The 72,089-nt window shown below is 41.9% G+C and overlaps 2 protein-coding genes across 2 annotated transcripts in view; both read left to right on the top strand.

Moving 5' to 3' along the window:
* cpox (coproporphyrinogen oxidase) overlaps positions 1-341 on the top strand; it is a 21,936-nt gene extending 21,595 nt beyond the window's left edge. The window contains exon 7 of the mRNA XM_067993175.1: positions 1-341. This exon is cut by the window's left edge and continues 741 nt beyond it. The gene's annotated coding sequence lies outside the window, so the exon portion shown is untranslated.
* Positions 342-28,396: 28,055 nt separating this feature from the next.
* On the top strand, positions 28,397-69,343 carry hunk (hormonally up-regulated Neu-associated kinase). Its single transcript, XM_067993174.1, has 10 exons — positions 28,397-29,398; positions 40,255-40,547; positions 43,433-43,488; positions 44,594-44,729; positions 45,235-45,362; positions 53,276-53,411; positions 58,438-58,606; positions 60,536-60,616; positions 66,320-66,488; positions 68,354-69,343. Exons 1-10 carry the CDS (start codon positions 29,174-29,176, stop codon positions 69,022-69,024), a joined length of 2,064 nt encoding a protein of 687 aa, XP_067849275.1. The 5' UTR covers positions 28,397-29,173; the 3' UTR covers positions 69,025-69,343.
* Positions 69,344-72,089: the final 2,746 nt, after the last annotated feature.

The following is a 72,089-nucleotide window of genomic DNA, read 5'->3' as shown; positions in this document are numbered from 1 at the left end:
AAAAAGAAAGTGGAAAATATTATTTATTTTCAGGATGATATAGAGATTCAAAATTTTTATACTCTAGAATCAGTGAAAGCACAAAATTTCTTAGAAAAAAAAAATCACGATATACAATTGTGACATTGTTTGAGAATCATGATTTTTTTTTCCCATGTACCTTTTTTTATTTCTATGACTTTTTTTGGATCTGTTGATATTCACTTCAGACAGTGGGGTTTTTGAATGGTACATGCATTGAAATGTTGATTATTTCAGTAATGTTAAAGGCCAAATAATTTGATACTTTCATATCAAGCTGTACATTACACACAGTGAATGTAATAAACCTAGTCATTCTGTTTGCTCTCATCGTGTGTGTCTCTTTTGATCTCATGAATTTTACCAGGTTTTTTTTTACACTTTTATACTTGATCAGATCCAAGGCTTAAATCACCTGTCCAAAATAATTGTATACTATCTATGGCACCTTTGTTCTGGTTTTTGTATGGTTTGGTTATATATTTTTTTTAAATGAGTGATCCTGATTATTATGGAAAAATAGCATTTTATTGAGATATGATAATAGAGTTCTACTTGGAGTGGCCAATGAAATGACTTCAACATTCATGTAAATGAGAGAAGTCTTGTGTGTTAGTTTTCATTAACTTGGGAGATGGTCTATTTTGAAAAGAAAGCATCAAAACCAGCATTAACTTCTACCACAAATTGCATTAAAAGGCAACAGTATTCTATAGAATTATCCTAAAATGCTAAACATAAAGGAACTCTATTGTGCACTTATTTTACCTATCACCCCTTGTAGCCATGTTTTATATGCTCTCGTTTCCTACATTACAACCGTGACTACTCTTCAAAAGTACTTCATTGGCCATAAAGTGCTTTGGGACATCCTGAGGTCGTGAAAGGTGCTGTATAAATATTAGAACTTTCTTTCTCGTTCCATTGACACCATGAATGTGAATTTCAGGAGCTGGTATTGTATAAAGGGTATCTTATATCACTGTTCCACACAAACAGGGCGATTTTAACCCTCCCCGGTCAGCAGGAACAGTGGGAGGAGAAGTTAAAAGGGACCAGCTGCGTTTCTTGCTCCGTTCCCGATTTTAAAGCTGCCAGTTTTGGTGGCAGCTGCAGCACCCCACCAGACTGCAACTAATAAATGTAAATCGGGGTTCCATGACTTACATGGGACCCGGATGGTATTTTAACTCACAGCCTGAGCATAGTCCCTGCCATAGGCTGCCCCTCCAGGTGAACCTGTCAGGAGGTCAGCTAAGGTAAGTTTTTAAAAAAAACTTTCCTTAGTGGGGCCCGGAGGAGGAGGAGTGCTCCCCCGACTTACCTTGCTACCAGCACTGCTCTTCTGATGTTAGCGGACAGCCTATCCGATTTTTATCCTTCCCTGCCGGCTTGCTGCCGCTTTCCGCTGGCAACAGCTGAGTAGCTAACTGGCAGTATTCAAGTGAGGCCCGACAGTTAAAATCGTCTGGGCTTATGATCCACTCCCACCAGCTCCCTCCCGGGAGTTAAAATCGACCCTAGAATGTCTGTTCACAGACTGCTTCTAGCTACTGTTTTTAAAACGCAAAATATGTTAATGAGAAGAGGTAACTAAGAGACACCCATTCTTTCTAACATTTAGCCTAAATTTTTCTTAAATGATGTATCCATGAATAAGATTTGAGTCAAGGGGCTCAATTATGTGTCTGAATATTCTCTAGATACTAAAAGTGTAATACATGAGTATCACTTTCATTCATTGCTTTGTAAACTGTTTTTACAGCCCCATTTAGTGGCAAAAAATGCATATTACATTAACTTTTTTATTCCCTTCATATAATCCATTCTAAAAGGCTGAAATTCTCCTTAGTCGTTTTTCCTTTTGGCAAACAATTTGACTTTAAGGGAACTCTGTTATATATAGGTTACTTTCTAAAGTTGACAAGGCGAATCTTGTATACAGAAGCCCAAATAAGGAAACTGGATGTTGCTTGCTTACTGCCTACTATTTTTTTTACAAGGCTCTGCTCAAATCTGCAATGTGCAACTAAGGAGTGATGATGATCCTGGTTATGAGTGATCACTTTAAGCTGCATTTAAGCAGGGAGTAAAATAAGTAACATTCTGTTAGAATGGGTGTACTCCATGGACTGGACCAGTCACTAGTTGGGAAGGGAGCCAACTAAGGTCTCAAAGAACCCAGTGCATTGTGTCTTTTATCATAATTGCATTATTGAAACACATCCATATCCTTGGGGACATCGGTGTTTAGGTTGCGTTGCAGCCCATCACGAATAAATGAATACCAATTTCGCCCCTGTAAAAGATTCAGAAGGAGACCGAACCAATATGGTGTGTAGCGAATATATTTTATTAACAGCAGATTTTTTTTATTCGTTCATGGGATGTGGGCGTCGCTGGCAAGGCCAGCATTTATTGCCTATCCCTAATTGCGCTTGAGAAGGTGGTGGTGAGCCGCCTTCTTGAACCACTGCAGTCCGTCTGGTGAAGGTTCTCCCACAGTGCTGTTAGGAAGGGAGTTCCAGGATTTTGACCCAGCGACGATGAAGGAACGGTGATATATTTCCAAGTCGGGATGGTGTGTGACTTGGAGGGGAACGTGCAGGTGGTGTTGTTCCCATGTACCTACTGCTCTTGTCCTTCTAGGTGGTAGAGGTCGCAGGTTTGGGAGGTGCTGTCGAAGAAGCCTTGGCGAGTTGCTGCAGTGCATCCTGTGGTACACACTGCAGCTACTGAGTGCCGGTGGTGAAGGGAGTGAATGTTTAGGATGGTGGATGGGGTGCCAATCAAACGGGCTGCTTTGTCCTGGATGGTGTCAAGTTTCTTGAGTGTTGTTGGAGCTGCACTCATCCAGGCAAGTGGAGAGTATTCCATCACACTCCTGACTTGTGCCTTGTAGATGGTGGAATGACTTTGGGGAGTCAGGAGGTGAGTCACTCGCCGCAGAATACCCAGCTTCTGACCTGCTCTTGTAGCCACAGTATTTATATGGCTGGTCCAGTTAAGTTTCTGGTCAATGGATGTTGATGGTGGGGGATTCGGTGATGGTAATACCGTTGAATGTCAAGGGGATGTGGTTAGACTCTCTCTTGTTGGAGATGGTCATTGCCTGGCACTTGTCAGGCACGAATGTTACTTGCCACTTATCAGCCCAAGCCTGGATGTTGTCCAGGTCTTGCTGCATGTGGGCTGGAACTGCTTCATTATTTGAGGGGTTGCGAATGGAACTGAACACTGTGCAATCATCAGCGAACATCCCCATTTCTGACCTTATGATGGAGGGAAGGTCATTGATGAAGTAGCTGAAGGTGGTTGGGCCTAGGACACTATTACTAGTGATCGTGGGGTCAAATGCAAGGTGACATAGACATAAGATTAAATGTAAGAGATTTAGGACAGAGAGCAGGAGAAATTTTTTATACAGGATTGTGAGACTGTGGAATGACTACCAGAGTTAGTGATTGAAGCGGAGATAAGTCAACATTTAAGAATAGATAGGTGGTTGAAGGAAAGGGGAGTAAAGGGATATTGGAACAGAGTGAACAGATAGGATTAGGATTACTACTCAGGTGGTGGTTAAATACCAATACAGACTGGTTAAGCCAAACAGCCTGTTTCCACCTTGTAATTTCGACATAAGCCTATGTAACCATCTTTGTACCAGAACAGTAATTCTGAATGATGAATGACCCTTTTAAAGCAGCGGCCCTTTGAGAGCGGCTGCACTCTTCATTCCCAACCCAACTGTTCCCATAACACTCCCTGTGCATCTGTGAAATGAGTAGGAAGCATGATTAAATTATTTAAATGAGATGACCTTGTCAAATCTGCCAAATTTAACAGGCCAATTTAAAAGCACAGTAGCACATGTGAGCATCACGACCACGCAGACGTGATTCCAGGATGGTATATTGCCTCCCTGGTGCCAGAGTCAAGAATGTCACTGAGTGGCTGCAGAACATTCTGAAGGGGGAGGGTGAACAGCCAGAGTTTGTGGTCCATATTGGTACCAATGACATAGGCAGAAAGAGGGATGAGGTCCTGCAGGCAGATTTTAAGGAGCTAGGAAAGAAATTAATAAGCAGGACCTCAAAGGTAGTAATCGCCGGATTACTCCCAGGGCCACGCGCTAATGAGTATAGAAATAGGAGGATAGAGCAGATGAATGTGTGGCTGAAGAGATGGTGGAGGAGGGAGGGCTCTCGATTCCTGGGACATATAGGACCGGTTTTGGGGGAGGTGGGACCTGTACAAGCCGGACGGGTTGCACCTCAACAGGGCTGGGACCAATATCCTCGCTGGAAGGTTTGCTAGTGCTATTGGGGAGGGTTTAAACTAGCTTGGCAGGGGGATGGGAACCTGAGCATAGATTCAGAAGGGAGAGAAGAAGAGCTGAAAATGGAAAATAAAAAATTAGCAAGCGAATTTGTAAGGCAGAGGAAACAAAGGTTAGAAAATAGGCAACAAAAGAGTTCAATAGTGCTTAATGGTATATACTTTTTTTTTATTCGTTCATGGGATGTGGGTGTTGCTGGCGAGGCTGGCATTTATTGCCCGTCCCTAATTGCCCTTGAGAAGGTGGTGGTGAGCTGCCTTCTTGAACCACTGCAGTACGTGTGGTGAAGGTTCTCCGACAGTGCTGTTAGGAAGGGAGTTCCAGGATTTTGACCCAGTGACGATGAAGGAACGGCGATGTATTTCCAAGTCGGGATGGTGTGTGACTTGGAGGAGAACGTGCAGGTGGTGGTGTTCCCATGTGCCTGCTGCCCTTGTCCTTCTAGGTGGTAGAGATCGTGGGTTTGGGAGGTGTTGTCGAAGAAGCCTTGGCGAGTTGCTGCAGTGCATCCTGTGGATTGTACACACTGCATCCACAGTGTGCCGGTGGTGAAGGGAGTGAATGTTTAGGGTGGTGGATGGGGTGCCAATCAAGTGGGCTGCTTTGTCCTGGATGGTGTCGAGCTTCTTGAGTGTTGTTGGAGCTGCACTCATCCAGTGCAGTGGAGAGTATTCCATCACACTCCTGACTTGTGCCTTGTAGATGGTGGAAAAGCTTTGGGGAGTCAGGAGTTGAGTCAATCGCCGCAGAATACCCAGCCCCTGACCTGCTCTTGTGGCCACAGTATTTATGTGGCTGGTCCAGTCAAGTTTCTGATCAATGGTGAACCCCAGGATGTTGATTGTGGGGGATTCGGCGATGGTAATGCCGTTGAATGTCAAGGGGAGGTGATTAGACTCTCTCTTGTTGGAGATGGTCATTGCGAATGTTACTTGCCACTTATCAGCCCAAGCCTGGATGTTGTCCAGGTGTTGCTGCATGTGGGCACGGACTGCTTCATTATCTGAGGGGTTGCGAATGGAACTGAACACTGTGCAATCATCAGCGAACATCCCCATTTCTGACCTTATGATGGAGGGAAGGTCATTGATGAAGCAGCTGAAGATGGTTGGGCCTAGGACACTCCCTGAGGAACTCCTGCAGCAATGTCCTGGGGCTGAGATGATTGGCCTCCAACAACCACTACCATCTTCCTTTGTGCTAGGTATGACTCCAGCCACTGGAGAGATTTCCCCCTGATTCCCATTGACTTCAATTTTACTTGGGCTCCTTGGTGCCACACTTGGTCAAATGCTGCCTTGATGTCAAGGGCAGTCACTCTCACCTCACCTCTGGAATTCAGCTCTTTTGTCCATGTTTGGACCAAGGCTGTAATGAGGTCTGGAGCCGAGTGGTCCTGGCGGAACCCAAACTGAGCATCAGTGAGCAGGTAATTGGTGAGTAAGTGCCACTTGAATGCACTGTTGATGACACTTTCCATCACTTTGCTGATGATTGAGAGTAATATGATGGGGTGGTAATTGGCCGGATTGGATTTGTCCTGCTTTTTGTGGACAGGGCATACCTGGGCAATTTTCCACATTGTCGGGTAGATGCCATAGTTGTAGCTGTACTGGGACAGTTTGGCTAGAGGCACAGCTAGCTCTGGAGCACAAGTCTTCAGCACTACAGCCAGGATATTTTCAATGCAAGGAGTCTATTGAATAAGGCAGACGAGCTGAGGGCACAGATAGGATAGTGGAAGTATAATATCATAGCTATTACTAAAACATGGCTTAAAGAGGGGCAGGAATGGCAGCTCACCGTTCCTGGTTACAGGGTTTTCAGACGAGATAGAGAGGTGGATAAAAAAGGAGGGGGAGGGTGGCAATATTAGTTAAAGAAACAATTACAGCTGTGAGGAGGGATGATACATTAGAAGGATCATCAAATGAAGCCATATGGGTTGAGCTAAATAACAAAAAAGGGGCAATAACACTGCTGGGAGTGTACTATAGACCCCCCAAACAGTCTGAGGGAGATAGAGGAGCAAATATGTTGGCAAATTTCTGAGAAGTGCAATAACAATAGGGCAGTAATAGTATGGGATTTCAACTACCCTAATATTAACTGGAATACAAGCAGTATAAAAGGGATAGAGGGTGCAGAATTCTTAAATTGCATTCAGGAGAACTTTTTTAGCCAGTATGTAGCAAGCCCAACAAGAGGGGGAGCAGTTCTGGACTTAAATTTTAGGGAATGAAGCTGGGCAGGTGGAAGGAGTATCAGTGGGAGAGCATTTTGCTGGTAGTGATCATGATTCAGTTAGATTTAACATAGTTATGGAAAAGGACAAAGATAGAACAGGAGTAAAAGTTTTCAACTGGGGAAAGGCCAATTTTACTAAGCTGAGAAGTGATTTAGCAAAAATGGACTGGAAGCAGCTACTTGAAGGTAAATTAGTGTCAGAGCAGTGGGAGGCATTCAAGAGAGAGATAGTGAGGGTTCAGAACAAACATGTTCCCACAAGAAAAAGGGTGGGACTGCCAAATCAAGATCCCCCTGGATGACATGGAGCATACAGGGTAAGATACGGCAAAAAGGGGAGGTTTATGTCAGATACCGAGAGCTCAATACTGCAGAAAGCCTAGAGGAGTATAGAAAGTGCAGGGGTGAAATTAAGAAGGAAATTAGGAAAGCAAAGAGAGGGCATGAAAAAATATTGGCAAGTAAAATCAAGGAAAACCCAAAAACAAATATATAAAGAGCAAGAGAATAACTAAGGAAAGAATACGGCTTATTAGAAACCAAAAAGGTAACCTATGTGTGGAGGTGGAAGAGGTGGGTATGGTTCTTAATGAATACTTTGCGTTTGTCTTCACAAAAGAGGGAGACGATGCAGAGATTATAGTTAAGGAGGAGGAGTGTGAAATATTGGATGGGAAAACAGTGAGAGAGGAAGTATTAAATGGTTTAGCATCTTTGAAAGTAGATAAATCGCCAGGCCCGGATGAAATGTATCCCAGGCTGTTAAGAGAAGCAAGAGAGGAAATAATGGAGGCTCTGACCATCATTTTGCAATCCTCTCTGGCTACAGGCATGGTGCCAGAGGATTGGAGGACTGCTAACGTTGTACCGTTGTTTAAAAAGGGAGAAAAGGATAGACCGAGTAATTATAAGCCAATCAGTCTAACCTCGGTGCAAATTATTGGAATCAATTTTGAGAGACAGCATAAATCATCATTTAGAAAGGCACGGATTAATCAAGGACAGTCAGCATGGATTTGTTAAGGGAAGGTTGTGTCTGATTGAATTTTTTGAGGAGGTAACAAGAAGGGTAGATGAGGGTAAGGCATTTGATGTAATCTACATGGATTTTAGCAAGGCTTTTGACAAGGTCTCTCATGACAGACTGGTCAAAAAAGTAAACGGCCATGGGATCCAAGGGAAAGTGGCATATTGGATCCAAAATTGGCTCAGTGGCAGGAAGCAAAGGGTAATGGTAGACGAGTGTTTTTGTGACTGGAAGGCTGTTTCCAGTGGGGTTCCACAGGGCTCAAGATTAGGTCCCTTACTTTATGTGGTATTATTAATGATTTGGACTTGAATTTAGGGGGCATGATCAAGAAGTTTGCAGATGATACAAAAATTGGCCCAGTGGTTGATAGTGAGGAGGAAAGCTGTAGACTGCAGGAAGATATCAATGGACTGGTCAGGTGGGCAGAAAACTGGCAAATGGAATTCAATCCGGAGAAGTGTGAGGTGATGCATTTAGGGAGGTCAAACAAGGCAAGGGAATACACAATAATGGGAGGATTCTGAGAGGTGTAGAGGAACAGAGGAACCTTGGAGTGCATGTCCACAGATCCATGAAAGTAGCAGGGCAAGTAGATAAGATGGTTAAGAAGGCATACAGGATACTTTCCTTTATTAGCTGAGGCATAGAATATAAGAGCAGGGAGGATATGCTAGAACTGTATAAAACACTAGTTAGGCCACAGCTTGAGTGCTGTGTACAGTTCTGGTCACCACATTACAGGAAAGATGTGATTGCACTAGAGAGGGTACAAAGAAGATTTACGAGGATGTTGCCAGGGATGGAGAATTTTAGCTATGAGGAAAGATTGGATAGGCTGGGGTTGTTTTCTTTGGAACAAAGGAGGCTGAGGGGAGATTTAATTGAGGTGTATAAAATTATGAGGGGCCTAGATGGAGTGGATAGGGAGGACCTATTTCCCTTAGCAGAGGGGTCAGTGACCAGGGGCATAGATTTAAAGTAATTGGTCGAAGGATTAGAGGGGAGCTGAGGAGAATTTTTTTTCACCCAGAGGGTGGTGGGGTTCTGGAACTCACTGCCTGAGAGGGTGGTAGAGGCAGAAACCCTTAACTCATTTAAAAATACATGGATGTGCACTATGGACTAAGTGCTGGAAAGTGGGATTAAGCTGGATAGCTCTTTTCGACCGCCATGGACACGATGGGCCGAATGGCATCCTTTTGTGCCGTAACTTTCTACGATTCTACGATTGTCGGATTTTCCCCACAATCAGCCATTTTCTTGTACAGATCTACACAGTGGCAATTTTCCACTTGCTTCCTTAAAACCAGTTCCTTTGCAGGTTCCGTATGAGAACACATTTAAGGCAATTCTTAGGACATTTCTCCTACACTTTGTCGGAACATTATAGGGGGAAATTCTTACAATAACTGCAGGAACAGAGTAATGCAGACTCTGTACTTGCCAGAACGAAGTAGGCCTGACCTTAACAAATGTTCCTTTAACAATTGCGCTCAAAAAGCATCCTTCTTTTAAGTTCAGATCCAGGGAGATTTGAGTTCAAGTACTCAGCAGTTAAGGTAATTAACTGTGGTGATTGGAAAGTCTATCCTTATGTATATTGTGTTTATTCTTCTATATAATTGGTCTTGAATCCAATGACCACTGGGATGGATTTTGGAACCAGTTTTCTAATTCTTCTATTTGGTTGGCTTGTTAGGTTTACATGGTAGATTTTGGCATCTTTACTGGGTTTCCCCTCAGTAGAGTTCCAAGTATAAATGGATAAATGGAGCTAGTGTGCTATAGTCAGGCACTAAAGTGTCTGTACATTTGAAAAATAGCAATAATTATATTCTAGCCAAATGACATTACAGCACCTATTGACATATCTCTATAAATTTGCATTTACTTCTTTCTCCAGCACAATTTTATATATGAATCCTTGCCCAATATTGCCCTGTAGTTCTGTTTAGATTATTTAATTTTTATGTAAATAGCATTGATCATGGGCCAAAAGAAAAGCAAAATTTGTGTCTTTCTCTTCATGTGGTTGTCCCTTTGCTTGTCTCCCACTCACTTATTCTTTCTGTTTATATCACTGTTTCTGTTCAACTTCAACTCTTTCTCTCTAACTCTTTGTTGTTTTCTGTCTCTGTTTATATGATTCTGAGAAAATTTCTCTTGTTACGAACATACGAATTAAGAGCAGGAGTAGGCCATTCGGCCCCTCGAGCCTGCTCTGCCATTTGATAAGATCATGGCTGATCTGATTGTGACCTCAACCCTTCTTTCCCGTCTACTTACTATAACTTTTGACTCCCTTGTTAATCAGGAATCTATCCAACTCAGCCTTAAAAATATTTAATGAGCCTGCCTCCACCGCTTTCTGGGGAAGGGAGTTCCACAGGCTCACGACTCTCTGAGAGAAGAAAATTCTTCTCATCTCCGTCCTAAATGGCAGACCCCTGATTTTTAAACTGTGGCCCCTACTTCTAGTCCCTCCCACAAGGGGAAACATCCCCTCAGCAACTACTCCTTCTAGTCCCCTCAGGATCGTATTTGTTTCAATAAGATCACCTCTCATTCTCATTGGTGTCTGTGTTGTTGTAGTTGTACCTGTCTGTTTCCGAATCTTATTTTTTGCCTCTTCCTACAAATCCGCCCTTCCCGTTTGTTTCCTTCCTCTCTGTTCTGCCTGTGTCCTATTCTCTGACCTTCTCTCTTATTTTGGGTGTTTCTACCTTTTGAATTTGGTGTGCTTTTTTAAGGGACAGGTTGCATTTTTATGAGTAGTTGGCATGCATGGAGGCCCAAAAGAAATCACAACAACGTATGCGTTCATTACTGAGGAGCAATACAGAGCTCAGATCATGCATGTGCAGAGATGTAGAAAACATCAAAACTCAAAAGTCCAGCTCAAACATTAAAGCACTGGAAACAGAGCAGAAGGTAAGCCTGAGGCTGCTGAGAAAGGAGAGGCCTGTATGGGGTGATATTATTGGGAGTATTATTAAAAGGATGTCAAGGCCATAAAGTACAGATGATACCAGGGATGAGAGGTTTTAGTTATGAGGAGAGACTCTTTTAAATAGAACAAAGAAAGTTAAAAGAAGATCTGATAGAGCCATTCAAGACTGTGGAATTTTGATAGGTAAATAGGGAAAAATTATTTCCACTGGTCAATGAGACAGTAACTAGGAGGCATGAATTTAAGATCATCACCAACAGAATGAAAGATGAGGTTAGGAGAAATTTTGTTTACACAGAATTATTAGAAAAATGGAATGCCCTACCAAAAGCAGTGATGGAAGCAGAATCCACAAGAGGTTTTAAAAGGGAGGTAGAAAAATATTTGATGAAAAATTTAAAAGGCTCTGAGGACAAGGGTGGTGGGCGGGAGGGGGAAATGGGACTGGCACGGGTGCAAGGGGTCAAGTGGCCTCCTCTGTACTGTAAAACACTTTCCATGTCCGTTTCTGGCCTTTACATCAGGTTTATGCTCATATGAATGGCTGTTTAGGTTGTTAGGTGCTTAACTGTAAAGGTAATAAAGTTTAAAGGGCCTGGTAAGATGATTTAGGCCCTTTCTGGTTTGTTTTTCTTTTTTTACATGATCAGGAACCAGCATACATATGTAAAGAAGGACCCCAACAGCTTTGGCTGGATGTCCTTGCCATTTGCTCAGTGAGTAGGTTAAAATTTGGAATGCTGAGTTCCGAGCGGCTGTCCGGTGAGTAAGTAACCCGGGCAACTTTAACTGCCCACCCACCCAGTTTCCGCTGGACAGTTAGGGTTAAAATCGCTTCCGATGGCACAAAATGTGTGCAAAAACTGTAGCATACAAAATACAACTAGACAGAAAATCACGGCCAGAATGAATTGATGCAAAACACGCCTAGAGCCTGCTTGCCCAATTTTCTGATCCCCGTGCACGCTCTCTGTCCTTGCACAACTGGCACAGCTGATTGTAAAATCCACGTCATGGGCAGTGGGAGCATATTCAGTGCTGGTTCAGTTTACTTTGAGAAGTTAGTGTGAAGAGAGTATGAACACCTCCCCCATCTCTTTTATTTTCCTGGTGATAGATTAAAGCTTTTTGTTGTAACTGATATCGTAAAATAATTTGATTTACTCCTGGCACTGCCCATAGGGTAAAGGTGATTCCTCAGATACCATCAATTTTGGCTTTTACAACAGTTTAGGTTCCACATACTGCAAAGCAAGGCATTTGTGGAATTCTGCTTCTGTGTAATCTTGTTCAGTCCTGCATGTAATGTTTGGAAAAAACTAATAGAAAGTCATCTAGAATTACATTGTATGAAATGTACCTTTGCAGCAACTGTTAAATGAGGCTTTGAAAGGTTTCTCCTTATTTGAAGTTGTATGTGGCTGTTTCTTTGTTCTTCTTGATATTGGATGTAAACATACTGTAAAAGGTTTACACTGAGCAACTGTTTTGGGTGTAGGAATGCCATGCTGAAAATATGCCTGTCAAACCACATTGCCCAGATTACAGTTAGCGATAAAAAAACAAACCCCAAAGTATTTGGGTAAAATATATTTACAATCCACATGGGCTTACTTATGAAAAATTAAAAATGATCTTTATGACGAACGTCCCTGAAGGCTCGGCAGCGACTACATTACAGAGTGATATAGAGTCATACACATCAGGACCTGGCTTTGATTCCTGGGCTGTACTGAGTTAGCAGATCTCAACCATGGAAGCATTAAGGGCTTTACAGTTGGCCTCAGTGCCCCTGGGTATGGTTCATAATGCCAAGTGTGCATAAAAGTAACTAAAACCTAAAAACTAATGTCGCCAATATTAACAGATGGCCATTTGATGCATTTTTATAACATTCCTCTGTCTGCTGTTTTAACACAGATGTTACTCTGTTTATTTTAAATGGGCTGACACCTCCAGTACAAACACAGTAAGCATTCATCCACTAATATCACCAATAATAACTTCTAGCTTCACAAAACCTAATAAGGTTAATTCCGTAGATATATAATACATTTGTTAAGTATTACAGTTTAGTTTCAGGAATTAATTCATAAATTAATTTTTAATTGCTATTTTACTGCAAACTAGATCAATTGAACTATACCATTGGGTCATTCACGTTCATTAAATGTGACACCAGAATTACATTTTAGTGAATGTTGTGAACAGATATACTAATAGATCGCACTGCACAGTAGTAGCGCAGAGATCGATGTCTGCCATTCTCTTCACAAAGATTCCACTAGGCCATCTGGGAAAATCAGTGAGTGCAAAAGAGTCAAGGCATTTCCCCACAGGGAAGAAGCAAATCAATCGACACAGACACACACACCTCTAGCAACCAGTTACATTGCGGAGAACCAGGGAACAGGTTGCGCGGTCAGCCTCTGAGCAAGACAAATGGTGCACAGTACGAGTGGGAGGGGAAAAGTAAAAATAACCACAAAGAAATGAGGAAGAGAACTGAAAAGGAAGATTTGAAAAATAAAAAAATACATCCCCTGTCTGACCTTGTTGCAGTTTTGTGTCATATTAGCAGTCATGGATTGGCTGTGCTGTGATTAGTGACGCAGCTCAGTAGCTGCCTCTACAATTCCTTGCCTGTAAGTAATCAAAGCAGATTTGTGAAAAATGTTGCTATTGCCTGAAGCTGGCTGACAGCTGAGGTGTAGCCAAGGCTACAGTACTGTTACTTGTTTCATGATCTTCAAAACAAAGACAAATCCACTAACATTTAGTTGTCCTACAACCCAGAACTTAATCTGTGGCTGGCTTTAGCCTGATATTTTACTAGTTTGAGCAACATCTTCAGTTTATGTATCCTTATTGCACTCAGAACTGGCAAGGAGCCACATTGGCCTCAGCTGCCAAAAAAACCTCCAACAGCTGGCCAATGTTCAGTTGCAGTTTATTAACTTCAGTGTAGGCACAGGTCATTTTGTTTCGGTGGGTCATTCACCAGACAACACACTGTTAGTGGCTCAGGAAATGCTTTGACTTGTAGAATTCGGAGTTCCTCGAGGTCAAGTAACGAATGTAATCAGGGTATCATTTAACAAAAAACAAATTGTGTTTTAACACATATTTACATAACAGGAAACATTTGATGCACGTACATTGTATGGAAAAGAATGACAAAAGTTGGAAAGGAGCACTGGAGACCAATGTTTCAATCAAGAGTTGATCTTAAGCTGTGAAAAGAGGCTAACGAGCCAATTGCACTGCACAGTTTGCTTTGACACTTTAGTTTTGACATAAACTGTGCAGTGTAATTCAGCTGTAATGTCACCTGAATTGCATGTGGGCAAGAGGTGTGAGACCATTGTATTATAACTGCATTATTAGTCCATTTAATGGGACAGAGGGTGAGGGCCTTAAGTGGCCTCTTCATTGACTTTAAAATCTTTAGCTACACTGTGATTGGTGCTGTAGAAGCTCCCACGTGATCACTGGAGGTGAACGCAAAATCCTTAATTTTACAATCCCAACAAAAATGCGGTTGAGCTAGACCAAAGTACAAGTGCATCTGGGCCTGTAGTTCAGGGAGCAACATTGCCAAATTTAGTGATATAAGCCTGGCCCCTCATTTGAATAGGATACAAGCAAAGGTAAAGCTTGCTCAGAGGGCTTGGCCTGCTGCACATATGGCTGAGGATTGCAAAATTCAAAGAGAAATTTGCTTTAAAGGGCTGCAGCTTGTCAAAAAAGGAGAAATTGTGATGGTGACAGAAAAACGCCAAATTGTTTCCTTGTGGGCAGCAGTGCTCCCTTTGATGCTGAACTGTTGGAGGCTCTGCTGCAGAAGGTGCCCGAAAGGAGGATGGACCTATTCGGAGCTGAAGGCCCCCCCCACCAATAAATTCACAGGTGCTAGCTATGTCAAGGAAGATTGCGAACCAAATCAATACAGTGAGTGTAGATGGTTGACTGTCCATGCATCCCTTCATAGACTACCTGGCACACCTCAATCATAGTCTCATGCAGAACCTGGGCTTCATCATACACTATCTTCTGTGGGGTCCAAGTAGTTGCATTGGTTGTGGTAGAATATAAATGCAATATAAATGCAATTTCTTTAGATCCTCTTTAGATCTTCTCTCTGCGGTAGTTTATTCTGCAAGTTATATCTCTCCCATTCCTTTTGTGCTCCCTGGATGCCTTCTTTTTTTGTTCTTGCTGCGCTGTCAAATTACCAACAGTGACCACTGTATTCATGCCCTGGAACTCAAAACTCTGCTCTATTATTCACTTCTGTCAGTACTGTGATACTTTAAAATCTTTCCCTTCCTTCTGCTGACTAACAAATTGAAGTTCTGGACTGCCTTTGCATTTGTATCCTCCCCTGTATAATTCTGCACAAGTTTCTATTGATTGCCAAAGGCCGCAGGCAAGCCAATGACTCTGCCAAAGTTGACGGGGTCAGTGGGGGAGTTGCTTAATTTAAATATGACGTGTGCGCACCCACCAGGAATCCTAATGTGGTGTGTTGGTTTGGGGGGCGGGGGGGGCAGAGGGGGGCTGCTCCCCATGAGGAAAGAAGTGATACTTGCCATCTTAGTCCCCTAAGCGGGCCAAACAATTTGTTGAAAATCTGTCTCCTCCTCAGGGGCCTCAGCCTCAAAGCTGGCCTGGACCTCCAAGTGAGGCCCACTTCCTCCACTGAAACAGTTAGAAATCCTGGTCTCGCTCGGTGATGATCAGCCCGGTGAATGAGAGGCTGGGGATGCGGAAATGCTCAGCATTGGGCGTCCCCATTGAATCCCTCGTGCAACTGGTCATGACTGGGGCTGGTGAAGCCTTTTCCCCTTACAAAGCCCTGCGGAAATTCTGACAGAAGTATGAGACTCACTGTATCCAGGTCTCAACCTAAATTAAGGCCCTTTTGCCTTACCCCAGCGTACAGCGGAAGTGTGCCACTAAGCCCTGGATTTTCAGCCTCTTTATTTTGGTGCAATTTTCAGCAATTTAGACCTACTGTTATTCTGCCTTGCCAATCAAAAAATAATTTCTTCTGGAGGTTACAGATATTTTAAATATGAAAATGAAAGAAGTTGGAAGGACTTCAATACAAGGTTTCAGGGTCCAGTTCCTTTCATTGAGCATCTATCCCCAAATAAATCATGTTAATTTGTAAACTGAAGCCTTTTACCACAGACACCTACATTAACCCCAACTAGCATTCTACATTCACAATAGAAAATTGTTTCACTATCGGATCTCTCGATGTCCCACATCTCATGTTAGCCCAGAGGCAGGTGAGGGATTACCTTGCCTGAGAGTATGCTGACTCAACTACTTTAAATAAACAAGCGTTTCTATTTTTAAATAGCCCCAGGAGAGATAAATGTGAATGAATTATCAAAAGAAAACCTCAGAACTGAGTTCTAGACAAAATTTACAAGGGGGCAGAACTGTGGGCAGATGAAATTCATACAGGTAAATGTAAGATTTTATACACTGGCAGTAAACATGGGAACATAATGAATGATGCTGAGCTAGCTAGGGGAGAGGCTGAAAGATATCTGGAAGTGATAGTACACTGACCATGTCCAATCATTACAGAGTAGAATTAACAAAGCAAGCAGAATGTTGAGTTATATTACCTAATCAATAGAATATAAAACTGAAGTCATCATCCTGAAGTTGTATAGGGCTCTGGTCAGGCCGTACCTTGAGTACTTCATTTGGTTCTGGCTATCAAGGCATAAGGCAAACATCCAAATTCTAGAAACAGGGTAAAGAAAGGCCAGAAGGCCGGTCCTTATTGTCAGAAGAACTGATTATAAAAATTTGGACATTTGAGCCCTGAAAGGAGAGGTATGAGAGGGGACTTTATAGAGTACATAAGACACTTAGTGGAATCCAGAAGGTTAATCCTGAGCTATTTCAACTTAAACCATGACAAGTGTATAAATTGGGAAAAGGCATGTTCAGGACTGATGTCAGGAAGCATAGGAAGAGTGATTACTAACCAGGGTGGTCTTCCAAGTAGGGTATTGAAAGCAAAAACTCTGGAGTCATTTAAGAGGCAGTTGGATGCTGTGATGGGGGATTGTAGGTTTCTATGGAAGAATGAGCTAAATGGGCCAAATGGCTTCCTTCATAAGATCATAAGATCACAAGATAGTTACAGATGAGGAAGACCATTCAACCCATCTAAATGCACCCTTCCAGAAAGAGTTTAGAATCCCCCATTACAGCATCTAATTTTTCCTTTGATACTTCCACCATTTTCACCTTTAAACTCTATCTGGAAGTTTATTCCACATGCTGTTCACTCTCTGTGTGAAGAAGAATTTCCTGATATCGGTTCTAAATTTATTTTTTACAGCTTGAACCTGTGGCCTCTCATCCCAATCGTGCAACTTAATTTAAAATGATATTTTGGATTTACCTTTTTCATTTCCTTAATTAGCTTATATACCTCTGACCAGAGCACTGAATGATTTGACCAAGGCTTTCTCTAACTTATAGTCTACTGTTTTGGCTATACAGTTCAACATTCCATTGTCTTTGTTGATTGCTGCTCTGCAATGGTTGGATCAGTTGAGCATTTAGTTTACTAAGACTCCTAGATCTCTTTCAGCTTTATCCTCTTTGTACTTGTCTTTGTGATCTTTTGGTGCAGGGTCACACCCAACATTAACCTGTCTTTAACTCTTTTAAATGCGGATCAACCTGCCGTGCACTTCAAACGTTTTCTGTCGTTAAAACCTTAGAACACAAGAAGCTACAAATTACTGTTGGTGATAATAGTAGATGAATGGTTAATGTATTTCAATGACACTCCTCCATTCACTATTGAGTGGTGTTAACCGTTTAAAATAAAACAGTTATTACCTGCATTAAAATAACAGACAGGGGAATGTCATACGAACATATTAAGTGTTCATCCATTATTATCACCAAAAATAATTTTTAAGCTATATTGCTCCTTTGAGCTTGTCAAAAAGGTTTATTTTCTTGTACTGGAAATAAAGGACATTACACGTTGCAATCATTAAGAAAAAGTACACAAAAAACTGATTTACAGGAACATTTACAGGGAGCTGAATTTCATGCACTGTGGTGATATTTTTTTATTTCAAAATATACCTTATTTCATAAAATTTAAGATACAAACAGTTCAATGTAAAAATCACAATTACAATTCAAAACAATACAATGCTGATCATACACACTCCAATCCCATCATAACAATTTAAAACACAGTACATATCTTCTAATATGTGCTGTACAATACAATGTGGAATGGCCTTACACGGTGGCCTTTCCCCATAGAGCCTTTGTGTAGGCTTCCTTCATGCAGGAAGGACCGCACTGGGAGGACCCTTCTCACCATCATCCAGGCTACATCCTGGTGCCTGTTGGTCAGTTCCAGCGACAAGTTGTTCTGCCAAATGGCTTTGACTGTCTAGTCGGGGAACTGCCCGATCAGATCCACCCTTTCCTTTCCCTACAGGACCCCAGTATGTTCCGTGCCGACCACTGTCTGACGGCCTTGTGGTTGAAAGGACAAAGAATCGGGTCTCCCACCTGCCAAAGAACATGGCCTCACTCTTACTGCGGCCCTGAGGCCAACTCAAACTGGTCGCAGGTGCCCATCAGTCTGTGGACCAACCGCTGATTGGAACAAAAGATGGTGATGTTGTTCTTGTACAAGGAAACATTAACCTCAGAGCCTCCGCTGCCTGGGATCGTCACCCACCCCCCCCAACATCTGCGTCCTTCCTGATGGATGTGGCAAACAGCTTGGTATAACACATGAACAAGACCACAGAGAGTGGACAGTCCTGCCTGACTCCAGATCTGATTGGAAAGCTCTTCGACTCCCACCCATTGATTAGGACTGTCCACGTAGAGTAGTCAGATCCAATCACGGATTCCCTTCCCAAAACCCATTTTTGAGAGCATGTCCATCATGTATGTGTGGTATATTCTGTCGAAGGTCTTCTCCCGGTCCAAGCTGATGAGGCAGGTGTTCACCCCACTGTCCTGCACATAGGCGATCGTATCCTTGATAGCGCAAGGCTATCAGAGATCTTCCTACCGTGTACAGTACAGGTCTAATCGAGGTGGATCACCAGCTTCAGAGCAGAATTGAGCCGATTGGCGATGATCTTAGACAGAATCTTGTAGTTTACATTTAGCAAGGAAATGGGTCGCCAATTTCTGATTTCTTCCCTCTTCCCTTTCCGCTTGTAGCTGAAGGTAATGATTCCTTTCCTCATAGACTCTGATATGCTGCCTGCCAGAAGCATACCCCCGTACACTGTCCAGTTCCACAGAGCTGAGTACAGCTCAATCGGTAAGCCATGCTTCTGGGAGGTCTGCTCTTCTCAAAGGATTGGATGGCCTTCGTCAACTCGCCCAGAGACAGCCGATCCACACTCTCCCGCTTGCTGTCCTCTAAGACCTCCGTGATAGAGAACAGGGAGGACTGGGAGGCTGTGCTGTCTGTGGGCTTCGCGTCATACAGCCTGGCATAAAAGGACTTGCTGACCCTCAGTATGTCGGCCTGCGAAGACGTCACCAAGCCGTTTTCCTCCTTCAGGATGCTGATCACAGAGGTCTCTCTGTGTAGCTTCTGCCCCACGGAGCAGGCTCTGGACCGGATGATGATCTTTGAGGCTTCGGAGGTGAAGAGCGAGGCTTGCTGGCCCTTCACCACCCCGACATCGATCCCCATTTACTGCAGCTGGAGCAGATCCTGAATGCTTTTCTGGAGCTGGGACAATTTCCTCTGTCTCTCTCTCGCCTTCTGAACAGCTTTGAGGATGAAGAACCTCTTGATCTTGGCCTTGATCATTTCCCACCAGTGCACAGTGGAGTTAAAGAAGGATTTCACAGTCCTCCAACCTGTGTAATCCCTCCTTAGTTCCTCAATGTTCTCCGGGATCAATAGTCTCGCATTCAGGTTCCATATCCCCCTGCCCACCTTCTGGTCCTCCTGTGGTTGACAGATGGTGGGTCTGACCTTGACTGTTGAGGACATAAATGGGAAGTCTATCCTGGAATGGACGGACCCATCTGGCCTGGACCAAGTGTATCTCCGCAGCACTCCGTCTGCAGGGTTGCTGAAGACGCCGCAAAGCTTTGCGTATTTTACTGTTTCTATCAGGAATTTGGAAGTGGTGTCCAGTATTCCGTCAGCCCTGCTGGATCATCAATGATGCAGCTGAAGTTTTCGGCGAGAGTGACCGGCCTGGAGGTCGCCAGTAGCTTCGGGAGTTACTGGAAGACCTCCAGCAGTTCGCTCAAGTGTTGGGACGTACACATTGATCAGCAGGAGCAGGGCATTCTTATACAGAATGTCTGCTACGAGCAGGAGGCCCCCCACCACCTCCTTAATCTCAGTGATGGTGAATTGGCCTCCTCGCAGCAGAATCTCCAGGCCCGAGGAATGATGAAAGTTGCCTCCTGACCAGATCAACTGCCCCTGGATCCACATGCCAGTGACCACTGCCAGTACTTGCTGAGGTGTGGGATCCCGCACTCCTGCAAGAGTAGCAGGTCCCTCTTGACCCTGGACAGGTATCTCAGGATCGCAGCACATCGCGTAGTCAATTTAATACCATGCACGTTGATTAACGGGATTTTTAAAGCCATTTAAAAAATACAAAAAGGACAAAATTAAAGCCCTACAATTACATCATTCTGGGCTCTATGTTACCCTCCATTTCCATCCCTTGGTCCAGATTCTACATTTGCGTGGCATACAGGAACTACCGGATGGTCCTTGGGCTGAGGTACAAGATCCGCCCTCCCTTGGGGGAGTGTCCGGGCTCAGGGGTCGTCAGCGGGGTCTCGTGGGATAATGTGCCCATGAGACCCACGACCAGGTCCGGCTCCTCGGTCTTCGCTCGCTGTTCACTCTCCTCGACCATCATGCTGCTCTCGGTTGGCTGGAGTTGGGGGACCTTGCTCTCCGCGTTGCTTCTCCTGGTTGTCCAGAGTTGGGGTGTTCTGGGCGCATCGCTGCTTCCCGTGTCCCAGAGTTGGGGTGTTCAGAGTGCATCGCTGCTTCCCGTGTCCCAGAGTTGGGGTGTTCAGAGCGCATTGCTGCTTCCCGTGTCCCAGAGTTGGGGTGTTCGGGGCGCATCGCTGCTCCCAGTGCTCCGGGGCTGGGTGTTACCTCCACCTGGTTTGTGGAGCTGGAGCCTACTGCCTGTGTCACTGGTCGCTGTTGCGTTGTGCTGCTTCCTTTGATAAAGGTGGAGTTTCCCCCTTTTTCCTATTCGTCAGCCAAGGAGTGGCCGCTGTTGTCCGCTGGGGACTCTAACCATCTCTTGCTGCTGGTCCCACCTTTGGCATTGGTTCCTCTGATCCTACGGGACTTCCTCTTTATCGTTCCCTGCATGGTCTATCCTTCTTCCGCCCCTGGTTCACCTTCCATCGACTCTGGGTGCTCAGGGGAAGTCACGGGGCTGAGTGTCGGGGTTCGGTTGGTTTCCTCGATGCTCCCTTCCTGGTCTTTGTCCTCCTTTTGGTCATTGGCTCTTTCACGGGGGCCACGGCTTGGCGGAGGGGTCTGGCCTCCTACGGGGCAGCCACCACAGCTGCTCTCTTCTCCTGCATTGCCACACCTCACGTAGCTGTGTCTGCGGTTTGGGCAAGTCTTGTACCGATGAATAGCCTCTCCACACAGGTTGCAGCACTTGGCCTCCTGACTGTCCAGTATCTGGTGGCCCTCCTTCCTGCAGTTCCTGCAGATCACCACCTTGCAGAAGGCCACCTCGTGCCCAGGTTTGCCACAGGTGCGACACAGTCTGGGCTGCCCCTGGTACACCACATACCCACAATCGCGAAGATTGATGGGAGGTGAACGATGTTTCCCTCAGTGTCCACCCTCAGCGTCGATTGGCTGCTCCTCTTGCTGGTCCAGATCCCGAATATGTCCTCGATGTTGTTGCTCCGATCTGCTCCGTCCACATTTCTTTTGAGGAACATTAGCACGTCCACGAGGGGCACATGCGAGTTGAACATGTGGACTATCAGTGTCCATTCCTTCTCCTGCGGGAGCGCGAAGAGCCGCTCCGTAGTGAGAAGTGACAATGGCACTTCCTTCCCCTTCTTCTTGAAGGCCTGGGACATCTTTAGGCATCCTGCGACATCCCTGAAGGTCACGTCAAGGTATCCGCTCCTCGAAAAGTCTTGCAGGCGAAGATGTCCGCGGCCTTGAAACCACAGGTTTCGAGTAGAACCTTCTTCGCGAAGCCATTTCGTTGCCACGGCGCGGTTCCTTCACCTGTCCTGGCAGTCAGCCTGACGGTATTTCACACCCCGTGCCCAGGTGCTCAGGTAGCCCTTGTCGACACGTCCGCTGCAAATAAATAGTTTTCACCCTACTGGATAAAGGTGTTAGACCAGTCTCCAGCCAGCATTAGGATCCACCTCTACGTCAGCAAAGCTCAAACTGGTAACAGCTGATTCTACTTGCTCGTCCTGGGGCCCTACCTTCGTGATCATAGGAGTGCCCCTGCCAGGTCAGTTCTGAGGTGAAATTGACTGACTGCCTCCAGTCTGGGTTTGCAATCTATTATACTCTGTATGGCACAAAGCACAGGTATGTGTACTTTTTAAGCTTACAACATCTTAACATTACTTTTTTGTTGGCTCACAGCAGGAGGGAGCAAACTTGCACTGAAGGAGAGTCTATTAATCTAATATCTGAGGATGTCATGTTGGACTGCTCAGCTGCAAGGGCACATAGAAAGTGGAGCAAGGTGAAGCTGAAGATCTCCCCCTCAGCTAGGGGCTAATACTAAGCTTCTCTTATTATGTCCTTAAATTCCAACTCGCTCACTCACTCATTTACTGTCACTCAAACACAACAGTATGCCAGACGTATTGCCATTTGAGTATTATTTGAAAGGGTGTCTTGCAAGCACCCCGTTCTAACATTTTTTTCCTTTTCTATTTCTCTGGGTATGCCACCAGAAATAGACATAGCTTGCAGAGCTGCCCAAGATACCAGCACATCACAACATTACTCACCCCACCTGTCTCAAGGATCAGCATAGGTACATCCACCCTGGGATGATTTAGATTGTGCATTTGAGGCGGATGCATCGGGTGAAGTATTGAGCATGAATGAGAAGGAGCAATTGGGGATACCAATGGAGAAACAGGAATCTGCTATGTGGAGGGCCAGTTTCCATCCTTCCTCAGCTGCAGACCCTAGGGATGTGAACTTCACAGAGATTGCTTATAAAAGGGCGGGACTGCCTACCACAGTCGTTTGAGTCTGAGTAAAACTCCCCATCAGATCTGATTGTAAGTGTTGAGCAATCCACTAGTTGGAACTGTGCAGTGGTCAAAAAGATTTCTTAGCCCTGCAGTCCACTGTGGAGCACACAACAACTTCAGGGACATCTGAAGCAGAGCCCCCAGTGGGAAAGGTCCTTGGGGTATCTCTGTAAATGCTCTGACTGCTGCTGTAAAGTCCTTAAACTCCAATTTACAACAATCTTGCCCAACATCAACATACTAGAGAATGGGATTGAGAGAACATTGAGGTAAAGCTCCATTAATCTCATTGCTGGCCAGATTTTCTCCCATGAAGCCCAGTGTACATGCTGAAGCAGTGCCAAGCAGCAAGGGTCTAGCTGGAGTAGGCTCTGGTGAGGCAGCAGTCTCTGAAAGTGACACCAGATATGGGATATCCAACCCCACCACCCGCCCTCGGTTCCCCGTCGGCCACCATACATTTGACAGTAGATGTTTCAGAAAATGGGCAGGTCCAGCCAGCCACTGCAATGATGGATGTGGCAGAGGCAACTGCAGAACCATTTCATGATCCAGAAGGAAGTATAGGGTCACATGAATCTCCCTGAAACGTTGCAACCAACTAATATGCTTACTGTTTCCACTGACGAAGGGGATAATCTCCGAAAGCTTGTGATTTTAAAATAAATTTGTTGGACTATAACCTGGTGTTGTAAGATTCCTTACGTTTGTCCACCCCAGTCCATCACTGGCATCTCCACATCATGTTTCCACTGGGGAATGACTTCTACAAAGTCACAGTTTAAGAGTTTGAAGTCATATTCTTCCTAGCCATATTGGTGGTTCTGCAGGGACTTTCTCTTGATAACTATCTGCATTCTGTTCCAGCCTTGATTGAAGGTTATTCCCCTCCTCTTCTATGGGTCAGGTTTCTTTGCGGAACAAGGTTATACAGCATGCTCTAAAGAATGATGATCTTGACAACCCTGCTGGGAATGTACTGAAAGGTGCACTCAACCTTTTGAGGCATTTCAAATGTTGCTTCATCATCTCTATAGTATGCTCTTTAATTATCCTGGTATGAGCCTCATTTTATCTGCACTCGACTTGTTTCTGTGGCTGATGCAAGCGGGTCATTTATCATGTCTGAAGATGGTAATGTTTAGTCTCTAAGGAGCCAGTCTTGTTGTTTGCCTTCAAATAATGGTGACACATGACTGCCTTTGACTGAAAGTATTGTGATATTGAACTGCACGATCTGGTGTTTGATAATCACTGACCAACTGAACATTAATGGATCAGAACCCTTTTTAGTTCACGTAGTCAAAAGAATTGTGTGCAGGGGCCTAGATGGCCACATGAGTACCATCAATGACTTGTCGCATTCAGGGGAATCCAACAACGTGATGAAATAAGGCAGCCTTATTGTGCTGCTATTCATGTTCAGATGGAAAAATGATAAACAAGTTGGTCCTGCTGAACAATGCATCAGTGATCTGTTTGATATATCCGTGTACTGCAAATTGGCTTAGATTGTAGATGTCCCCTGTAGTGACCTGGAAAACACCTGGAAAAGTGTTGTCACTGTCATTGAAGTTGCCTGCAGATCTGTTTGGCACAACTCTGCATAGCTATCTCCCTACTAAAGCATAGCCTCCAAATGCAGTTCTCCTCAGACATTCCAGGTAGTTGTGCCTGGGCCTGTAAAAATGGGTAGTGAAAATTAGTAGTGAAAGGTGCAAGCATGCAGCTATGGCCCAATCTGATTTACCTGGCATCCTTTGTTTGATTTAGCCAATCAAGCAAAGGAGTAAGCATTGAATGCAATCCCCCAAACTTTGAAATCAATTGCATTTCAACAGTTTGCAAGAATGCAATCTTAAGAAATTCCTTGCATCCATGCTTCAATACAATTGGCTGTTAGCTTCTAGTTTCAATGGAAATGCTGAGTACATAGCTGGTGCACATCATAAATTCTGGGATTTTGCACATTGGCCTATTTGGTTCCTCATTTGCACTGTTTTTAAAGATCTAATGAGCCTCTTGTGACTTCAGAGCGAGAGCAAAGAACACTGATGGACAACCAGGTCCATGGTTTCCGATGGTGCATTATTGGAGCAAGGACCTGGTGATTTCATTGGTGCCCCAAATTCAAGCCCCTACTTGCTCACTTTACACCAATATATCCAGTTCTGTCAAATGGAATTTTTACTCTTGTGACTTTCAAACAATGGATTAACTGCAGTACAGTATTAAACATTAATGCATTAGCAAATTGTTAATCTGAGCAAAGCTACTACTGGGCAATACAACAAGTTCATGGAAAGTATTGGATCTAAGGGAAGTAGTGGGGCCTACCTATTTACTACTCCAGGTCAAGGAGACTTGCATGAGTGTGGAAGGTACTGGTGAAGTGGAGGATGAGAACATAAAAATTGTAGTAATGATAAATATTTAGTTTAAAAATGTGTTTCTTGATATTAATCATAATGGTGTTCAGCAGAACCAGAATGTAGGAGCTACTTTAAAGCACAATATCAATACGCATGCATTGTGTGACTTTGTGTCTGAAGGTGTACCAGCTCTTCCTGACTGCAACAAACCCAAACTGATTTTGCTGCATTTAATCACACTGCTGTGTAGAGGACAAATTTCATGGACCTTGGCACAGCAGTGACATTGTAAGCTACACGCCCAACAATCTGTGTGTGTTTTTTGAAACAGTTTATTTTTAAGGTGCTCAGAATGAAACCATCCTGTTTATATACATGATATTTTATCTATCATTAAGCTATGATAGCAATACATTTAATACAGAATAGGATATTGGCATGAGTACAGCTAAAAGTGTCCAGATTGCTCAAGATTATTTTTTGTGTTGGAACCCTGTGGACATAATTACCTCAGAACTGGCTTGAAGACTAATTGTGTAATATTTTTGCTGCCACCTATATGTATAAAATTTAAATACATAAACTAAACAATAACTGCTTCCTTCTTCTACATAGAAATGATTGTAACCACATTGAACCATCTCTAACATTAGAGATTAAATATAGTTTTATATTCATGCCATGCGGAGTAGAAGCTTACTGAATTATGCATTGAGAATTAAGTTCTTTTGCTATATATGCATCTAGTCTCAACAGTCCGGAGTTTGAGACACTGTAGATCTGCAGCAGTGCTGCAATCCTCAATACAGACCAAAAATGAATGGAGTTCACAAAAGGAGTTGCCTGACTGAAAGCTACAGCTGATTAATTCCAGCTGCTGCAGTGTCTCCTACAAGAGACATCACTGAACATCAGCCCTCAGGCACATTAACTGTACATATACAACACATCCTCAATATAATCAAGTGGTTTATGTTCAGCGCCACTGCTGGGACAGAAGGTTTTAATATTTTTTATAAACCATTACTTCCCAATCTGTGTTCTGGTTATTTTTAAATGTTTTACACAAAATGCTATTATTTTCAGAATTCAAAAAAAGACAGAAACATTGCAAAGTGCTTCACATACAATGAATTATTAGGAAGACAGTAACTATTGTTATGTAGACAAACACAACATTCATTTTTCAGACAGCAAGATCTTGCAAACAGCAATGAGATGAATGAGCGGTTCATCTGCTTAGTTGAGGAACATAGGAACAGGAGCAGGCCATGCGGCCCCTCGAGCCTGTTCCGCCATTCAATGAGATCATGGCTAATCTGTATCCTAACTCCATATACCTGCCTTGGCTCCATATCCCTTAATACCCGAATAGATATTAATAGTATAATAATATTATTAATATTATAGCATTAGAATTGAATAAGGGAACGTTGGCCAAGACGCTGGTTGAATTCCTTGTTTTTCTTCAAATAGTGCAATGAGACTGTTAACATTCACTTAAACAGATAGAGTGAGCCTTGGTTTAAGCTGAAGGATGTCACCTTCAACAATGCAACAATCTCCTCACTGCCCTACTGGAGAGCACCGAACCTGCAATATTCTGACTCAGAGGTGAGAATGTTAACAGTTGAGCCAAGCTGACTCATCATAAATATTGTTTTCTCTTTAAAGAAATGTAATTTCCACAGCACCCCTCAACCCCATTTGTCTTTGATGATTTCAGGCAATTTCACATAATATTATCAAGTGTGACAGTCTGCAGACTCTGAAATCAGCAAAACACTAACAAAAAGTTACAAAGAATTATACTAACAGAGGAAAACATGGCCCTAGATGATCAGAAATTTTGAAAAAAAGGGTCCAGCAGTGCTAGAACTTGTAAGATTTCTTTTAGAGTTTTCTTTTAAAATTCTTAACGAGGGCGAAATATATTAAACTTTCCATTTTACTCATTATTACATGACACTGACACACGAACCCCTGTCATAACGAACGCGTAATTTTTTGTCCACAAAAATACATTATATGAAGTAGAGATAGGGTCTGGTAATAATATTACACGGCTTTAGAAAACGTGGACGAAGAATTAGATGCCACCACTTATGCAGCGCTTCACCCGGGGACAAATGTTTTATCAAAGGAGGCGCAGAAGGGGCCCCTTGATTAGCGTGACCTAATCATAAGAGGTCCCTGGTGAGCATGGCAAGAGGCAAAACAGCAGGGAGCAAGCGCCGGCGACAGAAAATAATGGTGAGAGTTAAAAAGGGGGTAGGTAGAAGAAAAACGAGGACAAAGTAAAATAAAGAGGGGGAGAAAGAGTGAGTGCAGGCAGCTTAAGACAGGAAGAAAAGGATATATCAAGGTGAGGGGAGACACGGAAAAACAAAAGAGAAAGTCAACAGAATGAAGGGCAGAAAAAGAAATAGGGAGAAAAAATAGAATGCATAAAATTCGAGAAAGGGCAGAAACAAGGGAGTGAGAAACGGCAAACTAGAAGAGAGAAAATAGGAGGGCGAGAAACAACAAGAAAAAATCAGGAGAAAGGCGAAGAGAAAACTCAGAGGGACAAAATAAGCATAAAAGGGACAGACACATTAGAAGACAGTACAAGTGAGAAAGTAGACTCGGATACACGTGGTGATAGAAAGGATGATATGCATTTAAACGCCGGAAGAAAGATAAAAATAGTTAATAATTCCCCTCTTCCCCCCCCCCCCCCCAAGAAAATTGGAAAGAGGTACAGCGGCAAAGCGGAGAAATCAGGGGGAAAAAAGTTAGGCGCCGATTTAGAAGAAGAAGGAGGAGAAAGAAAAAAAGAACAGAAGATGTTGAAATAGTTCAACAAAAGTGAACGATGCAAAAGAAGGGAGATAAAAGAGTTTTAAACGTGTAATATTTGGAGGACACTTTCTTCTTCAATGAATTAGAAATCAGAAAGAAAGAAGTTTACTGGATGAAAAAGCAGAGAGTTTTCAAAGGAAGCAGATTAAAGGCTCATGAAAAGGGTACAATTAATAAAAGGTGGGTCACGGGAGGAAAGAACAAGGCGTAATCAAATTTAAGAGGAGACAGAGAGGGGGTTAAAAAAATCACAACTCCTGAGAGACGAGCCATTCCTCTTCTCGTTTATAGGAGGGAGAAGGCAAGATCGCTCCCGCCCTCTGGAAATCTGAGAAGTTTAAAAGATTAAATCAGCAGTCCTTTTTTTCCCCCGGCAGCTCTGTGTGTGTGTGTGTGTGTGTGTGTGTGAGAGAGAGAGAGAGAGAGAGAGCGCTCCACTGACTGAAACTGACCAGAAATTTACAAGATGTTCCGCCACGCAGCGTCGCATCTGTTCCCGAAGGATCGGATGGGATTAATGGATTCGAGCTGAGAGAGAGAGAAAATTATTAACGAGTATCTTCCTGAGACGGGACCAGTAAATAATTGCTGGTATCGAACTAAGCGTCAAATCAGCTGGAGGAGGGGACGGGATCTCGGGAGAGAAATATGTAAAAGCTGCAGTTGTCTGAAAGTTGACCGATTACTTTGCCTTCCTACTTTTGAGCCGCAGTGACTGCCCCACTAACAGGAAGTACTGTACTGCAGTCCGAATGAAGATCTGCGTTTGACATGAGCTGCTAACCGCCTCAGATGTAAACATTGCAGGAACGTGTGGAAAAGGGAGCTTGTTTGACTAAATAACTTTTTTTTTGTCACTTCCACTTAAATGGAAAGTAACTGGACACTTCCCCAGAGCGAATTCCTTTAATTCGCTTTGTTGCTTGGATTGTTTTGTCTAATGCTGGATTACTGTTAGCCAGTGTTGGAAATTGGCGGAGATTATTTATTTTGTCTGTCAGTGCTGACTTCGTTTATCGCCTCTGATCGCGGATCCTTCCCTGCTGGACCAGGCAAATAAGACATTTCCCAGCCCGAGGATGCCAGCAGCTGCTGGGGAGATCCTGGACGATCCCGCACCGGGAGATCTCCACATCTCCAACTCAGAAAGTTACCTTCCACTTTCCGTTGCCCATGTTTCTCGGGAATCGATCCGGAATTTCCACCATACCAAGCGGGTCGGAAGCTATCTGATTGGGAGGAAGTTAGGAGAGGGATCGTTCGCCAAAGTTAGAGAAGGATTGCACGTTCTGACTGGTGAAAAGGTAATTTCGTTTCTCGGTACTAATATGAGTTTTACGTTCACATGGATCCTTGTTTGGCAATTGGTTGAAATACTAAGAACACTTTTAAAACGGACGTGTGATTAGTTTCACCCATAAAAGGAAAATCCACACAAACACCAATGTTTCCAGAAGTATAGTTTACTGGCCCGACTGTTTTAGTACATTAAAGAAACTCTCCTTTCCATATTTCCTCAAAAAATGCTGGAAATACAAAACAGGTCTTTTAGCATCTGAAGGGAGACAGGTTAACGTTTATAATGGACACCCTTGGTCAGAGGTGTGTTAACCTGTGATGGAATCCCTTGGTCAGAGGTGTGTTAGCCTGTGATGAACACCCTTGGTCAGAGGTGTGTTAACCTGTGATGGAATCCCTTGGTCAGAGGTGTGTTAGCCTGTGATGGACACCCTTGGTCAGAGGTGTGTTAACCTGTGATGGACACCCTTGGTCAGGGGTGTGTTAAACTGCGATGGACACCCTTGGTCAGAGGTGTGTTAGCCTGTGATGAACACCCTTGGTCAGAGGTGTGTTAGCCTGTGATGAACACCCTTGGTCAGAGGTGTGTTAGCCTGTGATGGACACCCTTGGTCAGGGGTGTGTTAACCTGTGATGGACACCCTTGGTCAGGGGTGTGTTAACCTGTGATGGACACCCTTGGTCAGGGGTGTGTTAACCTGTGATGGAATCCCTTGGTCAGAGGTGTGTTAGCCTGTGATGAACACCCTTGGTCAGAGGTGTGTTAGCCTGTGATGAACACCCTTGGTCAGAGGTGTGTTAGCCTGTGATGGACACCCTTGGTCAGAGGTGTGTTAGCCTGTGATGGACACCCTTGTTCAGGGGTGTGTTAACCTGTGATGAACACCCTTGGTCAGAGGTGTGTTAGCCTGTGATGAACACCCTTGGTCAGAGGTGTGTTAGCCTGTGATGAACACCCTTGGTCAGAGGTGTGTTAGCCTGTGATGAACACCCTTGGTCAGAGGTGTGTTAACCTGTGATGGACACCCTTGGTCAGAGGTGTGTTAACCTGTGATGGACACCCTTGGTCAGAGGTGTGTTAACCTGTGATGGACACCCTTGGTCAGAGGTGTGTTAGCCTGTGATGGACACCCTTGGTCAGAGGTGTGTTAACCTGTGATGGACACCCTTGGTCAGAGGTGTGTTAACCTGTGATGGACACCCTTGGTCAGGGGTGTGTTAAACTGCGATGGACACCCTTGGTCAGGGGTGTGTTAAACTGCGATGGACACCCTTGGTCAGAGGTGTGTTAACCTGCGATGGACACCCTTGTTCAGGGTGTGTTAACCTGTCCCTTTTGTCTTTAAGATAATGATGGACTCACTGTGTATTTCCAGTATTTTCAGATTTGCAACATTCACACTTGTTTTTCTTTTTATCTCAATTTTTCCACTCCCTGACCCCCTGCTGTCCCCACCAAAGTCTGGGTTATGGATTTCATCACCTTCTCTGTATTTGCCAGCAGAGAGTGCTGGGATAACCAACTTAATTGCTTTTTTCTAGCCCGAGAGAGGCCACTTCCTGACTCTCAAGTCCTCCACCCATCATTGTAGCTCAAAGCCATCAAACTTTGCCCAACGGGGCATCAATGTAATACTGAGCCTTCACTCAAGAAAGTTTCAGCTTTGATCTTGCTTTCTGCTGAGTTAGTTCAACAAAGCCAAAATGATGCCAGTCTTCCTGGCTTGGGAGAAGAAAAGAATTAGCCAGGGTTCCTGTCCCTGATTGATATTCAGTGGCCTCTGCTGGTATATGTGCATGTTTGGGTATAAGGAGAAGTGAGGGTCAGGATTGTGCCTGACAGTCAAATAGCTTGCCCTCAAATAGCCTGCCTGCAATCACTGTCCAAGTTCAAAAATGGCCACTTTGACAAGATACTGGAGGGAAAATGCCACTTGTGGAATTGTACCTCAGAATGGCCCCACCTTCAGTAGAACAGAGAGGAAAACCAGACAAATAGGAAAGAAAATCACTGATACAGAGAGCTGAGTTTGAATGACAATCAAGGATCAAAACCTTGGCTGCCACTGTTGGAGTTTAGTACTCATTTTAGCAGCCATGCTCACCTCATTTCCACTATCTTTGTGTGATTAGCACCAAGAGATGGTTTAAATACTAATAGATTGGGTGAAAATGATTGAATTGAAACGGCTGTTGTCACTGAGTCAAGAATTTTTAGATAGTCATTTCCTGGCACAGTCTGCTCTGAACTCAACTCAAAGGCCATCATGTATTCTAAGTTTGCACTACAGCGCATGCTTAATGCGGTAATTTTCCTTTATTAGCTTTATTTGGGTTAGATTAAAACAAAACAAAAATCACCAGTTATCTCATTGTGCACACAATCATTTTACAAATCCAGTTAATTCTTTGTCATTTGATGGTGTCCCTTAGTTTGGGGTATATATAGTTCTGTATATTTTTAGTCCAAGTCTAGACTGGCATGAGTTGTAATAACAGTGTTCAGTTTGAAATATGCATCCTGCGCAAAACCTAAACACTTCCTTAACCAAGCTAACAACTTCAACTCAGCTAACATTGACCTGATTCCCCTAGTTAGTTTCACCAATCTTTTTAGTCAGGTTGTTGGTGGAAAAGGAGAGGCAAACCAACTTGGGAAGGGGATCCTGCAACTTATGAGCCTGCTAATGTATCAGCCCAGGAGCAGCATTATCCATAGTGAAAAAATGATCTCATCTCACTCTTCTGATGGAGGAGGATAGCACAAACTGTGGTTGATTATAGCGAGAAAAAAGTAGACTTTGGACATTTTCCCATTAAAATAGAAAACATTACAGCAGCCTTTGTCACAGCCTAAAGAGGACATTACAATCTTAGTATCTATTCAAAAAAAATCAGTTCCCAAGCAGTGACAACAACAATAACTTGCATTTATATAGCACTTTTAATGTAATAAAATGTCTCAAGGTGCTTCACCGGAGTGTTATCAAACAAAATTTGACACTGAGCCATGTAAGGAGATATTATGACAGGTGACCAAAATCTTGGTCAAAGACGTAGGTTTTAAGGAGCATCTTAAAGGAGGAGTGAGAGGCAGAGAGGTTTAGGGAGAGGATTGCAGAACTTAGGGCCTAGGCAGCTGAAGGCATAAGAAATAGGAGCAAGAGTAGGCCAATCGGCCTTTCGAGCCTGCTCCGCATGGCAGCCAATGGTGGAGCGATTAAAATCGGGGATGCGCAAGAGGCCAGAATTAGAGGAGCTCAGAGATCTCAGAGGGCTGTAGGGCAGCAGGGGGTTACAGAGGTAGGGAGGGGCGAGGCCGTGGAGGGATTTGAAAACAAGGGTGAGAACTTTAAAGTCGAGGTGCTGGCGGACTGCGAGCTAGTATAGGTCAGCGAGCACAGAGGTGATGGATGAACGGGACTTGGTGCAACTTAGGATATGGGCAGCAGAGTTTTGGATGAGATCAAGTTTACGAAGGTGCAAGGTGGGAGGCCGGCCAGGGGAGCATTGGAATAGACACAGTGGAATACTGATTTGAAAGTTTCTGCTCGTGGTTTCCGACATGCAGAGTTCTGGTCTCAACCAAGCTACCATATGATGGGACAGCATGGAAACCATGCACTTCAGTAGAGGGAGTGAGGAAGAAAGGGAGCCATTCCCGAAGTCTCATGTACTTCATATTTCAGAATGGCATTAGCAGAAACGTGGAACCAGCATGCACTGTTCATGGACACTGATGGTATATGACATGGGAGGACCATTCCGAAGAAAGGAAATATAAAATACCATAAAGAAAGGGAGTCTTACCCATCACAGAAATAAACACCGTTGAAAAGAATTATTTAGACATCCTTTTATATTTGTCTGGCTATTTTTAATGATTTTTTGGAACAGTTTTCTCAAAACAGTGACTACTGACTGATCACATCATCTGGAAAATGGCCTGAAGGAGTTGCCAAGCCTAACATTGTCAGGGAGATGATTGAACATTTACAATTGAAATGACACCATTGCCGAACTTTCTTGGGTTGATGACTGTCTTGATATTTATTCATTCTCCCTACAGTGTTATGCACAGAAATACCCCAAAGTCCTCTCCCAATTATGTTACTAGCAGTTACTGTATAACAAAAAAATAAACAAGTTGATAGATATAAACAGGAAAAAAAGTAGAGGTGTGTACAGGCAGCATGAAGAAGGGCATCTTGGGTAAAGTACCAGGGCACCTGTACAGCCGTACCACAGCGTGAGTTAGTACTTTCAGGAAAAGAGGATTTTTTAAAAAAAGAAAACAATGATTTAAAGCATTCAATTATCATTTTAATATTAGGAATAACCTAACTAATTTAAAGTAAGAGTGGAAAAAAGAAAACCTTCATTTATTACTTTTATTTATTATTTGGGCTGCGAGAAACAATGGCAAGGCAGCATTTATTTCCCAACCCTAGATGTCCTAAGGACATTAAAACAGTCAACCACATTGTGTGAGATTGGAGTCACATGTAGGCCAGAGCAGGTTCCCCTCCCTGAAGGTGATTGGTGAACCAGCTGGGTTTTTACAAAATTCCAACAACTTCCATGGTCATTTTCTGATACTAGTCCATAAATTACCAGATTTGTTTTTAATTTCAATTCTACACCTTGCCATTCTGGAATTTGAAGTCATAACCTCTAAGGTTACTAATCCAGTCCATAACTACCAGGCTACTGCAGCCATTTTAACAAAGGGGATTAGAAACTTGCTCAGCTTGATGGAATGAAAGTTTCTTCTCTGGTGGGTTAATGGTCCTAAATTTTACTTGTTTATAACAACACTAAGGAGCTGAATCATGCTGAGTATTGCTCCCATTTGGGGCTGTTAGCAGAAGGACACTAAATATGTTCCTACGACACTAGTATTTTAGCAGAAGTGTTAAAAAAAAATTACAATAATAGTCAAACAGAACAAGTTTTTAAAAATTAAAACAGTGCAGACATCAGAGAGTCACACCCATGCAGAGTGGTTGGCACAGGTAAAGCTTTTATTAAAGAAACGCCTTTTGATTTAATGAAAGAAAGAACTTGCATTGATACAGTGCCTTTCACTATCTCAGAGTGTCCTTCACACCACTGAAGTACACTGAGTCAAACTGCAAATGTCACTCCATTATTTAACATCAGTTGTGGGAAAGTTACTTGAACCTATCATCAGGGACAGAGTGACTGAGCACTTGGATAAGTATGAGCTGGTCAAAGAGAGTCAGCATGGATTTGTGAAGGGTCATGTCTGACTAATCTAGTTGAATTTTTTGAGGAGGTTACTGACATGGTGGATAGGGGAGTGTCTATGAATGTTGTCTATATGGACTTTGAGAAGGCATTTGATAAGGTTCCACACAAGAGATTATTAGCGCACGGAATTGGAGGTAACCTTGTAACATGGGTTGGTAGGAGACAGAGAATATGGATAAAGGGAATGCTCCCTGGTTATTATAGAATCATAGAAGTTACAACATGGAAACAGGCCCTTTGGCCCAACATGTCCATGTCGCCCAGTTTATACCACTAAGCTAGTCCCAATTTCCTGCACTTGGCCCATATCCCTCTATACCCATCTTACCCATGTAACTGTCCAAATGCTTTTTAAAAGACAAAATTGTACCCGCCTCTACTACTGCCTCTGGTAGCTCGTTCCAGACACTCTGGACCCTTTTGTATCTCTCCCCTCTCACCTTAAATCTATGCCCCCTCGTTATAGACTCCCCTACCTTTGGGAAAAGATTTTGACTATCTACCTTATCTATGCCCCTCATTATTTTATAGACTTCTATAAGATCACCCCTTAACCTCCTACTCTCCAGGGAAAAAAGTCCCAGTCTGTCTAACCTCTCCCTATAAGTCAAACCATCAAGTCCCGGTAGTATCCTAGTAAATCTTTTCTGCACTCTTTCTAGTTTAATAATATCCTTTCTATAATAGGGTGACCAGAACTGTACACAGTACTCCAAGTGTGGCCTCACCAATGCCCTGTACAACTTCAACAATACATCCCAACTCCTGCATTCAATGTTCTGACCAATGAAACCAAGCATGCCGAATGCCTTCTTCACCACCCTATCCACCTGTGACTCCACTTTCAAGGAGCTATGAACCTGTACTCCTAGATCTCTTTGTTCTATAACTCTCCCCAACGCCCTACCATTAACGGAGTAGGTCCTGGCCCGATTCGATCTCCCAAAATGCATCACCTCACATTTATCTAAATTAAACTCCATCTGCCATTCATCGGCCCACTGGCCCAATTTATCAAGATCCCGTTGCAATCCTAGATAACCTTCTTCACTGTCCACAATGCCACCAATCTTGGTGTCATCTGCAAACTTACTAACCATGCCTCCTAAATTCTCATCCAAATCATTAATATAAATAACAAATAACAGCGGACACAGGCATCCAGTTTGAAAAACAACCCTCTACAACCACCCTCTGTCTTCTGTCGTCAAGCCGATTTTGTATCCAATTGGCTACCTCACCTTGGATCCCATGAGATTTAACCTTATGCAACAACCTACCATGCGGTACCTTGTCAAAGGCTTTGCTGAAGTCCATGTAGACCACGTCCACTGCACAGCCCTCATCTATCTTCTTGGTTACCCCTTCAAAAAACTCAATCAAATTCGTGAGACATGATTTTCCTCTCACAAAACCATGCTGACTGTTCCTAATTAGTCCCTGCCTCTCCAAATGCCTGTAGATCCTGTCCCTCAGAATACCCTCTAACAACTTGCCCACTACAGATGTCAGGCTCACCGGTCTGTAGTTCCCAGGCTTTTCCCTGCCGCCCTTCTTAAACAAAGGCACAACATTTGCTACCCTCCAATCTTCAGGCACCTCACCTGTAGCTGTCGATGATTCAAATATCTCTGCTAGGGGACCCGCAATTTCCTCCCTAACCTCCCATAACGTCCTGGGATACATTTCATCAGGTCCCGGAGATTTATCTACCTTGATGCGCGTTAAGACTTCCAGCACCTCCCTCTCTGTAATATGTACACTCCTCAAGACATCACTATTTATTTCCCCAAGTTCCCTAACATCCATGCCTTTCTCAACCGTAAGTGGTGTTCCCCAGGTATCTGTACTGGGCTATAAGCTTTTCGCCATATATATTATGTTACTGACTTGGATGAAGGAATAGAAAGTTGTATACCCAAATTTGCAGATGACACTGTTAGAAGGCATTGTAAGTTGTGTAGATGGAACATAATCAGATGAGTGGGCAAAAATATGGCAGATGGAGTTCAATGTAGGGAAGTGTGAGGTCATCTACTTTGGATCCTTAATGGTGAGAGACAAGGAGTTGTGTACGAGCAAAGGGATTTAGGTGTCTATGTATACAAATAACAAAAAGGTAGTCACAGGTACAAAAAGTAAACAAAAAGGTTAATGGAATATTGGCCTTTATCTCAAGGGGGTTAGGAACATAGGCTGACTGGCCTGTAATTGTTCCTAACGTTGATGGTGAGGAAACTTTTAGAAACAATAATTCGGGACAAAATAAATTGGCACTTGGAAAAGTAAGGGCCAATAAATGAAAGTCAGTATGGATTTGCTAAAGGAAAATCATGTTTCACTAACTCAATTGAGTTCTTTGATGAAGTAACGGGGAGGGTTGATGAGGGTAGTGCGGTTGATGTGTATATGAACTTTCAAAAGGCATTCGATAAAGTAACACATAATAGACTTGTTAGCAAAATTAAAGCCTATGGGATTAAAGGGACAGTGGCAGCGTGGATACAAAATTTGCTAGAGGACAGAAAGCAGAGAGTAGTGGTGAACGGTTGCTTTTCAGATTGGAGGGAAGTATATAGTGGTGACAGCGATCAGAATTAGGACCACTGCTCTTTTTGATATATATTAATGACCTGGACTTAGGTATAGAGGGTATAATTTCAAAGTTTGCAGATGACACGCAACTTAGAACTGTAGCAAACAATGTGAAGGATAGTAACAGACTTCAGGAGGACATAGACAAACTGGTGAAAGGGGCAGACAACATGGCAGGTGAAATTTAATGCAAAGAAGTTTGAAGTGATGCATTTTGGTAGGAAGAATGAGGAGAGGCAATACAAACTAAATGGTACAATTTTAAAGGGGGTGCAGGAACAGAGAGACCTGGGGGCGCACATACACAAATCTTTGAAGGTGGTAGGACAAATTGAGAAGGCTGTTAAAAAAGCATATGGGATCCTGGGCTTTATTAATAGAGGCATAGTGTACAAAAAGAAGGAAGTTATGCTAGACTTTTATAAAACACTGGTTAGACCTCAGCTGGAGTATTGTGTTCAATTCTGGGCACCACACTTTAGGAAGGATGTCAAGAGAGGGTGCAGAAAAGATTTACTAGAATGGTGCCAGGGATGAGGGACTTCAGTTATGTGGAGAGACTGGAGAAGCTGGGATTGTTCTCTTTAAAACAGAGAAGGTTAAGGAGAGATTTGATAGAGGTGTTCAAAATCATGAACGGTTTTGACAGAGTAAATAAGGAGAAATCGTTTCTAGGGGCAGAAGGATCGGTAACCAGAGGGCACAGATTTAAGGTGATCAACAAAAGAGCCAGAGGCAACATGAGGAAACATTTTTTTAACCAGCAAGTTGTTATGATCTGGAATGCACTGTCTGAAAGGGTGGTGGAAGCAGATTCAGTAGTAACTTTCAAAAGGGAATTGGATAAATACTTGTAGGGAAAAACTTAAAGGACTATGAGGAAAGAGCAGGGGAATGGGACTAATTGGATAGCTCTTTCAAAGAGCTGGCACAGGCACGATGGGTCAAATGGCCTCCTCCTGTGCTGTACCTACTATGATACTATGATAGGAGTAGGCTATTCAGCTTCTCGAACCTGGTCTGCCATTCAATTAGATCATGGCTGACCTGTATCTTGACTCCATCTACCTGCCTTGATTCTGTAACCCTTAATACCGTTGCCTAAAAAAAAATCTATCAATCTCAGTTTTGAAATTTTCAACTGATCTAGCCTCGACAGCTTTTTGGGGGAGAGTGTTCCAGATTTCCACCACCCTTTGTGTGAAGAAGTGCTTTCTGACATCACCTCTAAATGGCCTAGCTCTAATGTTAAGGTTATGCTGTCTTGTTCTGAACTCTCCCACCAGAGGAAATAGTTTGGGGGTGATCTTAAATGTAGTTTGTATTCCCTCAAGTTTCGAAGATTGAGGGGTGATCTAATTGAGAAATTTAAAATGATAAAAGAATTCAATAGCATAGCTACAGAGAAACTATTTCCTCTGATGGGGGAATCCAGAATAAGGGGACATAATCTTCAAATTAGAGCTTGGCCAATTAGGAGTGAAATTAGGAAGCATTTTTTCACACAAAGGGTAGTGGAAACCTGGAACTCTCTTCTCCCAAAGGCTGTGGATGCTTGGGTCAATTGAAATTTTCAAGACTTGAGATCGTAAAGTTTTGTTAGGTGAGGGTATCAAGAGATATGGAGCAAAGACTGGTAAATAGAGTTGAGGTACAGATCAGCCATGATCTAATAGAACGGCAGAACAGGATCAAAGGGCTTAATGGCCTACTCCTGTTTCTATGTTCCTTTATTCCTTTGCCAAGGCTGACACCTAATGACTTTTTCTAGAAAATAGAGGAATCATGCTGGCAGCAAATGTTCCAAGATTACTTCGATTGCAATAGGGGCAGAAGAGGGAAGGCGTGAAACAGATAAAAGCAGTTAGGCTGGCAATGGACACTTTTTTGGCTGATGTTTTCTGCTTCTTCCTTCTGATTAAATCATTTTATAGTCTAAAGAAAGTAACTTTATCAACAGGAGGCGAAACTGCAAATGGACAGAATTTGTTTTCAAATCTCCTTCTGGATTTCAAATGAGATAAAATTTCAGTTTGGATGGTCTCACCCCAGTAGATATGGGCATGATTTTACAGCAAGAAAAACTGTGCATAACTTGGCATTAAAGTGGCAGTCTCACTTTAGCTACTACAATGGTACCTATTGGACCTATGAATGCAGCATTGACGTTGTAGGAGTGGCTTTTCCGAGACTGGAATGAAACATGTTCGTAAATGATTTTGTAACTGTTCACCTTCAACAGGCTATGGCCACTGAGGTAATCTATCCATTGGTGGCCCCTTGCACAGTTGACCATCAACACATGTCAAATGTGCCTTCTTGCAATCAAGTTCAAGCTTGTTTTCAGATAGTGACATGAGCAGCACAACACATTCACTTTCTTGGTGAGCACAGAACTATGAAAATCTTTGGTCAGTCAGAACCATAACTTCCTTCTATTAAATCCTACGTCCTTCAAAACTAAGTGAGTTTGGATGAAATACAAAATGGCCAATGACATTACAAACTTGTTATGATCACAGTCAAACGTTCCAGAGTCTGTAAACATGTTTTGAGAAATTGATACATTCAGTGTTGTTGGCAGAATGATTTAATGTGTTGTTCCCGACATATTAAAAGAAAAACTGACCTTAAGCCAATACTGCTTTAATGTTGCACAGTGCACATCTTGTATGATACTCTTAATTCACTACCAAATTGTTAAAATCAGTCACAGATCTGTAATCCCCAATTCTTCACTTAGTACTACAATATAAAATTCAAAGTACACTCTCCGGACTCTGCAATTGTACTGCTGGGTGTTTTCCACAGTTCAAGTGGACGTAGTATGAACATTTCATACATCCACCTAAATGAAATCCAAGTGATAATATGGCATCCTTTTTATTATAATTTATTATTTTTCCAAAAGGAAGTAACTATTCAGCTGGCTATGTACACAAGCTGGAGCTATCCATGTTGAGCAGTAATCACAATTTCTGTAAACTGTTAGGTGGCCGTGAAAGTAATTGATAAGAAGAAAGCCAAGAAAGACTCCTATGTAACAAAGAACCTGCGAAGAGAAGGGCAGATTCACCAAATGATCAGGCATCCGAATATTACACAGCTTTTGGACATATTAGAAACCGAGAACAGCTACTACTTGGTAATGGAGCTATGCACAGGAGGCAACTTAATGCACAAAATGTATGACAGAAAGATATTGGAAGAAGCGGAGGCTCGCAGATACATTAGGCAACTCACTCTAGCAGTGGAGCATCTACACCGAGCAGGGGTGGTTCACAGGTAGGTGAGTGGGTGAGTGAGTGAGTGCATGTGTGTGTTGCATAACTGTTATTTTAATAGCTCTATGTTCTGTTTGCTCTCAACAACTAATTATGACCTTGTAAAACAGCTGAACGAGATGGCATCATTACAGATCATTGAAACCATGAATGCAAATTTCCCTAGTGGTGCTGCACTTAACGTCTAAAAGACACGCCACTACTTGAAAATATATCAGCACAAATACCTTGAAACTGCTGGTGGGATGATGGAAGATCTTTAAGTCTATTTTCTGTCCTCTCTGTTACAGTTGTTTAAAGAAAGTAGAATGTAAATGGAGATGAATGATAAAGTAAATTTTGAATGCATAGCATGAAAACATTTTTACTCAAAGAGTGATCATAATTGGAATAATCTGCCAAACAAGGTAATGGAAGCAAAAACATTCAGGTTATTCAAAATACATGTTGATGGTTTGATGTTGTGATGGGAAAGTTAATCTACAAGAGGGATGAGCTTCAATGGACTGAGTGGCTTTTTCTTATATGTTTTCTTAAATGATTTGGTAAATAATTGCTTGTGCTATAAGGCACTAAAATAACTTGGCAGAAGTTGAAAAATGTACCTTTACTTTGTGTATGAATGAATAATTTACATTTAGGAATATTCTCATTCTCAGTTTCAAACAGACTGTAATTCCATTTTTTTTTCATGATTTTCAGATATGATTAATCAAATTTATTCTAATGAACATTGGATGTGGTTGCCATTTCCAAGAGATGTGGTGAAACTGTTTGATATTTTTCAAAATGTAGTGTTTATTGCCTGTTCAATATTTTAAGAAGGATTTGCTGGTAAATCAGGCATTGATGCTACAAAGATATAAAATATCTTCATTTGGTTTCTCTGGAGCATTTTACAGCATGTATTTTAGAAATCTATTCGTAGCCTAGGAAAAACATTATATTTATTGCTTTCAAATCATAGAAACACAGGAATGTACAGGACCAGAAAATAGCATTTTGGTCTATCTGACTGGTTCCAAAAACTAATACTCTCAATGCAATAAGTCTATCAATGGTCATTTCAAAACTCTAACTGTAAACTAGTAATCTAGGAATGGAAAATACGGTCTATCTGGCTGGTTCCAAAAACTAATACTTCTCAATAGTTCACTCCTTTGAATATCTATCGAATTCTTTCTTAAATCGTTCCACACTATCTGCCTCCACTGTCTCCTTAGGTAGTTCATTGCACATGTTCATAACTCTCGGTGTAAAGTAGTTAAGTTAAAACTGTGTGTACATCTTTCCTTTTCAAAGCTTGAGCAAGTATCCCTTGGTTCTAGAGTTTGTGGTAATTTCAAACATGTTAAGGAACCTAATCAATTCCAATTATCTAGGCTATAAAGCAGATGTTACTAAACATAGCTTCTTTTTTTTTCTTTTACTGAAGATCATGACACATTCTGGTTGCCAGGAGTGCTCCTGTACCTCACCCAGAGGCCATTCTTCATGTGCGAGTGTAGACAATAAGCGTTGGGAGGCTATTTAACTTAGGGGAAGGGAGTTAAGGGCACAAGGGATATGACTGTGAGGTGCAGTAGGGAGGAGATGGTTGGATAAGCAGCTGGATCTCCTGGCGCTAACTCAGCAATAGACAAAGGTGGAGAAATATGGCTGCAATAAGCTTCAGAACTTTGGGAACTTAAACATGCTCTTTTAACCTGAAGATAAATGGGCATCAGTGTCAAGCTGTATCCTGTTTCTCATTCAACACCCATATGGATGCACTTTTCAGCAAGAATCACTCGATTGCAACCAGGAGTGGACAACTTTGTTGATTTTTTTCCCCCTTCAGGCTAAGGCAATTTATAGTGCCCATATTAGCTTAAATTAACACGCTCAGGATATACATAATAAGATAAGAAAAAAAGGGATTTGGAAAGACTATTCAGACCATTGAAGCTCATCCTCTAAAATGAGTGTGAGGACAAATATATATATAATTGCTGAACAAACCATCATCACAACAAGCACTATACTGAAGGATGACTACAACCTACCAAGTGACTATTTTTATTGTACTTTTAACAAAGATTGCTCATCTCTCTTTGGACAATGAGAATCTATAAAACTGTACATACATTTCTACATAGCTGATACTCAAGCATGGGACAAAACAATGTCAAGATATTTCCTAGAATTCAGTTTATATTAGGACTGGCAAGGACGTTATTTTAATTTATTCTGGGATTACAATCAGAGCTTGGAAGTGACACTGGAACAACTATTTAGTGCAGTCACAAACCATACATACCTGCACCGGCCTGAAGTGAGTTTGCAGCAGAACTGCAAGAGGAAATTCCTCTGTGCACCAATTGATTAATGCGTATGCATCAATTCCCTGTGTGCGCTATTTTTATGTCATTGATTAACTTCTTAGTTTAAAAAAAACGCACACAGGAATTTGAAGCAAACATATTAACTAGTACGCTAAAAATGCAATACACTGAGCCATTGGAAGTCCATCAATGACAATTTATATGTGTTGCTATAAAATAGTACTTCAGAGGAACTGAATGAAGATATTTTTTACTTCTTTGTAAATAGCAATGTTCGACTTACCAAAAACAAGTTTGACAGATCCTCAGAGGAACACTACACATTTAACAGACAGTAAACAACTCACCCAATGTTGTCAATGGCTTCATTCACATTTTGTAAGACTACTGACCTTCAGTAATTATGTATTTTTGACAACAAACCTCTTTCCCTTCCAAAAATATTAACAGAAAGTATGGTCATTTTTTTCAATAATTCTTCACTCATTTTAAAGTTATTTCTATGTAACACAGCAACAGAAGGTTTTCTGAATGAATTCTTGACTTTCAATTTTTTTTGCAGAGATTTGAAGATTGAAAACCTTTTACTTGATGAAAAGAACAATATAAAATTAATAGGTATGCTCAGTCAGCATGTGTTCAGAGCTGGGAGGTGATAGATACTTTGCAATTTTTCTGGGCAGTTGGTTCACTTAATGAGAAAGTTGGAAGGGAATACAGTGGTGTGAAATTATAAAGGTCGGGAGGAGTTAAACCAAAATTAAAACGTTCTGAGAGAGTGAGGGGGCGGAAGTTGAAATTAGAAAACGACAATTGGGAGGAGTTGAGAAGGAAAACCACAAATACTAGAAATGTGAAAAAAGAACAGAAAATGCTGGAAAGGCAGGGGAGGTCAGCCAGTATTTGAAGGAGTGTTTTGGGTGGGACCTTTGTCTTGGTAAGAGGTTCACACCAAGAATGGTAACCTGTCTTTTCTCTTTCAGATTCTGATCAATCTCACTGTGCATTTCAGCATTTTCTGGTTTTTTTAATATTTCAGTTGTTAAAGAGTAAACCGTGAAATAAGAAATCTGTTCAAGGAGAATAACCAGAATTCTGAGATTAGTAACAAAAAGTTGAAATGGATACTAAAAATGAAAAGTAAACTGTTGGTTATGGATACAATTTTTGTCTACATAACGACATTCACTGCAATTCAAATGTCATTCATTGTGGGAAGTGTTTGAGATGTTTTGACGTTAAGGAGTTAAGTAAATACAAGTATTACAATGAATTCTGAAAGAGAAATTTTATGAAACAGAAATGTTAAGTTTGAGCAATACAGTTTTCTGCTGTTAATTTAAAGTATTTAATTTTGAATTACTGGATAATTCACTTTTTAATTCAATTGCTTAATTTAAATTATTGGGGGGGCAAAAATCACTTTGAATTAACAGGAATAGATTATAGCTTGAAACAAATTTTGTTGAAAATGGAAATTGTCTACTCTTAATTGCAGGAAGTATATATTGCTGGACGTTTAAGATGAAAGTGTGTCAACTGACAAAACTGAGAAAATGAAATATTTTGCATTTGATCTGTGCATTTGTGAAAGACTGTTTAAATGTTATTTGGGAAAGGAAAATACTTGCAGCATAAATAACAGTTAACATAACATTCTGAGACTGAGAATGATTGTACAAGTCCGCCTTCATCTTGATATTCCTTTCCTTGGATTCACCAGATTTCGGATTGAGTAACTGTGCGGGTATTTTGGGTTATTCTGATCCATTCAGCACTCAGTGTGGGAGTCCAGCCTACGCAGCTCCAGAGCTTTTAGCACGCAAGAAATATGGTCCCAAAGTGGATATATGGTCAATGTAAGTGCTTTACTGCTGACTAAACGTTCAATGAAAGCAAACATCTCCAGCTTTATTGTCTCATCTTAGTCTTAAAAATTACTCTATCCTTATGTTGATCGACAGAGACTATACTTTAAAATACTGTTTCCGGAACTCATTTTATTTGGCACATCACAATTTCACTGCACTGGTGATTTTTTTTTCCAAACATGTTTGCAGATACTTTTCTGATGCATGGTATTTCCAAAATCATGTTTTGCACAGGAGCAATAGTTAAAGATAGCCCAGTTCAATTTGCACAGTATTCCTAATGATCTAAATCTTCCATTTAGAAACCCCAAAGCAACTTCAAGGTCAAAAGATGGGGGATTTTTTATTTCGAGCTAAAGTCAGAATAACGAACACAGTTGCAGTTGCAGTATAGGTGGCGGAGTGGGGTGGAGGAAGGTGCCGGGGGAAATAAAAGTTCCACCCACTTTATGATGGCACATCTGCTAATAATACTTTTCTTTTTGATTTTTAGCGGTGTGAATACTTACGCAATGCTGACTGGCACCTTACCATTCACAGTAGAGCCATTCAGCCTGAGAGCATTGCATCAGAAAATGGTGGATAAAGACCTTAATCCCTTACCCGTCCATCTCTCAACAGGTAATAACAGATCAAGGATTTCATTATTAAACAGCAGATCCATGCAGCTGTTTGATGTATGTTACTAAGGGACCAGTCCCCTCAACACTTTTAAAAGGCAACCGTAACTAGGAAATCAGATTGTAAATTTTAATTTCACTTGCATTCACTGTATTGGTTTAACTTGCATTCATCTCGGTGTATGCGCGTTATCTTGTTTGAAAAGTGCCTGAATTCGCTTCCATGTGCTTTATTAAAATAGTGGATGTATTTTTCAGACTTTAATTGTAATTCTTTCATGTGCAGTTTTTAATGCTGATGCTTCTGGGAACGATTTCCTCAGGCAGAGAGGGTGAGCAGTCAACCTGCTGCCAGGCCTCTGTCAATGGTGCTCCTTAACTGATGTGGGGAGAAGAGACCAAGCTGGGATAGAGACGCTAGTAGCAAATTTAACAAAAATAAAAGTAATGACGATACAGAATATCTTCATTTAAAAATGACATGGAAAAAATGTACTTAACATTTTTTTTTGCAACAATTTTCTCCTGTCCTCTTCCCTCCTCTCTCAAAAGCATTGATTCCTTGCTGGAATATGATTTTGCAAGCACTGGTATCTGCTTGAGTGGCCATTAGTCATGCGTTAAGCCTTGAATGTGAGTGTTGACGGGCTATTTAACCATGGGAGGTGGGGGGCGCTTGCAACCCAGCTCAATCCTGTCCTCACCAGTGTCCACACACACCTACTTTCAGAAGGGGTCACTGGATAGTAACCATGAGCAGGTACCCTGGATGATTTTCTTCTCCCTAATGCAGGGGGGCTGAGGCCAATTGTAGCACGCCAACTATTGCTTGGCATAAGGTCAGGTAACGAAGCATAGACTGGGGATGAACTTGGGACCTTTCTGGTCAGAGTGGCTCAGCTACTCACTATACTTGTTGAAGCATTAGGGGAGCTAACGTGGTACGTGGTATTTTTAATAGGAAATGGCCTAACTCACTTATTGAATCATGATTATATTGTGCATGTTCAATGGAACCGCATTTGAGATTAATCAGGAGCTAATCATAGTAGCAATTACTGTGGCAATTATGCAGCAGGCTGATGTGAATCAATAGAATGATCAATGAAGCACAGGTAAGCTGCCCCTCTTTGTTGCCTGCTTGGAACATATTTTCTGAGGAAGGTAAATGTAATGGGTCAAAAGTTGAAACTCATTTCCATTAATTCAGTGATTCTCAGCACACAGAACTCCCATATCAAGCACCTAACAATTCGGAATAATTTAATCACATCTTGGAGCAACGTAAGAACATCGTTTCCAAGATGGATTAAATCCAGACACAAGTAAACACAGAACAGAAACACAACCCGGACAAATACCAGGGCCACTGTGGTTTTTGCATGTTGCAGGGGATCTCATTCTCTATCACTGCTCATTTCTACTTTGTGCATGCTTTAATCAAGGGTAGTCTCTAACCTTTTAATGAGGTCCACAATCTGAGCGGTAACTTGCTTGAGAACCACTTTTACAGACGTACCATAAACCAACTCTATATACCTATTTTACTTTATTTTTTTTTGTACACACTTTTTCTTCTCCTGCCCCTTCCTGTAATTTTGCAGTGGCATGGATGTAAGGTCAGCCTACTAACACATGAAGCAGCAGGCCTGCTGAGGGCCACAGGTGAAGAGGAGATCCGCTGCCAATCCACTGCTTCAATTCCTACCATAGTAATGGGAAGTAATATTTTTCAATGTAATCTATTTTTTTTCTAAACTATTTTTGACATTAAAAAAATATCAATTCTGATTTAGTATTTCCCCTTTTTAATATCCATTTCAAAACACTCTTTCTCCCTTGGGGTTGTGCTGCTCAATATAAGCCAATGCTGCTGTTGAATTGGCTGCCAGAAGAGTTTTTCCTTATCTTAACATTGAATCATGGAAATTACAGCTCAGAAGGAGATCATTTTTGTACAGAATTGCCTCCAGCTCTTTCAGATGGTCTGACTGAAATTGTGAGGTCACCATGAGGGAAGATGTCCCCTTGTCGCGAAGATTTCTTATATTTTTTATTTCTACCAAAAATTGTAAATATGTTTTTTTTAACAATTTTTCTAGTAATGGTGAACGTAGGACATCTTTTTCTGTGTTTACAATGTCACTAACACACACCGACCAGAGGAGAGACCTCCCCAATGTGGGAAACCTTGTATCCCAACCAGGGTTCTACCCCAACACCCCATACCATAACATTGCCAGACCAACTCCAAATTTAATGTTGAAATAGCACATCAAAATTTCATCCAATGCTATGAAATTCATTGCAACTAATAGGCCTTATTTTACAGTAGGCGAGATATGTCAACTGTTATCAGTCTCAACAACTGATACAATGGAGAATATATAAAGACTGGAGCACTGTCATGATGAGTCATGTCAAGTCTGACTACAAATAACATGATCCCACTGTATCTGGAGTCTGTTTTGAATTTATGTCACTTTAGTTTCTCATTGTGTTAAACAAAGCAAAGAGGATCCAGACGTGGAATAATAATTCTTGTCAAACCACTATTATTAAAAAAGGGCATAATATATGACATATGCTATGGTTTTTTATTGTTTTTTTAGGAACTTTATGATTTAGAAATGTAATTGTGAAAGAGGAATGAAGTACAGGTCGTCATATCAAATTTTCAAAGCCTATAGTTTTAATGTTTTATTTAAGCTGTGGTTTTACTAAGATGGCAGTTGCTTTAGAGTAACTTGGTTTGCTGGCCTTTATATTCAAAGGACTAGAATACAAGGGGGTAGAAGTTATACTACAGCTGGATGGACACGCCTGGAGTACTGTGTTCAGTTCTGGGCACCGCACCTTAGGAAGGATATATTGGTCCTGGAGGGAGTGCAGTGTAGATTTACTAGAATGATACCTGGGCTCCCAAGGGTTAAATTAAGAGGAGAGATTACACAAACTAGGATTGTATTCCCTGGAATTTAGACAATTAAGGAGTGATTTGATCAATCTTTCACAATATTAAGGGGAACTGATAGGGTAGATAGAAACTATTTCTGCTAGATGGGGAGTCTGGGACTGGGGACATAGCCTTAAAAATTAGAGGCAGGACTTTCAGGAGTGAAGTTAGGAAACACTTCTACACATAAGGGTGGTAGAAGTTTGGAACTGTCTTCCGCAAACGGCAATTGATGCTAGCTCAATTGTTAATTTTAAATCTGAGATTGATAGATTTTTGTTAACCAAAGGTATTAAGGGATATGGGGCTAAGGCAGGTATATGGAGTTAGGTCACAGATCAGCCATGATTTCATTGAATGGCGGAACAGGCTCGAGGGACTAAATGGCCTACTCCTGTTCCTATGTTCTCAGCAGTAGTAGACTCCCATGATGATATCCCAATTGAAATTCCAGTGTCTGAATTCTCTATCACTAGTAAATGAATTTTACAAGTTCTTGAGCAGGCAGATACATCCAGGGCTTTGCATTAGTATAGCTCTTCCCCTTCGTCATCTCAGTGGGGAGGAAACATTGGCAGAGAGCTATCTTCCTCCAAGATGACTTCCTGTTTTCATAGCCCAGATTGCTCTTTGCCTTCCCTAATCTACAAGTTAAAGGAGGATGGAGTGGTGGCAGGAAGTCCACAGAGATGGGACTATAAAGAGAGGAACAGTCCCCATGTTGAAAGCATTTCCCTGTACAATGACCTTCCCCTTTAACAAAATAGATCTATTAAGTGGTGTTGGTGCTATTTTTAATGTTGCTAAATAAAAATATACCAAAAAAAATTTTAAAAAATATATTATTGAAACCGCAGCAGAGCAGCAGTCCTGGCATTCTGCCAATGCAACTCTGCCAATGTTACTATTTTAATTGTGGTTGGTGGCATTGCGATGGCACAGCACATTTGAGCAGCAGCATGTGTTTGGCATCAGAGCAGTGGTGAGGTGCAGATTCAGTCCCCACAACATCAGGTTCCTTAAAATTGCTTTTGGTGGGGGGGGGGGTTGTTGCTGAGCAGAAGTTAAACATTTCACTAAAGTCAGAGGGGAGAAAATTTCAGAATGCGAGTTGTCTCTGGGCTGCTGCTGAACATCCCGTGCTGGCCTTTGCCTTCTCAAAATAGCTTTGTCAGTGGCTTGGAACAGGTTCCTTACTGCCCCCTGTACCATGGATGATGAAAGAAAGAAAGAACTTCTCAAAGCGCTTTACAGCAGATTAAGTACTTTTATAGTGTAGTGAGGGTAACGCAGTGGATGTGGTATACATGGATTTCAGTAAGGCCTTCGATAAAGTCCCCCACAGGAGACTGGTCAAGAAGGTACGAGCCCATGGAATCCAGGGTGCCTTGGCACTTTGGATACAAAACTGGCTTAGTGGCAGAAGGCAGAGGGTGATGGTCGAAGGTTGTTTTTGTGACTGGAAGCCTGTGGCCAGTGGGGTACCACAGGGATCGGTGCTGGGTCCCTTGCTGTTTGTGGTCTACATTAATGACTTGGATATGAATGTAAAAGGTATGATCAGTAAGTTCGCTGATGATACAAAAATTGGTAGGGTGGTAAATAGCGAGGAGGATAGCCTCAGTCTGCAGGACGATATAGATGGGTTGGTCAGATGGGCGCAACAGTGGCAAATGGAATTTAACCCGGAAAAGTGCGAGGTGATGCACTTTGGAGGGACTAACAAGGCAAGGGAATACACAATGAATGGGAGGACCCTAGGCAAGACAGAGGGTCAGAGGGATCTTGGTGTGCAAGTTCACAGATCCCTGAAGGCGGCGGAACAGGTAGATAAGGTGGTAAAGAAGGCATATGGGATACTTGCCTTTATTAGCCGAGGCATAGAATATAAGAGCAAGGAGGTTATGATGGAGCTGTATAAAACACTGGTTAGGCCACAGCTGGAGTACTGTGTGCAGTTCTGGTCGCCACACTACAGGAAGGATGTGATCGCTTTGGAGAGGGTGCAGAGGAGATTCACCAGGATGTTACCAGGGCTGGAGCGCTTCAGCTATGAAGAGAGACTGGGAAGATTGGGTTTGTTTTCCTTGGCGCAGAGGAGGCTGAGGGGGGACATGATTGAGGTGTACAAAATTATGAGGGGCACAGATAGGATGGATACTAAGGAGCTTTTTCCCTTCGTTGAGGGTTCTATAACAAGGGGACATAGATTCAAGGTAAAAGGCGGGAGGTTTAGAGGGGATTTGAGAAAGAACTTTTTCACCCAGAGGGTGGTTGGAGTCTGGAACTCACTGCCTGAAAGGGTTGTGGAGGCAGGAACCCTCACAACATTCAAGAAGCATTTGGATGAGCACTTGAAATGCCATAGCATACAAGGCTACGGACCAAATGCTGGAATATGGGATTAGAGTAGACAGGGCTGATGGCCGGCGCGGACACGATGGGCCGAAGGGCCTCTATCCGTGCTGTATAACTCTATGACTCTATGACTATTGTGATGTAGGAAATGCAGTATCCAATTTTGCACACAGCAAGGTCCCAAATGCAGAAACGTGATAATGACCAGTTAATTTGTTTCATGGGATCTTTTACGTCCACCTGAGATGGTAGATAATGCCTCTGTTTAACATCTCATCGGAAAGACAGCACCTCCGACAGTGCAGCACTCCCTCGGTACCGCACTGGAGTGTCAGCCTAGTTTTTTGCTCAAGTCTCTGGTGTGGGGCTTGATCCCACAACCTTCTGACATAGAGGCGAGAGCGCTATACTGAGCCATGACTGGCACCTAAGGGGAGTGCCATCGAACTGACTTCAGGTGAGGTGAGCTCACTGGGTACAAGTGCACGTAGTGCCTGGACCGCATTATCCATCCTATTCAGTGTCAACGAGTTGTTGGTTTGTGGTGGAGGAGAGCATCACAGGTAAGTCCAACCTTGTCCTTATCCAATGTCCACAAAAGCACTTTTCAACAAGGGTCACTGGATAGTGACTAGGTTGTGAGAACCCTGATGGACTTTATCCCCTCTCTAGCAAAGGGCACCATGGCCAATAGTCACACTCCCACTGTAACCCTAATCAGTTGACTCAGTATGAATCCCAGATCGAATCAGGATCCCTTCTGGTCTATACCGGTCAATATCACAGCAGATAATGAGTTTTCTCACTGAACCATCATGGGAGCTCATTGGGAACTTTGGTTGAAAAGATAAACTTAAAAAATACAAGAGTAAAAGATCTTTCAGCAATGTCTTTGCTATATGGTGGAACTCCAATGAAGAGCATTTTTCAATATTTATAAATGATTGGGAAGAATTTTCCTGTGCACTATATATAGCAAAATTGCAAATACATTTATAAAGAATGCATTTGCAGTTTCAATAGAGCTAGCACACAGGAAATCTGGCAATAATGTTAGAAAATAGCTTGTGAGATCAGGAACAATTGTCAGGATATAAGGCTGTTTCACAGGATGATCAAGCTTAGATATGCCATCCTTAATATATAGACTCCAACTTAATTTAGGATTTTGACTTCACTTTTTAATTTTTTAATTTATTTGTGCTTCTGGTCTGTGTGTACTCTCGTGTGACATTAAGAAAACCTTAAAACTGTGCTCTGGAACGAGGTTTTTAAAAAATTAATGTGTAAGTTGGTTTGCATGGGAAGACAAATCCCTCACTTTTAGTTATGCAAAAAAAAATTAAAACAGTTAAAATGAGCCATGCATTTTAAAATAGCATGGAAAGGCTAAAATAGCACCAGTGTTTTATGTGACAGACATGTCTACACCAGCACTAACATGCTAAAAATCAAGTTATAGTTACAACACAAGAATGTAGAATCAGGACAGGGTCATTGAAGCCCATTTGCTCATTCTACCATTTAGGGGTCTTTTAGTACTCTTACTGATACAGTTTTAATTCCCTTCCTGTACGAAGGCCAAATCCCTTTATTTCCTGTTGAATTGGGAATCACTTTAATGCCTTTTCATTAAAATAAGGAATATGCTTCAGTTCCATATTTCCTTAAGTTTTTACTATAATAAGGATGGGACGGTGGCATGGTGTATTAACACTTGAAAACACAACACCACAAGTTATATAATGTAGGTTTGACCCTCTGACCTAAGCAGCAGTGCTGTGGGGAACCTACATGAAGAGGCCAGGCGCTTTCTCACAGGGAAGGAAGAGCCATCCACAGGCACACACTTCCCAATAACCGGCTTAGGACAGCATTGATGGAGGCTTGGGAATAGAATTCGCCTGTCTTACCTCGAAGCAGCATTTAGTGAATGGAAGGGGAGGGTAGGAGAGAAAAAAATGGGAGAAAAAGAGGGAATTTTACTTTCAAATAAAAACATAACCCCACAGCTTTCAAAATTTGCAGAAAACAATTTTCGACAGTGTTTTAAGCTGGAAAAGATGAAAATATTTTAAACTCAAGGTTAATAAAGTTCAAATCTGACAAATGAGCTGCTGGATGTTTCCTTTGTATACTTTATACTGCTAATATTAATTATTACCCTTTGCTTCTTATGTGTATCTTCTGTTGAAAATTGCTAACCGTACATATTTAATACATTGCAGAAATAGAAGCATAACCAACTGATTTATTTTTATAATCTTAACTGAAGCTTAATTTGTATGCTTTAGGCTGCAACTATGTTTAATCATAGATTGGATTTGGAACAAGCTTCTGTTAACATTAAATTAATGTGAACCAGGTGGCTGCATTAAAAAGCCACTGAAAACAAATGAGACATCAGTTTGGAATGAAGCTCTGTCACAGATTGAGAGCAACAATTTAAAGATGTCAAATATATGCTTTGATGTTTTTTTTTGTGTGTGTAAACATACAATATCTAATACTTCAGCATTTTTTATCTGCATAGAGCGATATGTATTTATATTTCACTGAGACAAATAATTGCTATACTTTAATTTTCATTATTTTTCCAGCTGCTGTTAACTTTCTGCAGTCCTTACTTGAACCTGACCCTACCAAACGGCCCAACATCCAGCAGGTACTGGCCAATCTCTGGCTGAACGACAACCACCTGGGGACACCTACGTGCAGCAGTGTTTTCCCTAACCGGTACGGTGTAATGAGCCGCTGCTGGGAGGCTCTGTGTGTCTCGAATGGCAGCATTTTCATGGGGCTTTTTATTATTTAGTAAAGCATGGTGCATAAATAGAGAGGTCCACGCCATAACATGAAATCAGAGGCAGGACTTTCAGCTATTTATTCACAGTTATAATGGTTTTTCACTGGATCAGTATCTGTCGCTGGTGTAGCATTTCAGAGAATTGAGTTGGTTTGGTTTATAGCAATCACTGCATCAAAAGGTTGGTGCGGATACAGAGTGGTGTCCTTCATTGTATCTACTGATACATTTATGTTGCACGAACAGAAAATCTTATAAGTAGAAATGCCCAGCACCTCATAGTCAGAAAAAATAGCGGCCTGCAGTGGTTCTCAGTATGTTTGCTGGTGGCAGTACTTTGCCTGAGGTGAGGTCCCCATGCTGCAGGAGTGCTGCCATAGTTGTATCACAGCACTGCTGCAGAACTGGGACTGCCTCTAGTGCCAGTGCTGTGATATAAGTGCAGCATGAAGCCACTGAACCAAGGGTCTCAATATTTATATGTTTCATTTCATTAGTATGACGTGATACCCACTCGAGCGTGCATCTGGTTATAACTGGCAGTAAACTGGATTGTTGTTGTTATGAAGTGTACTTCAACGGAGCCACATAGCTTAATGAGGGGTTCTTAGTTGTGATACTTTAATGTACCAGATTTCCCAGAAAGTTGGTGTTGTGCCACTCTCCCAAGGCAGGTAATTGCATAGTAGGTGGGCTAAAGGTACTGCAGTGGTGAGTTTTCATACTCATACTATTTATACCTGTGTATTTAACCAGCATGTGTGTTTATTGAGTTGAACAAGGGGGTTGAGTTGTTTTTACATTAAAGGACGAGACTTCAGATTCAGCCTCTCAGCCATAGCAGTTTTATAACGTTCTACATGAGTGCAAGTTCGTTACTGACATTAAATTATATCTTTAAAAGAAAAAATTGATTTTTAAAAGTATGTAGTAAAATAAAGTAAGTCTTCCTTGACATCTGTGGGCTGTAGTGGGGGAGCATGGTCATCAGAGGCAGCTTTATTAAACTGCTGAATGGTCTGCTGTAAGATTTTAATATGAGCAGTTATGGAAAACTACGATTTCACATTACTGACTGTACACAGGCAGTCATGTGTTGGTACCACATAGTGTGATTATGATATAGAACTCCTTCCACTGGAAGTGATTCTGCAATGCATTGAGCCTGCTAGTGTTCCGAATTTGCCCTCTTTAAAAAAAAAAAGGAAAAAGACTTGCATTGGTACAGTGCCTTTCACGACCTCATGATGTCCCAAAGCGCTTTACAAACAATGAAGTACTTGTAATGTAGGAAACAGGGCAGCCATTTTGCACACAGCAAGATCCCACAAACAGCAATTTGATAATGACCAGATAATCTGTTTTAATGATGTTTGTCGGGGAATAAATATTGTCCGGGAGAACTCCCCCGCTCTTCTTTGAAATAGTACCATGGAATCTTTTACGTCCACCTGAGACAGCAGACTAGGCCTTGGTTTAATGTCTCATCTGAAGGACAGCATCTCCGACAATGCAGCACTCCCTCAGTACTGCACTGGAGTGTCAGCCTATATTTTGTGCTCAAGTCTCTGGAATGGAGCTTGAACCCACAACCTTCTAACTCGGAGGCGAGAGTTCTACCACTAAGCCAAGGCTGACGCCCATTTGAGAGGACAGATGGTAACACACTATTCAATTGTTTCTAAGTCAGGTACTCATCCATAATTTGCTGCCCATGGACTTTCCCCGTTGTCAGTAGAAGATCTGTAAAGCCAACGATAATACATCCACCAGAACATCTGGAGCAGCTGGAGGCACTGGTCTTGTCTCATTTATATGGCAGCGCTGCTGTCACAGGCTGTAATCTAAATGGAGCATCTGTTTGTTCTTAACATATTTTAATTAAAAACAAATAGAAGAATTCACGACGGACACCTATATGTAATTGAATTACAAGCCCAACCCGGGTGCTCATAAGTATTACTGCACAGAAGGTGTGTGGGAGTTTGATCAGAGAATTCAAATCAAGTCACTCTGGAGGTGGGTGTATTCACTTTAAATTAAGATCAGAGAGGATTAACAGCAGACTGCATGATGGAACAATGTATTAGACATCCAATATACTGTGGCAGGATACAGACCCCCCCAGGGAAAATTGGATTCCAAGCCGCACTTGCACATGTCCTGATGATTGACTCAATTTTGGCAGAGGTCTGGGAGCAAGTCCCTGTTATCTCATTGTCCTCTCAGTTAGGGAATATTGCATGGTGCAAAAAAGTCCTAGGGAGGGGGCGGGGGGAAGGGGAGAATAAAAATACCGAAAAACTGGAAAAACTATATAGACAATTTTCAGCTTTTTAGAACCAATCTAAATTTACACGTTATGTAACAAGAGCTTATGATTATGATTATGACAGACAGTGACATCAGACTGCCATCAGCAATGAAAAGATTAAAACCTCAGTCAATGTAGTGAAAGGAACCACTGAAATCTAACAACAACCTTGTGCAAATTGCTTAGTATAGTTAGGGACAGAGCTGGATTATTTTCTACTCATAAAAGTAGACCGTGGTAAAATGCATTTGCCACATTTAAAGATGCTTCACATGGTACAATTTTATAGGATTATTTATCAAACAAAAAACGATTATGCCATAGAAAGCTGGTAATACCAGCTCCTGCCAGCACTTTCAAAAATCAGACAGTTTTATTATTTCATACCCATACAATGATGTATAACAACATAGTCTACACTAGTCAAAGATCAAATGTTATAAATTGCTGTTGGCAATGATAGTGGATGAATGTTTAATGTGTTCATCTGACGTTGTCTATCAGAGATATTAACTAACTTAAAACAACTGGATTAATGCTTCTGTTACAATGTGATACAACAACAAAGAGGCAACAATGAATTCTGAGCTGATGAAACATTGACGTACATGAGTTATAATCAAAATCCCACCCATTACAGATATTTTTTTACTTTAATATCCAGTTTGTTACTAATGAGCAGGACAAGAGGTTTCTTCTGACAAGTAATTTGCTATGGCTCAGATCTGGTCAGAATCTTTGCTGCCTCTGGGATTTTTGAAGCAAAGTTGTAGTACCCAGGCAGCAAACTGTGTTACACACGGTTTAATTCACTGGACTTGTTCGTGGGATGTCACACTGCACCACATCAAATGCTTTAGTATTGAGCAATGTCTGTCAACAATCCCAATAATTGATTCACTCACTGACAGTCTGGTGGTTCGGTACTTTGATGTCCTAATCCACTTGTGTTGTGCAATTGTGAGGTGCAAGTTTCCATACTCGTCATTGTTTACAGTCAGTTTTAGGTTTCTACTGAAATTTCTACGTGTCACAGGTTTCGCGTTTGAGGGGATCGGCTGGCCAAGCCTTTGCGAATTCTGAAGTATCTATTCTAACACCCCTCTTTTTATATCTTTCTTTTATTCTGGCTACGTGAGAATCCGCATGTTTCAAAATATTACCTCATCCAATTAGCTGCCATCATGTCAGTTTTAACAGAAATCATTCCCCACACTCTTATGTCCTTGGAGGAGTTAATCCCCAGGAAGGTAGCTGAGATATTTATAAGGTTGGGACAAAGGAAGCTTGTAGCTGAATGCTTATCAGCTAAAGTCTTTGGTAAATTTTACTTTCCACTGAACATATCCCTGGAAATGAAACTGATATTTGCAGCCTTCTAACAGAAACTCACTTAAAAGCTAAAGTTAATATAAAGAATGTCACTGTTTCCTACAATTACCCCTCTCAGCAATGGTGGCGATGTAGTGCTTCAGTTTTGAATCTTCCAGCTGCTCACCTGTACTGCCGAGAAACTCCTACTCTCTAACCCACTGCTCTACTTTCCAAATTGCACTAAGTTTTGTTATTTAACTCTACATAATCAAGTTAAATCAAAGCATTATATAAAAGTAAGGACAGAATGTATGATGCTAAAATAGGGACTGAATGACACGTGCACTCCATGGTCCAGTTATCCTCTAGCCTGAAACCGCGTTCATCTGAAGACCACACTGGGTCTTGACTTCCTGTGTGCAATGCCATTGGAGATCAACTAATACGTGTGTATATTTACAAGTTAGCATTCCTGATGTAGAGCCTTGTTTGTGGGAGGGCAGATTGGACAATCAAGTAAGGAGGTCAGCATGCTCAATTTGCTGCTGTTATAATATTTTGTGCCCAACTGGTTGATCTGTCCTTCTATCAAGCAAAACCCTCTGCTATGAATGCTGGCTTGTAAAATTCCCCTCATTTAGTCTTCTGTTTAGCCATATGTCCATTGCATTTTGTTACAGATGCAAAACAATCTTTAAACAAAGAAGCAACATCAGTTTTAGAATGGAGCTTGATATCTAGAGTTACAACTGCCCTCTGACCTCAGCAGTTTATAAGTAGCTACAATTCCTGGATTCGCCTATTTAGAGCAGTGTCCTTAAAGAAACAGGCCAGGTGAGCAGGTATATATCACAACCGTGGTTCAGACTTGTGGCCTGTGAGTAAAGTCATGGGAGATCCGTTAGTCAATCTTAAAAAAGTTGAAATGGTTCAAATCGAAAAGTAAAATAATTTAAATATGAAATTGGATTGAGAGTGCCAAAAATATTGAGTTAGAAATCAAAATCTAAAGATTAGATTCTGATCTTCTCGATCCTACTGCAATGAGTAGACCATTCAATTACATGACAATTATATAACGTATGAACACATTGTTGGCACAGCCTGCTGCTTACGTTACCCTGTAGGAATGATATGTTGTGGTAATGATTAATTCTTAGCTATAGATGTCTGAAATGTTGACCATTAATGGCATTGTTTACCATTGTTGTAAATCATACATTGTTAGTCAAAAGCATTCAAAAATTAGTTCTAAAATATGTTTACTCTCCCCTTCTGATATGTTGCAAAGATAGTTGGTAAACACCTGATGGTTTCTACTTATCTAGGCTTCATCCAGAGGACTTGAATCGGAGTGTGCTGCTTCACATGACTGAGAAGCTGGGATATAAACATACTGAGGTGGTAAACACGGTGCTGTCAAACCGAGCCTCCCACACTCTTTCCATCTACTTTCTGCTAAACAGGAAATTGGATCACTATTTTAAAAGCATTGCGGTAAGTAATGGTCTGAGCAGCAATGTTTTTAGAAAGAATGTTTGAGGTAAGAAATGTAAACTGGTGAGAAGTATCTCACAATTATTGTATTGTAAGAAGGAGAGAAGGCTCCTCAGAACTCAGCTAGTTAAGGCAATAAGTAGCTGAATCATAGAGACCACAAAGCTCCCATTTTTGATCCCCAGTCTGTGCTGAGTCAGCTGATCTCCGATGGGGCATCACAGTTAGCCTCAGCTTTTCAGAGTTGATGAAGGGAAAATCAGCCAGGGTTCCTGCTCTTGGTCGTTATCCAGTGACCCCTGTTGGAAGTACAAGTGGTCAAATGCTGGTTAGACAAGTTTGGACTACGATACCCCAGCAATATTTGTTGTCTAAGCTCATGTGAACTATCGAAAGAAAGAGACTTGCATTTATAGAGTGCCTCTCATGACCTCAGGATATCCCAAAGCGCCTCACAGCCAGCGAAGTTCTTTTTGAAGCCAAATTTGGCACAGCAAGGTCCCACAATCTGCAATGTCATAATGACCAGATAATCTGTTAAAGAGATGTTGGTTAAGAGATAAATATTGGCCAGGACACCGAGGTAATGTCCCCTGCTCTTCTTCGAAATAGTGCCATGGGATCTTTTATGTCCACCTAAGAGGGCAGATGGGGCCTCGGTTTAACGTCTCATTCAAAAGACAGCTCCTCCAACAGTACAGCACTGGGAATGTCAGCCTAGATTTTGTGCTCAAGTATCTGGAGTAGGATTAATGACCACTAGTGTGAGGTGCTGAAAGATGCTGAGTGCCTGTGGTAGAACAGGGGGGATGAAAATCGGTAGAAAAAGAAGGCAGAGAGAAAATAGAAGGAAACAAAAAACACAAATGAAGAGCAGATGTGTTTTGTAGATGATTTGCAAGTTCGTTATTCTGAATGTAAAGTCCATTTCTGCTGGATAGATATTCAGTCCACTGGCTCTCGGTCAGCGAATCCTATACTTTGTATTTACTCGTATAATCATTCTAGTATGTGATATTTCCATTTTATTATTCATTAAGTTCACTTAATGGAGAAGGAAACTCTGGGGGTCAACACTGCAAATGTTACACACCTACCACTCACCATGTGATTTTTTGTTTCCTTCCCCTCCGAATTGTTCCTCGGAACAGAGTTTTGCAGTACACTGTACTTTGATGTTATTTTTAGTGAACCTTTAGATAAGGTAAAGTGATGTTAGTGACCATGAGTCAGTGATAAAAGTTCAATTATAAAACCTTTTTCAAACAGCAAATGCTGACCACGCCTTTGAGGGAACAGGCTGGAAGGAATTACTGACACACTAAGCCTGATGGTACAAATGTTGAATTAACATTCACACTGTTGAAGTTCTTAAAATTGCTGAGGTACTCTGTGTTAATAACTGCAACTCTACTCACACCACTGACTTCAGTGACTCCTTCAATCCAGTTCCTCTACTGTCATCAGTCACTGTTTAAACCAAAAGTCAACAGAAAGACAGAACAAAGGAAACCGTTGAAATTATTCAAAGTTCTTTGCAACTTTTCAAAACAGGATACTGAGAGTGTCGTTCACTATTTAATAGCACCCGATTACTTTGTTGATCTTAAACATGGAACATTTTAAAACAAAAACCCCTTTGAAAACAATATTAACTTAATACAAAAATAATTCACAACCCTTTGTAAGAATGGAAAGGGAGATTTTCCTGGCTCTGTGCCCAAGCAATTCAGTGCATCTGGGCACAGACCCAGGAAGATCACCTCTGTAATGTGAATTTTCAAGTAAACAGATAGTGGAGGAAGATTTCCTCTGTGTGTTAGCAAAACTGTATTGCGTTCTTTCTAAATGTGTTTACCGTTTTACTATACCACAGAGGAAACCTTCCCCCAATGTTCTCATATTAACTCTGTTTCATCTCTTTTGTAGAAATCAGACTTTGCAGATGGTATTTGCTATAAGAATCTACTGCATCAGTTTGATAAGTACAGACTCAAGGAAATACAGGAGGTACAGTGTCTACAGTTTTATCTGATTATATCCTCTGTTGGTGTTTATTTGTACTGGTATTTGCATTCTGTAAATTGCAGCGGACAGGAACGGGACGGTAAGCATATAGCTGCAATTTTTAGGGCACAGTTGCTCCAAGCCTGTTAGAAGGAGGGAGTGAAAATCAGGGCTGACTACTTTATAATATGCTTTTTGAAAAATACTCTCGCACATCACATAATTAATGTTTATTAAGTATTTTTGGAAACAATTCGACCCTTATTGTTTTTCAGTATTTTCAGTACAGATTGCTATATCTGTTGCAATGTTAACGGTGTCTACTATCAGCTTATCAGTTCTGGGCGCTGACAGAAAGCTGTCTTTTACTTGCTTCGCTGAATAGACTAACCCCCTTTGTCCAGTCACCATCAAGTTTGCCTGAAGCAATTTGACAAATGTTTGCAGCTGCCAAGTACTCTTTAGCCCTGATAATTTCTGTTTTTAAGGAGTTGGCCTTTAGAGTCAATTGTTTCTTTTTGCTCAAAGTCATCTCAGCATTTATGGGGTTCCTATAAAGAGCAGCTGTGCTTTAAGTTTCATGTTCCTGTGCATTAGTTTCATGTTCCTGTGCTTTAAGTTTCATGTTCAATTCCTTGAGACAAACTTTTTGATGAAGGAACTGTTTCATCTCATCAGCTGGATTGTCTGGAGCCTCTCAAAGCAACCCAGGCTTTTCCTGATAGCTAAATCCATAGTACGATCAGGCACAACTGGGTGTGTGCTGAGACTGATATAATTGCTAACACACGTGCCAATCTAGATAACTAGTACAAGCTGACCAACAGCTTTAAAGAAAAAAGCTGACATAGGCCCCAAAAAGCTGACAATTCAAGAATGGCCCTGATTACAAGCCTATGACATTTCAAAACAAGTAGTTACACGGGTTTGTAACTTAAGCTGTGGGTGTGTCCACCATTCCATTACTTGTACAGGAGAAGAAAAAAAACATAAGTAAATTAAATCCTGAAGGGGGATCTACAAATGTTGAAGAGGGTCCAGGGATATGCTTCTGTGGAAAACTTTGAATTTTTCATTAAAAATGATGCGTTCTAGTTAATTTTATACTTTACAATTGATAGATTTTTAATCTTTAAAAAAAGGAATAACAAAATTATATTTGGATTTTCAATAGATTGCCAAACCAACATTTCTCCAAAATTTAACACATTAACCCCAGTTCAAAGAGGCACTCTATCCCTCTGGCCCCAGTTTACAGAGACATTGGGGTAAATTTTAACTGAGAGCCGGGAGGCGGGGGGAGATTTCCAGGTGCAAAACCTGGAAGGTAAGTGGGTGTTCACGACCTTAATGAGGCCCATCAATTTCATTTCCGGGTTTCACACCTGGCAGCTAGCCTGATTGACAGGTTGTCGGCCAGGAAGGCTTGCTGTGGCAGGCAGCAGCCGGGGATCAGAGGGAGGGATGGATCATAGGCCAGGGAGAAGGTTGGGAGGGGGCTGAGGAAGAGATCGGGGGGGGGGGGTGCTGAGGAAGAGATCAGAAGTCGCTGGAGGTAGGGTGAAGTGTTGGAGGTAGTTGGGTAGTTGGGGTCCACCATGGAGGGGGCTGGGTTCAGCATTGGAGGGGGGGATGTCCAGCATTGGTTGGGGTGGGGGGGGGGGATGGGAAGGTCAGCCGATCGCGTGGGTCCTGTTGGTCAGGTGAGCTTGTCGGGCCTGGATGAAGCACTCCTGCTCCTCCGGGCCCACAAGCAGTGCAATAAAGGCACTCTCCTCATGGATCCAGCCCTTCCCGCCTGCTTTCACCTGATGTGAATGGGAAGTGATGGAAAACCCGAACAGGTTAGGTTAAATTCATTTTATTATTCCAGTACACAAAATATTAAGTACCTCAGTATCTCAATGAGGTGCATTGCCCTTTTAAATGTCAGCCCACTGGATTTAAGTGGGGGTGGGATTTCCTGGTGTCTGCTCTCCACACGCAGACAAACCTGCCTGGGTTAAACCCAGAAGCAGTTGTGATGCTATCCCGCTTTGAAAACCGAGTATTTTTACTCCACACCCGCCCGTTCTTGGGGGTTAAAATTTACACCATTATATCCCATCCAACTCCCTACCCTTTCCTAAACCCTTTCTCCTTCTCTAGCCCTCCCAGTTTATAACGGCCGCCTTCTTTCTCTTCCCCCATCAATTTAACACACTACTTCTCCTCTCCCCTCCAACCCAGCTCAGTTTATGCTGGTATTACTCCCCACCAGTTCATGCTGGCCTCTCCTTATCCCCCCACCCCCTTCAGACTTAACTGAGAAGGGTGGCCCTTTTTACCACTCCGGGGCATTATCCCCACAATTCAGCATTGCAGCATGCCTGGTGGGAGGCAGGCTCCGGACTGCAGATGACCGTTGATGTCACTGGTAGTGACAGCCTTATGCTGCATGTTAGCTGTAGGGGTCCCTGCAGCAGATGGCACAGCTCTGATTCAGACTCTCTGCTGATCCAAGGTTCGTGAAGACAATTTACGATTGTTGTCTGGTAGGTATGAGTGGACCTGCAGATATAGTTGGTGGCATCTCAGCAGATGTGGTCAATCAGGCTACATTGGCTGTTGATTGCCATAGAATGCCTTCTTTAATGCAGTACCAATTAAAGCATGAAATACTGCGATTGGAGTACTTTTGAAGACCCATCCCATATTAAGTTTAATCAGGCCTTCATATATCATAATAAAGCCATTGGCTCTGCTGTCACAACCTCCCCTGGGAATTGGAGCCTGTGCACTTTTTCTGACAAAAACAAAATATGTGCACCTCTGTCCATAGATGTTGGTACCAGTGGGGGGGCACAGAGCACCTCTGATGCAGCCTGAGCTGTGTGACATTCCTTTATTGGTCCTCCTCTTCTTTCTCCAAAGACTTCAGATATAGAGGGATTCCTATTAGGAACCCCAATGTGGCAGTAATGGGGCTGTAGGGCATCAGAGCAAAGTGTCAGCAGAAAAAATAATTAAAATCAGCCGAACGCTGCTTACTGAATCTTTTTATTGAGCTCTTTAAAATTACTTCAGTATACAGCTCAGTGCATGGCAACCCTACACGTCCTGTTTATGTGGCCATAAAGAGCATGAATTAAGGTAATTGGCAAAAGAACTAGAGGTGAGATGAAGAGAATTTTTTTTTACACAGTGAGTTGTTATGATCTGGAATGCACTGCCTGAAAGGTTGGTGGAAGCAGATTCAATAATAACTTTCAAAAGGGAATTGGATAAATATTTGAAGGGGAAAAATTTGCAGGGCTTTGGGGAAAGGGCGGGGAAATGGGACTTATTGGATAGCTCTTTCAAAGAGCCGGCACAGGCATGATGGGCTGAATGGTCTCTTTCTGTGTTGTATCATTCTATGATTCTGTGAATGCAGGATGAAATTACATCATCCTAATTTTAACATTACAATCATGCTGTCACCTGTTTCATGTGAGTACTTCATGCCCTGATTGTTTCAGTGGTTAAAAATGCAAGTGAATTGTAAAGTTACTGATCTCCGCCAAATCTTCTAAATCAGTTTGTTTCTTCAGTCTGTCATTGCAGTGTGCGGAATGCTTGGAACAACCAGCAGTAGTCAGGAATAACTCATACCCAAAACAGTTCATTATGGAAACAGTCTGCACAGCTCTTACATTTCAGACTTTTTCCCAAAGTCGGTTCTCCCTAACCTATTTTGTAAATATTTCTCCCGATTTACCTATAAATTATGTGATAACATAATTGAACAGTAATGCCGCCATGTGTACCTACTTACACTAATTGGGCTTTTTCTTTCCTCATTTGATTTGTGTCGCAAGGTGATTCAGCCCTTTTAGTAATTGATCAAAGGCTTTATGAAAGTGCTCAAATGATTAAGAAAAGGTACCTAAGGTTATATTTTTGACAAGTACATGCAGTGCCCTTGGGAACAGGACTGTCATCAAACCATCAGTCCTGTCCTGTGTGGGAGGCTCCTGCATTTATCTCCTCCGCCCTACTGTTATCTCAGGGGAGCTGCCAAATATCTGGACTTTTTACCCTTGCCCATCGCTTTCCCTGCAGTGCTCCCCCTCTGATGCTGCACGTGGCACAGGCTGTATGCCTCCACTCCACCATCCATGTATTATTATCAGACAGTTCCTGTACACTACATTGTTTTTCTTGTGTTTTCATTTTTCTGTACATTTCGCGGTATACAAATGCACAATTATCAAATACTAAGAAAATTAAGAGGAAAAAAAGACTATTTCCATACTATATGTAATTTCACTTGTATTCATAAATTTAAAAAATCTAATGTTATACTATAATAGTCATATATGGCAAGTATACGCTCAAACAGCTTTGGATTGTCAAGGTCCTGTTGTCTAGATTTACGAGGAATGGCTGCTTGGCAGAGGGTTGCCTATACCTGTAGAACTGTATCCTGCATGAATCACTGCCCTAAGGAGAGGGAGAGTAAGGAAATTAGATGGGGAGGTGGGGCAATTTGAATAAAGGGTAAGTACAGATATAATCAAATACTCTGGAACATGGTCATTCCACTAAGGCTGTGGAATGCAACAGATTAGAGTTGAATAATGGGGGTGAATGGACAATTTTCATACAGCATTATCTTCTAGGAAATTTTACCTGTTGTTTTAACATCTCTCGGGACATTAAATAATGCTATTGGCTCCCTGTCCAACAATGCCTCGATTATAAAATTCTCATCTTTCTATTCAGCTCCCTCCATGGACTTGCCCTTCCCAATCTCTTTAACTTCCTCCAGCCCTACAACCCTCCGAGAACTCTGCGTTCCTTCAACTCTAGCCTCTTGTGCATCTCCCGCTTCCTTTGGCCCACCATTGGTGGCTGTGCCTTTGGCCATCTAGGCTCTAAGCTCTGGAATTCCCTCCCTAAACCTCTCCATCACACTCCTCCTTTAAGACATTCCTTAAAACCTACTTCTTTGACCGAGCTTTTTGGTCACCTGTCCTAATATCTCCTTCTTTGACTCGGTATCAATTTTTGTCTAATAACGCTCCTATGAAGCCCTTTGGGACACTTTACCAAGTTAAAGGCGCTATATAAATACAAGTTGTGGCTGTTGTTAAGTTGTATACAGCCAATAGAGTAAATTGAACTTTGTTGGAATGGATCGGCATAATGAACCAAATGGCCTTTTCTCACTCTATATTTTCTTATGTTTTGAAGTTCTTCCCTGTTTCATTCCCCTTCCCTTCTTTGCTTTTCTGATTTAATTCCCCAGTGTTTAGAGTTCAAGATAAGCAGCATGTGCACACTAACAAAATGTCCATCATGATCTAGCTTGGCTCTCACGGGGAACTGGGCAATCTTGAGAATTCCTTGCTTGCGTCTAGTTTTTAACCTGAAAAAGATCTGGAATAACTCTAGAGAAAGGAGCAATGCCAGTCAAGTACAAACACTGCTACAGTGCTGTCATATCCTAGTGTTATGTTACCCTGTTACCATCAGCCACTAATCTGCCGCTGTTGAGTCCTGGACAAAGCAAAATCTGTTGTGATCTTCAGAAACTAATGGTAGTTGCTCTATTCTGAGCAATTGAAAAGTTAAAAAATCTTCTTTGGGAGGTGAGGAATAAAATGTAGCATAAAATATATAATTTCTTTGGAAAATCCCTTTTCATTTTAAGTATACATTTTATAACTTTCAACTCCATAGGAAAAGAAGGCCAAGGATCCAGAGAAAAGGGAGGAACTTATCCAGAAACCTTGCATGAGAAAACCAGAGAAAAGTTTTGTTGTTTCTAAACAGTCGCCATGTTTTGTAGCTGCTGTAAACCCCAGTAAAGTTGCGCTGAAGGAGAGAAAGGTTCTCAAGGCAGAGAGAGGTAAGACTAATACAGAGGTATCAGTGTTGAATCATTTTAAAACTTTGGCTACCACTCAATGTTCAAACATTCTTTAAACGCTTTCTTGCATTGTTAAGGCATCTTTGTTGAGCAAACACACAAACAATGCTGGAAATACACAGCAAGTCCATCAGCATCTGTAAAGAGAAAAGGCAGGTTAATGTTTCTGGTGTAGATTCTTCAGCAGAACTGATGAAGGCTTTATTTCCAAAACAGTAACCTGCCTTTACAGATGCCAACAGACCTTGAATCATAGAATCATACAGCACAGAAGGAGGCCATTTGGCCCATCGTGCCTGTGCTGGCTCTCTGAAAGAGTTACCAATAAGTCCCACTCCCCTGCTCTTTCCCCATAGCCCTGCAAATGTTTCCTTTTCAAGTATATATCCAACTCCCTTTTGAAAGTTACTATTGAATCTACTTCCACTACCCTTTCAGGCAGTGCATTCCAGATCATAGCAACTCGCTGAGTAAAAACTTACTGGGTAGTTCCAGCGTTTTCTGATTATTTCAGATTTCCAACATTTACAGATCTTTTTTTCGTTCATTTTGTACTTTTTGTTGAGTGTTTGTTCTAAGCTAGGCAGACAAACTTTTTTCCCTAATCGTTTGCTGGATAATTACAGTGGTGAATTGAAGCCCACTTCAACCTCCGTAACATCGCCCATCTCTGCCTCTGCCTCAGCCCACCTGCTGCTGACACCCTCATCCATGCCTTTGTTACCTCCAGACTCGACTATTCGAGTGCTCCCCTGGCCAGCCTCCTTCCTTCCATAAACTTGAGCTTATCTAAAACTCTGCTGCCCGTATCCTAACTCACACCAAGTCCTGCTCACCCATCACCTCTGTGCTTGCTGACTTACATTGGCTCTCGGTCCGGCAACGCCTCGATTTTAAAATTCTCATCCTTGTGCTCAAATCCCTCCATAGCCTCATCCCTTCCCTATCTCTGTAACCTCCTCTAGCCCTACAAACCTCCAAGATCCCTGTGCTCCTCCAATTCTGGCTTCTTGCGCATCCCTAATTTCCTTCACTCCACCATTGGCGGCTGTGCCTTCAGTTGCCTGGGCCCTAAGCTCTGGAATTCCCTCCCTAAACTTCTCTGCCTCTCTATATCTCTCTTTCCCCTTTTAAGTCGCTCCATAAAACCTACCTCTTGGTCACCTGTCCTAATATCCCTTTATGTGGCTCATTGTCAAATTTTGTTTGATAACGCTTCTGTGAAGCGTCTTGGGATATTTTACTACATTAAAGGCGCTATATAAATGCAAGTTGTTGTTGTTGACCTTCCCCTATCTAGAAGGTGTATTCACCCTGCTCAGTTTCATGCAATCACTTTATACTTGAGTCCTGTATATCTTAGATATTCCACATCTTATGAATTATATCAAACTCTGGATTCAGTTTATATTTTTAGTCACTGTTCTATTTCACAAGGTGGAGAGTTGGCTTTAAAATCCTTTAAAAATAATTAAGCAAACTACTTGCAATTACTATCTATCAAATATAACCTGGAAATTACATTGTGCAATTATCATAAAATGTGTTCATATCAAATTCTTTTTGTCTGTTATTTTAATGAAGGCTTTAGCCATTTAATATAAACAGATTTATGTCTCAATTAAAACAATGGACAGATGAATATAATACAAAGGTACTAAGCAGTCATATAATAAAATATTTTATATATATTTCTGAAATATGGGACCATTGCAGAATATCTAAAAGTTTTTGTACTGTATGTTATATGGTGGTTGCAAAATTACTGAAAGAAATGTCATTTAAAAGTGTGCTGTTGTCAGGAAATCTGAAATCTCAAACTCTGTTTTAACCTCTGTCTACAGGGTTGATGCTGGAACCTTGTCTTCCCATTGTATCTATCTCAGCTGGTGGAGCTACAGCCAGCAAGAATGGATGTGTCAATTCACATTCCTTGGAGTACTTGGAAATGCAACATCCTCTCCCCAGGACCCCTATGCCTATCAGACAGCATGACTCGCAGCCACTGGACATTGTGAGCTCAAAAAGAGGAACAAAAGATATATATTCCATTGTGAGCCATGGGCATCCTCCTTGTATGGGGGAAGCTCGAATAGAACTAGTTCCTCAGCATAGATGCATGGGACCTGCAGGGATCTCCTCTTATGCATCCACTGAACAGACTGCAGCTTCAGTTCAGCAGCACGAATGCATAAGACCCGTCAAACTTCTGAGTTATCCCACTCAAACTGTTCCGATGTATGAAGAAAAGAAAGACCTTATAAGACCCCAGATGGTATCCCATATTCCGTCTTTCTCTAATAATACGAGATCCAATGAACTGGGCAATCCTTATCTAGTTAAAAGCAGGGGGAAGTTCCCGATGATGGGCATTGGACAGATGTTAAGAAAACGGAATCAAACATTACAATTAAGACCAGACAGGCCCATAGAAGTAGGTGGCCCTGAGATACCCAAATCAAATATTGTACAGAAGATGCTGTGTACTGCTGGCAGTCTGCAACACCAGTGCTGATTTCACAATATAAAACCAACTAGGGTTAGATGTGATATAGCTCTCTGAGGACACACACCAAGCTTGTGAAATTACTCATTCAATACACTATATATATTTTTTTCAATGATATTTTTTCATAAAGTCTCTCAGGAACTAAGTGTAGAAAACATTTAACCTAATTTTAGGATGTTAAGCTAATTTGGATCTTTATGTCACAAGGCCAAGTATTTGGTCATGTGTCAGTGTAATTTGAAGTAACACAAAGTTGAACCATTCTGTGTACAATAACCTTGCCCAGTCAAACATTAAAAGAGCAGAGAAACTGTCACTGAAGGAACTTTGTTTGTTGTACCATTTTCATTCGAGGATTGTGAACTTTTTAATTCATGCTGAAGTATTTTACATAGTTCACAGCCATTCATCAAAGGGCAGAAGGTTATATTGCACCTGAAAAGCAGTTCTGTTGCGTATTTAATGCTTTACTCATATATGAGGTATTCTCTTACTGATGCCAAATTGTCTGCATTCTTCTCAAGCAATTGTGTATTTTAGTGTCTCTTTAGTCAGAAGGTGAGAGATTTAACAAAAAAACCTGAGAGATTATGAAACCCTGGTCAAACACTCTGAGAAACTGGTATATACCGTTTAACGTTAACACATTGTTTACAAATTTTTTTAATGTAAAACAGTATGCTTGACTTAAACAGATTTTGTATTCAGTACTTTTTTCCAATAGTGTCCAATAGATTCTGTGAACACTATTTGAACCAAACTTCATCCTGAATTGGAGTTATACTCCACCCAGTGCCAAGTCCAAGTCGTGTGAGATATTCATAGAAATTACGTGGAAACATGCTGTTCGACCCAACCAGTCCATGTTGGTGTTTATCCTCCACATGAACAGTAGTCCTGTGCCTGTCCTGTTCCTATATCCCCACTTTACCACCTATCTATCCTACTGTTATATGTTGACCTGAGAAGCAATTTTAACACTGCCTGGCTGGCAGAAACTGGGCAAGCGCGAAGTTAAAATTGCCTGTGGAACTCACCAGCCAATGTCCCGCACCGATCCCGCAGGCTACGATTTTAACAGGCTCTTCTGAGCTGGCGAGAAGGACACCTGCAAGAAACCAACTGTTCGACCCATATTTAAATATGCAGATTGGCCTCCGATGACATCATCAGGGCCTGACTGCTATTTTAACCATGGGTCTAAGCTTTCCCGCCAGGCCAACCTAGTGGGCGGAGAAGTCAGGGGCAGAAGAGGCCTTTTCCTTTTAGGGCAGGAAGAGCAGGAGGGCCCCACAATGAAAGTTTAGACCTCCCTTGACTCGGGCTACTCTCCCGCCCATCGCTAGGCCCTCACAAAACCCCTCCCTGTGACTTAACTGAGTGCCAGGGACAGTTCCTTTGGTCCCCGGCAACAGCCTCCTGCCGCTTGACATTGCGCTCCTGCCCGCCAGCCAGCTGCCGCTTCCTGGACCTCACGCTGTCAAGGTTATGGCAGTTTGCCGCCTGCCTTGGCCTCCACCCGCCTGAATCCCCGAGTTAAAATTGGCTATGGTCTCTTGTTTCAATCATTAACTCCAGTAGTGCATTCCACTGCCTCACAACCCTCTGTGTAAAATAAAATTCTTCTGCTCTGTCCTAAATCTTTTTAACCTTATGTCTATAATTCTTTTGTTCTAGACTCCTCAACTATTGGAAACAATCTATTTCTATCTACCTTGTCCTACTCTGTCAAAATTTTAAACATCTTTATCAAATCACCCCATAATCTTCTGCAATCTAATGAAAATAGCTCCAATTTAATGAAAACAGCTCCAATTTTTCAAGTCTTTCTTTGTATTTGTATTTCCTCATACTTGGCAACATCCTAGTGAATCTATGCTGTACCTTTTCCATTGTCTCAATATTATTCCTATAGTTTGGGGCCCAAAACTGTACACAGTACTAAAAATAGCTGCTTATACTGTTTCTCTGAGTTTCTGCCCATCTTCCACCGAAGTTACTGCAGGAGATCAAAAGAACCCATCGAAAGTCAGGGGCCAGATCCAACGTTCGCTTTTGGGTTCTGACGAAGGATCTAAGCCCACAACTTTAACCTGTTGTTCTCCTTTTGGGTGCTGATGGATCTGCTGCATGCTTCCAGAATGAATTGTTTTTAGTTCAAATTTCCAGCATTTGTTTTTTTAAATCAAAGGTTCTCTCATATTGTACACAATGCATGACATAATACCGTCATCAACTGTCTACATACAGCCTGGCAGATACACATTGTTTATCAGTAGTATTTCAGTGAGGAGCCAGTCTATTTACTGGTCTAAGGGTTACATTAACAAGAGTCTCCAGCTACAAAATTTAATTGAGGTGGGGGTGGGGGATTCTCTAATCTGAATCAGCCAAGACTTGCTTTTTCTAATGCACCCCAGCCCCAGCTTGCAGAAACCAGTGGTGCTCCTGTTGGGAGGCACTTGGTAGAATTTGGTTGTTTGTTCTGTGACATTGGGGACCCCAATGCCATTCTACTTTTCAAACAAAATAGGCAGTTTATACCAGGCAGCAGCAATCATTGGTTGCAAGCTCTGCTGTAAAGAGATTGGGGTAGGTCTTGACTCTGTGCGCTAGTGTAAAACGGGTGATAGCGAGTCGACCGCCCGTTCTACATCTCTCCCTTGAAGTCAATGGAAGCAAAGATCGGCAGAGATGTAAAATGGGCTGTTGACTCGCTATCACCCGCCAAGATCTACCCCAGTGAGTGAGCGAGAGAGTATCATTAGCAAAGCTTAGACTTTGGAACTTTTGCATGTTTTTTATTCCTTTTTCTGTTCTCTGAAGAAGAAGAATACCTTGAACTGAATTCCAGCACCTACCTTGCCAGCTGAGCAAATCCATGCAGAGTCGGCCTTCAATGGTCACCGAACTCCTTACAGGGATTGCAATAAAAATGTGAATAGCTCATCAGTATTGCTTGCAAAGTTCCTAATTTGTAAGGCCTCTGCTGATATGATTCATGACTTTTTCACTCCTGACCAAATATTTTGATACTGAAACTCTCTTCTCTGTAAACACAAGCCTTCCTT

This window comes from Heptranchias perlo, chromosome 11 (genome assembly GCF_035084215.1).
Source record: "Heptranchias perlo isolate sHepPer1 chromosome 11, sHepPer1.hap1, whole genome shotgun sequence".
NCBI classification, from domain to species: Eukaryota; Metazoa; Chordata; class Chondrichthyes; order Hexanchiformes; family Hexanchidae; genus Heptranchias; species Heptranchias perlo.
Note: the sequence above shows the minus strand (reverse complement) of the source record. Positions and strands in the feature narration are given on the sequence as shown.

What these genes read in the sequence shown, in the direction of transcription:
- hunk (XM_067993174.1), top strand. Translation starts at nt 29,174, where the DNA reads ATGCCAGCAGCTGCTGGGGAGATCCTGGACGATCCCGCACCGGGAGAT. An exon ending in CGAGCAGGGGTGGTTCACAG is followed by an intron (nt 40,548 to 43,432) that starts GTAGGTGAGTGG and finishes TTTTTTTTGCAG; the next exon opens with AGATTTGAAGATTGAAAACC. An exon ending in GACTCAAGGAAATACAGGAG is followed by an intron (nt 60,617 to 66,319) that starts GTACAGTGTCTA and finishes TCAACTCCATAG; the next exon opens with GAAAAGAAGGCCAAGGATCC.